General features: G+C 32.4%; 1 protein-coding gene across 1 annotated transcript; it reads right to left on the bottom strand.

Annotated features, from left to right (window-relative positions):
- Positions 1-24527: 24527 nt before the first annotated feature.
- On the bottom strand, positions 24528-48745 carry LOC129218810 (trypsin-1-like). The gene is made up of 7 exons (XM_054853132.1): positions 48670-48745; positions 48088-48560; positions 47815-47921; positions 33935-34034; positions 30542-30722; positions 27399-27541; positions 24528-24710 (listed from the first exon to the last, which is right to left on the bottom strand). Exons 1-7 carry the CDS (start codon positions 48743-48745, stop codon positions 24528-24530), a joined length of 1263 nt encoding a protein of 420 aa, XP_054709107.1.
- Between the last annotated feature and the right edge of the window lie 23344 nt (positions 48746-72089).

Genomic DNA, 72089 nt, shown 5'->3' with positions numbered 1-72089 from the left:
CTTAAGTATTTCATGTTGAATAACAGTTTTTTATTTTTTAAATGCAGTAAAACTTCCGGTCTTTATGGAAGACACTGTAATGGTTAAGGAATGCTTTAGAGCAGTTTGAAGGGTGTTTATAAGTGCCTAAAAGTATTTGGTATGCTTTAAAAAATTTGTATGCATATATTTTTCCACAACGCGAAATTTCAACTTACGCGAGGAGTCTTGGAACGCATTCCTCGCGTAAGTCGGGACTCGACTGTACTGTATACTGTACGTATACACTATTTAAAAGAATACTTGGATTTTTACTGCAAATTTTGCTGTATTTTTTCAATCCCCACATTTGAAATCGGAACGTGTTTTATCACGTGAGCCATTTAACCGGTAGAAAACTCGAACCAATTTCTGCGAAGCTACGCCACAAGTATTAGTAAACGTTGATGTCGCTCTCAGGATCATTTGTAATTGTTTTAGTCTGGTTTGGAATATTTTTAACGTAAGTTACTCATTTATATTAATATTCATTACATTATGCGTTAGTATTTGAACATTAAGTTAGCATTTGTTACATCGTTGAGTTTTATATATTGTTTTAAATAAACTTTTATTCATTATACTGTTTAAGTTGTGGAAGTATCTGAATAACTAAGTTTAAAAAGTAGGCACTTTTAATCCTGACATTGATTATGCTTGGAACAAGGATTCCCAACCTTTAAATCGCTACTCTGAAGCACTCCCCGGGATAAAATGCTGTGTCTATTAAAAAGGTGTTATCTGTTCAAGCGACTGTATGTCTTGAGCATCATTATTTGATTAAACACTCCCCTCCCTCCAAAAAAAGTATCGCTGTGGGGTATGGGGGCTGCCCTTCTGCTTAAAATGATATGACTAGGATATAATTGAAAGTGTTATACCGACGACAATAACATGGATGGGATTTGAACCTGGGTCCAGGGAGCAGGAGTCATGTGAATATCAGAAAAATATACTACTATATGAAGCTTTATTTAAATAAATCATAACTCATTTTCGAGGAGAAAAAATGCCTGCTATTCAGTACCTAATTAATGGATAATCCATATTATTATTTGTTACACTTTATGACTTTATGAAATTTGAGTCTCGCGATCTAACTTTAACACAAATGCATAGTGAAGCAGAAAAATAATGTTTGAATTTGTAATTTGAGCTCAAAATATGTACTAAAACTTACATCAGCTATCTTAGCTTGATTCCTGAAACTATTAAACTTTGTTTAAGCTTGTATGAATGTATGCGTTTGTCTCAATATATACATCGGACCTGTAAAATTAGAGCCGGGAAACAAAGGTTTAAAACCACTGGTTTATTTAGAAAATAACTAGCTTATTACCCGGCGTTGCCCGGGTGCTTCGCAATGCAACATATCATTTAGATAATTAAATGGATGAATTCTATCTAAATGACAGTAAAAAAACTGTATTCACACCACTCTAGGCTCAAATTTTCAAAAGAATGTAAATAGCACAGAAAGTTGAGCATTTGCAGGAAAAATAGCATCAAGTAAAAACGAAAAAGCAATGAGACATGTTATCGGGACGATTCTTTCCAACGATATTCTTTGGTTCTGCCGTGTCCACTGGCACGTCTTCTGCGGTTGAATTAGACGGGTGGTACATCCAATGTCTTAATGGCAGAGACAAATGATTGTCTTGAATATCTTGTGGGACAACCTTTTGCGTGGTGCTTCGAATACGATAACCGTTGTGCTGCCTTTGACGGTTTTGTATACCTCCAGACATTAAAGCATGCTATAGTACTCTTCACATACATTTTATTCTGGAAAAAAAAATCTTGGAGTGTTTTCCTAGAAAGAGTCGTTAATAAATTCAATGGCTTTTATCAGTTACAAATATATGCAAAATATGCCACCGTTATAATATTTTCAGATATGAAAATCATCCTCAATGGCCCAATGTCTTAGCAGATAGTCCACTGTACAGAAAATAAGGAATTCGGTCATTGTTATTAATAGCCGTTAACATTTCGTTTTACGGATAATTGGCGGTGTTTTAACTTTCAAGGTTTCACGTGTTAGGTAGACTCATTTTATAATTTTTTGTAAGTGTTCAGGAATGTAAGCACATTCCGTAGAAAACGTTCACTTAGTATAAATAACTTCACAAAATAAGTCTGTTTGCCCTTTCCGTGGCGATTTAGTAGCATGCCGTGGAGTAATATTAGATAAGTGTTAATTGCATAAAAAGACGTATGTCAACTACATTTTATTTCCTATATTTATGTCAAATTTCTATTTTCGTAGGTAACAATGACAGCTAGATATTAATATTGGTGTCTTGCAACGATTCAAAATTTGTCTAGATTAAAATTTTATTTCAAATATTTAAAACCTCACACTTGCCGTAAATGTTGTACATGATAACTCAAACTGATGCAGGTAGTAAGATCACTTATTTAAGTTTGCTGCTCTGAAGTATTCCTTTGAGGATATCGAAATTTTAATTTGCAGAGGCACAGACATCATTATGGGTAGGAATGGTTCCACTGAATAATAGTTACCATAGAAACAGTTACAGTTATTATTTTAAGATACATAAAGCATTAAAAATTGAGTACGTGGACGCGAACTTAAGGAACGAACTATATAAAACCCGTCAATTGAACTGCCTTATAGAAAAAGAAATAGGCGTGCACATTTTGGTCACTATCCGCGTCGTTTTTTTTTAAATTATTTGCAGGCCAAGAAATTAAAAGAAAGAAAAAAACCGTCTTGTTTCTACTTACAATTGTATAATAGACAATTCTTTTGTTTATGTTTTACAAAAGCTTGTTGCTTATTTTGTTCCCTATATCCGCAGCTTCAAAACGAAGGAAATGTATTTCCATGTTTAGAAACGTAATCCAAGTACTAAAAAGTTAAATTATTCAAAATTTTCTAATTCTTAAATTTAACTCAAATTTTGCTCCTAAATACAATTCTTAGTCCCCCTTTCAGCAGCAAAACGAAATACATTTTTGAATGAACCCAACCTTAAGCATGCAACATAAAATTATCTATATGGCAAATAGGCAAATTTCACATGCATTTAAAGTACTTAATCGCCTGCCCTTCTGACTTATTGATCGTGATACAGAACTTAAGTCTCACTGGAGATCTTAATTTCTTGAAGTTTAAGGAATGATGTATTGCCATTAGCGGATATACGTGAGATACAAATTGTTTCACCTTATCCCTCCACTGTGAACAGAGTTGCTTCTATAACACTGATTCTTATCCATTTTTATCTTACAGCATTTTTTCAATGACGGTTGAATTACTTAGTGGTAGTTACAAACAGTAATATTTTTCGATTGATTACAATAAAAGATATGGAACTGAGAGTCTTGTAACTGGAAATGGAGCTTTGCTCAACTAATTTCACGATGAAGACTAAAACGAAAAAACTTTATAATGTGGCGTAATATTTCATCGTGCCCATTTCAGTAGCAATCTCTTCGTGTCAAAAGTTGCCTCATACCCGCTAACTGGTTTAAAATTATTGCTATATAGCGAAGATGCTCCTTCAGGTGTACTATTGCTTCGAGCGCTAAAGTAATATAAAATTTTAAACGATTAAGAAATTTGTTTACGTAAAAAATGGAGACATTTTATGCATTTTAAAAGTTTAAATGTAAATTAATATTTCTTTACATTTTTCAAACTTTAAACTTTTACCTTTCTAAAACTATGAATTCCGCCGTATTAAATTTTCGTGTGGTTTCGAGTCTAAAGGTGCACAGCCTTTTACTCTACACACATTAGCAATCCTAGTATGATAGTTTATGTGCATGTAATGAACCTCATGACTATCCCCCTCCCCCTTGAAAGATAAATTCAATCTGCGCTACTATGTACAAAAATGATTATTTTGCAATTCATTAGCCATATTAGTATTTTTACCCCTGGTCTCTGATAACCTGGAGCAATTTCTGTGAAACTTAGGTGAACTGAATTTGGTAAATCATGGAATAGTATAAATAACATATACATATTGATTTGTTTAAGGATAATACAATACTAAATTATATTTCCGATGAAATGATGTCGTTTTAATATAAATTTAGTATTCTAATTGCAAAACTGTTGAAGATTGTACTTCGATAATACCTATCTCATTTTGGTATTTTCTGTGCTCTTTATGTATAGAAAATACAGATAAAAATTTCGTTTACTGTTACAGTATTATTACTTGAAAACTTATTAGCGAAATGCGCAAGCAAATTGAAGAAGAAACACCGATGGTGATTTCAATGCATCCCTGTGTCTTTGCAGGGTGCAATTTAAGAACTACTGAAAGACAGCATTTCTTTTTTGTTCGGCATTCTTGCCAAACATGCTATACGTTTTCCGCTAATAGACATTAACAACCATTGTTGAGGATACTTTTTGTGTTGATTGCAAAATATCTCCTGGTGGTTATATGTTGTCAACCATTTTCATTTGCTTTGAACCAAGGTTCACAAATACCGATATAGTTGAACCGAATTACTTAAAGATTCGACGTAAATCAAGCAATAGTATAAAGAAAATTTACAAATTGCAAATTAGTTTGATAAGGATCATAGAACATTAAATAAAATTTCTGTTGCAAGGATGAAATAGATGTGGTTTTAATAAAAGTAGTCTAATGTTGAAACAGTCGAAGATTGTACGTCAATATTGAATGCAATACTATTACCTTACTCATGTTCGTATTTTCCTGCTATTAACGGGATAAACACTGATCAAAAATTACACGAAGCCTTACTGTTGTGGATTTTATAATTAAACAATATTTAAAAATTATAATTAAACGGTAGCATTCAAATTAAGTAGCACCATGAGTAGCATCAATGGACTCCTGGGGCCTCGTAGGTCGGAGTTTAAGAAACGATGTACAGCATCACTTATTATATCTACGGTTTTCTCGCAAAAACATGCTTCAACGCTCCTCGCTAAACTGCATTGACGGCCATCGGTTAGGATACATTTTGTGTTGATTGCATTTAAAATAGCTCCTGGTGGTTATATGTTAATAACCGTTTTCATTTGCTTTGAACCAAGGTTCACAAATTTAACGATTAAAGTCAGTCTTTGAAGAAACTTCATATAGGGCAGTTTTTTACGGGCTTTTCATTTAGACTAAATTCATAACTATACAAAAATTAGTTCGTGCAGAAAAGAGCAATTTTATGACTCAAAATATGAAATTAGACCTTTTTGGGTGTTTTTAAAATTCCAAAAACCCGCCTATATGAATTCCTGAGCGACAATTTACCTTTGTTCCAAATTTGGAAGAAATCCGACGAAAACTGTGGATTTGTATAAGGAACATACACACATACCCACACACCCACAAACATACATCCATTTATATATATATAGATTCTGAGTAATTTGCATTTTTTGTCTTATTGAAATCAATTTTTTAATTTGCTGTTCGACATGTTAGTTACAACTGTATACTTTGAAAAATGACCATGATATATTTATAAAAACAATTACTAATTCATGACCTAAAAAAAAAAACATAACATGAAAATTTTGATGAAAAACGTGTGATTATTGGATAAGTAAAAGTTGCAGTTATTAAATATGTCAGTTATGCAATCTTTTTATTACTATAAGAGACAGGTTCAGGGAGCCACAGACATAGAAAAACGGAATTATCAGGGCTTTTAATTTTCAAATAACCCAGTTTTAGCATAAATAACGCAGTTTTAGGCCGTTTTTTTAATACTCGGACAAGGGTCTATGGATACCTTCCCCAGATATTTATTGAAACTAATTTTCTGATAATACGTTTAAGCTGTCTTTGGTGACGTAAAGGTGAGAAGAGGGAGGGGAGGGCTAGAAATATTAATTGAACTGGAGTTTAAAACTGCAATTTTAGACCGTCTTGAGGTTCCGTAAATGATAACCTCCGAAAATAATTAGAAGGTGAAGAATTAAGAACATCTTTTTAGAGGACTTAAAGGGATATTAAACCAAAATGTTTTGAAATTTAATTTTAAAAGTATAGTTTTAAGCTGTATTTGGAGACGTTAGACAGGGGTGCACTCCCCTCCAAAGAGCAAGGGCGCATACCCCTAAAAATCGCAATGTGCCCCCAAAAGCAAAAGCCCCCTAAAAAGAGAAAAATACCTAAAAAACAACCCCTCTAAAAATTTCAATGGCACAGTGGCGCAGTCTGCGCCATGACCCCCTCCCCCCCGCCCCCGTGGGAAACCGGGGCTGTAGAGGAAGGAGACTCGGAGGATCTCCCCGTAAGTTTAAAAAATCTGATATCTTGAAACCATTTCAGCTATCTTTGATGATAAAATGGAAAGGAGGGGGGGGGGGTATCTCACCCAAGAAAAAATATCAACCAAGAGAATTTTGTGTACATAAAGGTAACATATATTAATTGTGTTAAGTTTTTTCATGCAAAAAAAAAGCTTTTATAAATTATTTCTTTAAGGAATTTTTCAATAGAATCGACTAGGATGTAAAAACGGGGATTTTGCAATACAACTGGCTAGCAATGTGATGTAAATTCAAAATGTATATAGAAGTCAAATAAATTAATGTAAAAAATATTGAGTTTAATGACTGTTCAGTAGTAAAACTATAAACGATTTCTGCTAATGCGATACAAGTACGTCCTTATATTGAAAAGAAATAATTATTTCTTCAAGCTTGAATAACGCAAGACTTTTTCCAGATGACGTTTGTATTTAAATTTCCGGATATTTGAAACCGAAATTCATTTTTTCGTATTTTGAAAAGCCTTGAAACAATGAAAATCAACACTAAATTAAATTAAATTAGACGTTAGAACGAAACAAAATTAGTCTTTGTAAGTTGGGTGGTCTAAGGTGACCAACAGTAAATTAACTAAACGTTTGCCCAAAGACGACGAGGATTCTGCAATACTAATTTCAGCAATGTGATGTAAATTTTAAAATGTGTATTTATGCCAAATAAACAAATTTTTAAAATATTGTGTTTTACGACACGATGTGTTTGATAAACTACAAAATAGCTGTTCGGAGGTTTTAAGTAAGGCAGTTTAAAATGTAAATCAAATAGCACGTGTTTTAATTTTTAACTGCATTAGGGAACTTTTTTCTTCCTTGAGACAATTTCACTTTCGTAATGCACTCTCTGTATTTCAAAGGAATTAAACAAATTTGACCAGGAATTTCTGTGAACGCGTGTTTTTAGTTAAAGAAAATTGCATTATTGAATATAATTCAAATAAATCTGAAACGTTTTCAATAGAAGTCTTTGAGGCACATTCAACTCGAACAGAATTCGATCGAATCGAATACAATCCATTCATCTGCCGATGCCAGAAATTTGCAATGCCTCACCCGGATGAATTTTCTCACAACGCTATTGGTATATAGAAATCCTTCGAATTGAACACAATCGAGTTGAATATGCCCTTAAAAGAAAGCAAGTAACTTTGAATTACTTTTAATCAACCTAATAATCGGATTTTCACGATATTCTATTCTATAAGTAATTTTAATCATACCAAAATAACAAAATTAGAAACGGTACCTAGTGAAATTTTTGACGGCCAATTTGTTACCAAGTGGTCTTCCATTTATAACATCAGGGAATTTATAATATCAGGGGAATATTCAACTCTAACATTCTTGATCGAGTTGGAATTGAACGGATTCCATCTACCCAAGGTGCTGCCAGAAATTTCCTTTGCTCCACCCAGAAGAAAATTTCTCATTACGCGACTGGTAAACGGAATTCGATCGAATCGAACATAATCGAGATAAATATGCTCCTTTGTTGGCATTGAAAATAACTGTTTTGCCTCAAAAAAAAAAGTGTAAACACTTCTTTTGGAACCTCTGTGCACCACAACCAAAAAGGGAGGTGCACAACCAGCCTCTACTCAAAGTCTACACACAAAATTATAACTTATTACGGCATACCATTTTTGATTTATGTGAGATATATTAATACTAGGGGTGAATTGGTGCTTGAACTTACCGGAACGCCTTTACTTTTCAAGAAGAATAAATTCCCTCTCTCCACAAAACTGGCTAGGAATCATTATTCAATTATTTCTTATTGGTATTTCTGGTGCTGGAACATTTAAAAATTCACCCCTGATACATAAGTATATACTGACGTCAGGAGAAAACTCGTGACAATGAATTCAGTAATGATCAAAAATGGGCAATTTGAAAGATTGTACGTTCATACGAGGTGTGACTATTAAATAACGAGACTATTGCTGTAAAATATATTATTTTAAATTTATACATATTTGGTTTTTATCACCTTCAATATGCACCCCTCCTCTGTCCTTACCACGCTCCGTGCGAATTTTTCATTGTTCGGAACAGTCCTGGAAGTCTTGTTCTGTTAGCCCCTGCATAACGCGTGCCGCTTTTTCTTTGACAGCTTCAACGGACTAAAATCTTGTTCCTTTTAATACAGATTTGACCTTGGGGAACAGATAAAAGTCACATGGTGCCAGGTTAGGCTTATAAGGCAGATGGCCGAAAACTGGAATGTTGCACTTGGCTAGAAACGTCTTGACAGACAATGCGGAATGTGCCGGCGCATTGTCTTGATGGAGAACCCACGACTTGTTCTTCCGCAATTCGAGTTTTTTTCCCTTATTCTTTCACGGAGTTGAGCAAGCACCTCACGGTAGTAATGTTGATTAATAGTTTGACCTTCAAGAACCCAGTGAAGGTACACAATCCTATGAATATCGAAAAAAAAAAAACGATCATCATCGCTTTGAATTTCGATTTGCTCATTCGAGCTTTTTTAATTTGACGAGGTTGGACCCTTTCAATGCATGGACTGACGTTTTGTTTCAGGAGCGTAAGTAAAAAACAAAGATTCGTTACATGTTATGACTCTTTCCAAGAAGTTTGGGTCAGTTGTAATGTCATCTAAAGTGCTAGTACACACATTTTTACGAGCTTCTCTTTGATTGTGAGAATTTTAGACATCACTTCCGCACACATTTTTTTCATGTTCAAATTGTTATGTAAAATTTTCTTTACGCATTCTTTGTAAATTCCAACAGTTTCAGCAATTACACGAACTGCTAACCGACGGTCAGCTCGAACCAGATTACCGACCTTTTCAATATTTTCACCCGTTTTGGACGTCGAAGGGCGACCCAGACGGTCATCATCTCTGACGCCTTCTCGACCATCTTGGAAACTCTTGAACAACTCAAAAACTCGCGCACGTGATAAACACTCTGCGCCATAAACGTTTTTAAGAAACGATAAGTTTCAGTAGCAGTTTTACCAAGTTTCATGTGAAATTTCACGACAATACGTTGCCCTACTAATACACTTATCATTTTTCCGGTAAATTGATACAGACACCTCTTACATAAACAATGATTATGGCCAGACTGATTTCTCTACAAACACGGGAGGTGTTGCAATGGAAAGAAAAGGCTTTAGACTGCACAGCTGTCGGTCGTTTGGATTTGGCGCATGCGTGGTTCTTCAGTAGCAGCATTAGTCTCGTTAGCCACACCTCGTATGCACGTGTGGTGGACGGACCGAAAAAATTAAACATACATCCAGAAGAAAGTAAAATGGAATTTTTAGGCCGAATTCAAATTAAAAAATGTATTTTGAATACATTTCTTCATGTTCTTCGTACACGGAAGCAAAATAAAATACTAATTGGTTATTCCGTCTTTGCAGGGAAGTTTCACAGAAATGATTAGTAATTAAAGAATTTTATTTCCTTTCAATGGTTTAAAAAAAAAAACACTTATGTTAAAGGTCATTGATCAGAAACCGAGCAGTAGACTGTACTAAGTAGCTAAGTATTTTTTTTTTAATAGCAGGAATGTAAACTAATAAGGTTTATTGATCGTAAGTCAAACATTTTTTTCTTCGTGAGAAATTAAAATACTTAAAAAAATATTATAATAGAGAATATATAGAGAAGTATTACATATATAAAACTTTCTCAAAAATCATAATCAATTACATCAATTACAATAATGTTACGTCCGCAATAAATGATGACGTTAATATGTGAACAGAGGCAGGTTCGGAACATAAGAAAAGACGTAAGTAAACAAAATCTTTTCATCTGTCCAGCTCAAGATTGCTGGAGTTCGAACTTGAAGGATTCCACCTCAACATCGGTAGAAAACAAGAAAATAATGAGTTGCTTTTATCAAGATGTTATGTGTTTCAATAAAAATTTGCTTATAACAATTTATTGCTTCGCCCGCCGTCGGAGTAACGTCGTTAAATGGTGAGTTTTTTCTAAAATTTATTGAAAAGTAGCACACTCTAAAAAATCAATTCTTAGCAGGGAAAGATATCATCAAACTTTTTAATTAATAGTAGGGGGGCATACTACATTCCGTGGGAAATTTCGTGAGGAAATTGTGAGACCAATTTTAATATATTCCTTATGGTCTATATAACTATGCCTCACCGGGTGTTTTGCTTGAATTCGTGTCAGACGGCTTGTATGACGTCATCAATCCAAGATGGCGGCTTTGATGCGTTCTGAAATTATGAGCTTATTTTGGGGTATTTTGTGATAATTTTCTAGTGAATTTACTTGATTAATATTCTATTCACCTTTTTATTCTAAATTAAAAACAAAATATTTGATTTATTTGTTTATTGACTCATTTTTAAAGAAAATTCTGATAAATGCTATTTTTTTACCTTGGCACACTCTAATTAGCAACTGAAAAGTATCTCAGGTGAGCTTTCGCAGTTAAAAATATTTTCATTTTTCAGGCTAAGATCCTTAAACATTAGTACAGTTGAACCTCGTTAATTCGAACACGATTATAACGAACTACTGCTAAAGCGAACTACATTTGTGGGCACAGTCCTTCTGTTGAAAATCACTTAACACACTCATCACTATTGTTTTTCAGATAAAACGAGCTACTGTTCAGACAAATTTACTTTAAATGTCCCTTTGAGTACGTTTTAATGATGTTCGACTGTGTAATCGTTTAACAGAATACCTAATAACCTGTATAATTGCTCCTTGCGGGTAGCTTTTCTTATATCCTTTAGAACGCGCCCCAATAACGCAAAACTCTGACCCTCACCCTTGACCTCTTTGACCGGATGTGAATATCGTATTAGATCGGGGGTGCTCTTAAGGAATTCGTAGGGAGAGTAAAAGAAAAAGCTTCTGATTAGAGAAAGTATTGTTTGCCGGTTCGTTGGTGAATAATCTGATCTACAAGTACAGTTATTTTTTCCTTAACCTATTTCTGCTGTTTTATTCACTATGTCTTCTATCCCAGAAACTCATTTACAAGTTTCTTTGCCTCTATCTTCAAAAAAAGCAAGGCTACATATTAATTACAAACTGTGTATTTTTTGTCAGATTAAGAAAGACCGATTAGTTAAACCCATTGGTTATGATACAGTGTTAGAATGTATCAAGAAGAGAGCAGAATGGAATGACAAAGAGTATACATTACTTAAGGATAAAATTAACGAATGTGACCGTAGAAGAATTGAAAAATGGAAAACGCATCATGGCATGCAGAATGCTACAAGAAGTGCACTCATAAAGAGGGTATGGACAGAAGTAAGAGATTACACGAAATGGATAAGAATGAACCACCTTGTTCTACTTCCATTTATGAAGACAATGTTGTAGGCTACACAACGAGATCCGAAATTGTCGTTGGTGACAAAAATAAGCGTTTTCTGCTTCGAAAATGGGAGTGTAAAAAAACCATTGGTGGTTATAAAAACAGATTCTGCAGGTCAGCAATTACAAAAAACAATTGAAATTTCCAAAAATGAAACTTTCAATATTAAACTCAGTGACTGTACGGATCCAGGAGACCCTCATGCAAAGGACATTTTATACCATAAATCTTGCTGGGCAAAACATGTACATAATGTTTTACGAAAACATCGCGATCCTGATGCAGTAACAAAGTCGCAAGACATTTCTAATAAAGCAACATACGTAGAATTTCTGTGTTCATTAAATGATTTTCTTGTTGAGGGAAATGTTACTACAATAGCAGACCTTAAAATGAATTATCAGTCAATTGCAAATAAAAATGAAGGAAAAAATAAAATGCGAAAAGAAATTAAAAATCTCATTCAAGAAGAAATGGATGACGCTATATTTAGTAATCCAAAAAGAGTAAAATGAGTCGCAACGCGTTTCTTTAAAGGCAACTGTAGACATTACCCTAGCTAATGCAGAAGATGATTTTAAGATATTGGAAAACACATGAGAACCATCTTTGAAGCAGCAAACATTTTACGCAAAGCAGTTTTATCTCATCAGGAATGGATATTTACAGGATCTCTTGATCAGAATCAGATAGTTGATGCCGTTCCAACCGAAGTTGACCAGTTTTTTAAATGGCGCTGCAACGGAAAATTTGAAATTAATTCTACTTCTGAGGTGCAGGACAATACCGTGCTAAACAAAGCAAAAGACTGTCACACATATTCATGTATGAAATACTGTCTCCGTACCAAGCTTCAAAAGAAACTGTTCATCGACACACCCAAAACATGCCTTTGCAAGTTGGTGTTGGCCTTACAATGCACTCTGCTACCCGAAGCAAATTTATAATTGATTTTTTACATAAAATATTAGTTTCGATTGATTATGCTAAAGTTCTACGTTTGGAAACACAGATAGCGAATGAGATAACAAGGCGCATGGATGAGAGTGGCGGGATCTATATTCCTCCTGATCTGATAAAGGCAAGATTTCTGTTTTGTGCTGCAGATAACATTGATTTCAGTGAAGGCACATCTTATGGAAAAGTTAATATGCATGGCACAGTAATGGTACTTTATTAGCAGAAAAAAGACTCGTTTAGACAAATTCCACTTTCTCTTGCCACACCTTCAGCAGCCTTCAGTTCCCTTTCGACATTACCTCAGTCCCTGACTGAAATAACGTCTTATAAAATTGCAAAGACAAGTAAGCCCAAATGTTCAGCATTTGGAGAAGCATTAGAAGATAAGAAAACAGAAAGTGAGATATTAAATCAGTTCCACTTAGAGGATATTTTTTGGATGATGGCCCGCGTTCAGCAAATAAAACATGAATCTGTTAATGATGATTTGCATGAATCTGAAAGCGACGTAGATGATGGAAGTGCATCAAGCCCTGAACCTGTTATTCAAATTCCAAACTTGTCCGCATACAACTCTATAGTTAAAAAAAACATCAGATCACTGAAACGCGTGTTTGTGTATTATATCTCATCAATAGCAGCTCAAGTTTTTCATCAACACAGCTTACTTTCATGCAGAACCTGGAAGACGTAACTAAATATATTTTAGGAGAAAATTCACCGACAGTAGTCACCATGGATATTGGGTTATACAAACCATTTTTAAAACTTGCTATGGCAAACAAAAACTTGTCCCATAATTGAATTATTAGGCCCGGTGAATTACATACGATTATGGCTATGCTGCGAGCAATTGGGTTATATTTAGATGGTACAGGTCTCGACTCCACTTTGACTGAGTTATACAGTGAAACTGTAGTGTAAAACATTCTTGCAGGAAAGTGTGTTAGACGGGCTATAGAAGCACATTCTACGTTAAGGGTTGCACTATTCAAATGTTATCTAGATGCCTTTTATACACACAATGAAGAAATTAAATTTCAAAGCGATTATAAAGTGCAAAAACTAATCAATTGCTTTCAAGAAAAAAAGTATGGTGAAGCAAAAGTACTTCACTCAAATGTAATGCAGATATTAATATAGATTTTAAAATACATTAAAAAAATGAAAGATTTTGAGGATACAGAATCAAGTGGAAGACCAATATTTAAACTTGCTTTGTTATATATGCATATGGTTGATACTATGCTACTTTTTGTACGGTCTGTTAGGTCAGGAAATTGGGAATTACACATTTCTTCATTGGAAGCTTTCGTTCCTTATTTCTTCGCTTTGGATTTAACAAATTATGCAAGTATGATATCATGGTACCTGACTGATATGAAGTATCTTAAAGTTAAGCATCCAAATCTTTGGAATGAATTTATGGAAGGAAATTGGGTTGTTAAAAAGTCTTCTGTACCATTTTGTGCTTTAGGGTCATATGAAGCTTTAGAGCAAGAGAATAGGAGAATGAACGTAATTGGTGGAATAGTAAATATAACTCAAAAGAAAAATACTTTAGCGCGATTTTTTTTTTTTTTTACCTTTCCAGAGCTGGCAAGGCTTTCTGATAAAACTAAAGCAATGATTGGATTAAATGAAATGTTAAAGAGTAAACATCATGATTTGGCAGGTTCAAGAGGAAAACTTTTCAAAATATTTTAACTGCTATTGGTAACTAAAATAGTTCATAAAATCTGAATCGAAAATCAATTTGTTTTTAAATTTGAAAAGTAATTGCATTAGAATATTAAATATGTAATACAAGTTGAAAAAAAAATCATAATAGGCCTCAAAAATATGTTAAAACGGAGAATTTTCATCAATATCTAGTGCAGCCGCCATCTTGGATTAATGACGTCACACAGGCCGTCTGACACGAATTCAAACAAAACACCCGGTGAGGCATTGTTATATAGGCTATAACGAATGTATTAGAATTGGTCTCATAATTTCCTCACGAAATTTCCCACGGAGTGTCTTTTACTTTAAGTAAGCAACTGGACTATAATGTAGCTTATTCAAAACTGTATTCAAGGTAAACTTTCAACGGAAAATTACTATATTTGTTATCAACTTACATGAAACACCTTAAGTATGGATACATTATACCATAAAGGAATGGTGTCCAAAAACTAGAGAGCAATCAAATGCAATATATTCACTGCTTTTATTTCAAAACATTACGCTCCATCAGTTGCTTTTTTACCGCCTATTAAAGTCCTACTCAGAAGTCGGAAGTAGCGTGCTACAAGTAGAGACGCTACTGTAGTAGCTACATTGTTTTGTTGTTTGTAGTGTAGCGCTCTACTTAAAAAAAAAAGTAGAGCAGTGATCAGTTCGATAGGAGGAAAAAAACAAACAAACAGTAGTTTGTAGTGGTTTCCCGAAACTATTTTTTAATAATGTAAATATATATATATATATATATTTATATATATATATATATATATATATATATATATATATATATATATATATATATATATATATATATATATATATATATATATATATATATATATATACACACACACACACACACAAGGTTCAAATGAATCTGATAGGTGCAAACCTTAAGCGAGTAGATACATTTTTATTGTGAAAAAGTTGTGCATATTATTATTTTTTCTTCTGAGTTATTGTTTTACAAAAAGCAATGGCTAACGCAGAAAAAAAAAACAGAAGTATTTTAAATGTAGCTTTTAATTTTAAAAGTTCTATAAAACATTCTTTTATTAGACAATGAAGTAGTGTTTCGCATTATTTACACATTGACGTTTGAACGATATCTACAAAAAACTGACGGTTGCAACATTGTATTGTTCTTCTGCAGAGACAGCGAATAAATTTATGCATTTAAAAAATTCATAGACGTAACTCTAATGTAAAAAAACCAAGTTATAATTGGTTTGCTTATTTTGTTGAACAATTTTTTTTCTTTTTTTACGAAGAAACCAACTTTCATAATTTCTGTTTTCAAGAAGTTTACGGTGCCCTAAAGTGGAAAAAAATAAGTTTTTAAGCGCAGCGCGAAATCTACGGAATATTTTGAGCTCTAATTTTGGATTCCCACATAAACTCTCCTAAATTGTTTTTCTGTTGAAATTCAACATTGTTTCAGATCATATTTTTTTTCAAAAAATTTTAAAATAATTCATAAAAAAATTAAAATTATATTTTAGGTCTTGCAAATGATGTTTTTACTATTGGGTGAATCCATATTTTGATATAAAAAATCAATCATTACCGTGCCTAATCTAGTTTTTGTGTTATGAGTAAAAACATCAAAATACGTTTTAACATTACGAGAGGAATTTTTCAAAACTCGATTCTGAAGTAACGGCTGGATCGAATTAAACAAAACGTTGTATACAAAGTTAAAAAGGATGCTGATCACAAATATGAGATGAAAAAGGGGGTTCTCTTTTAAAAATTTGAAGTCGATGCTCGTTTTAATGTGAAGACGACCCCTTAACAATAATTTTTTAACATTATTATATAGAACATTTTATTCCTGAAACAATAACACCTTATACGTGTCTTTATTGTCAATAGTCTTTGAATATGATCGAGTGTTTCATTTTTTTTCTATGACTGTACATCAGCGGATGCAATGAGAAATAACTCATGAAAATATGAGCTGACCTCAGACGTATCATTTTGACGCCATTAGTTTGTTTGGCATCGTCAATGTCATATTTCTCCAATATTCGTATTTAATTGAGCGTGGCTTCGAAAGAAATATGCATGAATAAAAGCTTTCGGTAGCAATGTCATCTGTATACAATTTAAAAATTATACATTGAAGTAAGTAGAGCATTCTAAATTTCGGAGTTCTAAATTCATTTTTATTTCGGAGAGCTTATTTATTAATATTTAATAACGAATGCTAGTAACGTTTGGGATACTTTTCGTATTCCTTCATTTTTGCTTTTTTAGTGATCGAGTGCTGATATATTTACATAATAAAAGTCAATTATAAAATATTTGTAAGTTTTTGAGATTATTTGGTAGGAATGAAAAAAATGTTTTTATTTCATTTTATCAGTGACGTGAGAAAGGGGATGGGTGTAGGTCTGAACCTCTAGCTTGAATCTCAAAATTAATTAATTTATTCTTAAACTTTAATGAAAATAAAGTTTTTCTCTTCTGTTTAAAAGATGTTTTTCAGCATCTAATTATTTCAATGACTTTGTATGTTTATGTAAAATTTAAATCCAATTAGAACTACTTTAGTGCTTATATTTACATTTTCAAGTTGCCGAGTTGCACTCCTTGAATTAAATATTCTCTTGAAAAAAAAAAAAAAAAGATTAAAATTTTGAAGGTGAATCCTTTCAACTTTTTAATCCTTTCTTGCAGTGAATAATCGTAAAATAGTGAAAAATAGTTTAAAAATGACAAATTGGCTTAAAATATTTAAAAAAAAAAATAAACGAACGAAAGAATAGATAATTCTTAGTAATGTTCCCTTTCAAATGAGCTAATTTATTAAAATAAACCACTTCTAGATTTTTTTTTCTTTCAGTCCTCGACCGTTACGTGTGTGTGTGCCTTTTATTTATTTATTTTTTTTAAAGTAGCGAAGTAGCGACTGCATTTCAAAAGTAGTTTGTAGTCGCTACATTTGAAAAAGTAGTAATTTGTAATTGTAGTTAACTACATATGTAATAAAGTAGTTGTAGTAGTAGTTTTCTACAAAACAAATGTTGTCTTTCTATACAGCTGTTTCAATTATTTCAAACATTCTCAGGAGCGTGAACAGAAATTTTGGAGCCCGTCAAAAATGACTTTTGCGGGTCCCCCTCCATATTGTTTACGCCTACGTTCCCTACATATGTCCCCCCCCTCATTTTAAAAATATCGGGCCCCCTTCAGGCTCGGACCCGAACCAATAGGTGTCCCTTCACCCTCCCCTTCCCCGGGCATGCCTATGAACAATGAACATTCATATATAAGGAGTTGCATATACAGGCAAACTCAAAAAAAAAAAAAAAAAATTGTGAAAAGTCTTTTCGTGGACGAACAGCCATTTTTTATCGTTTATCTTCGAATTTTTATAGGGAAAGAAACACGCAATCAACCTGATTTTGAAAAGGATATAAGAATTCGGATAGCGGAGAAAAAATATCCCTAAAAGAAAAAAAAAATCCCGAATGGCCTCATATGTTCCTTTTCGTACTATCTTAACTAAAACTTATTGCAGCTTGAAACTGCAGCGTTCTTCATTTTTAAAGTCACTTCAGACTAAATCTGGAGTGATGAGCTCTTGATTAATCTGGATTTCTCAATATCTTTAAAGAATTGAGGATCAGAGCAATGTCTGTGATGCATCGCCTAGTAAAGATTTAAATTCCAAAAAAAAAAACAAAAAAAAAACTCATTATTAATGTTAGAATCGTAATTTTAAAATTTAAAGAAAAGAGAAATCATTACAATGAATAAAAAAATTAATTTATTTTCAACATACACAAACATATACAAACAAAACAACATTGAATTGTTTAACAAAATCAACAATATATTCTTTGTACATCAATGGCATTTGACACGAAATAAATCTACTAGATTTGAGTGCGTATCCATTAGAACTCAAAAAAAGTTAACAGTTTTTGCTTCGAAGATTCTGTTCACTTATGAAAATCCTACCCGTGTTCTTGGGAAATGAAACTGAAGTATCAGAAGGACAGTTTCTAACAATGAAATGAATGTCCAAGAAAATTTCATTATGTTAATGCCTTAGCTTCCTTATTCACTTCGGAACAAACATTACAGAATTAAATGTTATTAATGATATAAAAGGAAGCTGAGTATTAAAACTGTTAAACGAGAAATAGGAAATTTAGGAAAAAACTTATGCTTAAGTTTCCTTGTGCATCAATCCGTGAAACGGTTATGTATGTTAACAACAGAACATGCGCAACACTGCTTCAGTGGAAACTCATCAAATATAACAGGATTTAAATCTCAACCGTAGGATTAGCTAAAAGAAACCGATAAGAGGAATGAATCAAGAATTTCAATTTTCTTACTAGTCTTAAATTATCAAGAGTTTGATTCAAAAATACATGGTCGTAAATGTTATTTAAAATATTTCCTCCATAATAATTATAATGAATACAATTAAAGCTATAAATTTCAAACCCTTTCTCATTCACTTAGTTGTCTTATAACATTTGTTCCTGTTTATTATTCTTAGAGAGCAATTATTCTTTTGAAATCAATTTTATTTTTACAATTTGAAACACAAAACAGCTCCTGAGGCTCTGGGCAAAAATTACGTTGCTTGATGATTTTCTGAGCTTACTGTTATATGATTTTCAGCTGAATGGATGGATAAGTGTTACAGTTGACAAAGTCAAGGTCAAAGTTTAAACTTGCACTACGCGTGCATTTAGCAGGCAGTGAAACATAGGGCAGTACAAGCATTTCACGTCAAGTGCAAAAAAAAAAAGGAAAATTTTTTAAAGATTATATTTCTTGGATGACTGTGCCTATTGAACAAAATTGCTTTTTGGCACGATTTGCCCTCCATTTAGTCAACTACCTATAAATTAATAAAACATACCCTAGTGTTCTAAAGAGAGCTTTCTAAAGACTGAGTTTTTTGTTTCACTAATGATCACCCTTATAGAAAAGTATCACGGTGTTTTAATACAGTTGTTAAGCTTTCCTGTAAATACAAAGTATTGTCAAAACTCTAAAGCATACACTGTAAAAAAAACCTGAAACATTTCGGAAAAATAGTAATCAGGTAATGTGCCTAATATTTGGCAGTAACGCATCTGCCAAAAAACCGGAAAGTTTTCTGCTTTAAATCAGTAACCTTCCTCGTATTAATTAGGGATCTCTCTGAAGAATTCGAAAATTCATCTCAATTAAAGCTAACCATGCTTCTGTTTGAAACCTCCAAGGTTTATCAGGAAAGCTCCTAAAGCAACTATGGCCAAAGCTAAGGCAGAATTGAAAGGAAATGCCAAGCATCGTGTTTTCCTACAATTCGTGCAAAAGTACAATATCCAGACACTGAATTTCACTCTTATTTGGGGATCAGTCAATATTTAAGGACCATGACTGAGCAGAAGGCGAAACAGATAATGAAGAAGCTGAATATATTTTTACACCGGTAGCTAAAACTACTTTTTCATATTAGTGAAAATTCTGCATTCAGGAAACTTGCAGCGACGTAGGAAGCGTTTTGTAAAAATACTTGTTTTTTTTACAGGAAACCGGTGAAAACACGTACAATCCTGGAACGTTGCCCGGAAACAATCTGTGACGTTTAGGAATTTTCATACAGTGTAGCTTTGGCTAGCAAACAGACTGAAACGATATTGTCATAAGTTTTAAGATCTAAAATGTTTTTGAGGTAAGTACATAATATAATTTAGAAAATATACATAATCAGTCGTCTTCATATGTTTGCGAAGATTAAGCAACCATATTGTACTAAAACATGAATAATTTTTATTATACCGATTAAGTAACTTACCCAGTTTTAAATTTTTCTAGAGTTTACGCAGAACGTATAGCGTATTGATGTGCGCAATACCGTGCAACGTATACATTTTTCTGTACTCCTACACATTTTAATGGATATATTAAATAGGACACATGCAAGAACTCTTGCAATTTGCAAGATGTCACATTTTTAAAACTTCTGCTGCAGTTGTTCTTGCAAATGATTCAGCAATCATTAAATTTTAATATTTTTTAATCAAAAATAGTATTTTTATGAATAAAATTTCGACAACGTGCATACATGTGCAAATAAAAACAATTAAAAATAGTTAAAAAAAATTCCTTATATTTGTACATGTATAGTCGTTGTCGTAATTTTACTTATTTCACTGTACAAAGTTTCTGGCTATTTTTTACATAGTATTTTTTATCCACGTTTTTGTTAGTTAAGAAAAACTCCTGCACTCCGCCTCAGTAGAAAACATGAAGTCCTAAAAAAATCATCATTCTTTCCAATAAATTACTCATTGATTCACAGAACCAGACTTTCGTTAAAGATGTCAATGTAATCACAGATTTTTATCTTCTTTACCCTTGACCAAGATTGTAAGTCATCTTTGTTATCCACCTCTTCTTCACTTGTGCGTCACTTCAGAGCAGAGATGGGCAGATTCGTATTCGTAAATCCGAATCCGAATTTGATTCACAGCACCTTAACGTGTCAATCCGAATACGAATACAATCGTATTCACAAGTGTGAATTCGAATAGATTCACATTTCAAGTGTAAATCCGAATACGGAATTCGGATTCATACCTATGAATCCGAATCCGAATCTATTCGGATTCAGATTTATGAATCCAAATCATTCCTGATTCACATCTATGAATACGAATCCATTTGGATTCACACTTGGATTCACTGAAAAATTCAATTTGAAAGGCCAATATAAATAAATAAATGTTTGTTTGTACTTCGCTACAGTTGGAGTTTTGGGTGTTAGCGAGTTTTAGGATGTATATTTATTGGCGTCAAACTAAGTAATTGACCCGAAAATTAACTTCCTACCATTTGGAGCCCCAGGTCGAATACGACTGAACCCAGATTTTAGAAGTGCATAAAAAGTTAAAAATCATGATTTTATGGTCATAAACACTAAAAATTCAGCTAATTTTTTGCACAGTCAAGTGCCCAAACTTAGGACAGTTTTGAACTTTTACTTTTAATAGCATATTAATCATACGTTTTCCATTCGAACGAAGTATTCTATTTTCAGGATATGCCTTACTACGTCCCTTCAAGACAAGGTATAAGTGTGTAGATTTGTCCCTTTAAAAATAAAACAAAAAAAAATGTTCATTGTCCCAAGTTAGGGACTTTCCCCCTAACTTGGGACGCTTTTTATTTTGATCGTTCTTTCATGTATTCAGCAAAAGATAATAGTTTGGGAGACCGACTGTCATTTTAAAGAAGTTTATTTTACAACCCAATAAGGAAAAAAATATCATTAGTTAGATAATAATATGATCTTGTAAACTTTTAACGATGATCAGAATGTACACTTGCCTTTGAAAACATTGAAGGTCTAACCTGCCTTCTTAATTCTTTTGAATTTAATATTTCTGCTTTCCCCTCTTGGAAACATAAAAGCAATTGATAAACCCAAATAATTATTAGCACAGCTTATTTTTAGCTTTTAATGTTCCTTATTTCACATCATTTCACATTCCTTCTCATTCCTTCATAGTACGTTAAATTCACTTCAAATGAATTAGCCTGATCTATACTTAGAGACTCATTTTCATTTGTAGAAGTAACAAATGTATTGTATGGACGAAACGTATTTTGTTCCTGAATAGTTTGAATTTTTTTTCCAATGACAACTGTTCTGTCTTGTTATGGTATGACATATTTATTGTCATCAAAATATCACTGAATCTATAAAATTTATCCATACGCTTTTGTTAATACAATTATAGTTTTTTCCTCAATATTCTTTATAGACACTCTTTATGGTTTAATGCCTTAACTTGGAACAGTGTCCCAAGTGTGGAGCACATCTGCAATTTCTCAAATTTATGAATAAATAAGTTCAACTGAATTAGTTGGGTGCAAATGAATTTGCCCAAAAGAGACACAGCTACATAGTCGAGATGAATTGTGAAACGAATTCAAACTAATGCTGCTCAGTTAGGGTTGGTAACCAAAGTTATGTCCATACTTAAAAATTGCTTATTTTTATGAAATTTTCAAACTTATAAAAATAACCCATAAAACTGATACATCAAAGTTGAACTCACATAGCCTCACAAGAAAACTATTAATTTATTCTGTAACACAGCGTTTCTTAAATTGTGTTCCGTGGAACACCAGGGTTCCACGGAGCTCTCTCAGGGGTTCCATGACACTTGAATGTTATCTTTTCACACATTTCAAGTTTTTAACTTAAAAAATAGATAAAAATAATGCCTTTTCAAACTTAAAAATAAATTCCTTTTTCCTTTCGTATACTAATCTGAGCATTATTACTCAGCACTTCTCATCTCATGGCTTCAAAAGTAACCTAAAAATGCGTTTTAAAAACTTTAGTTTTGAGAAAAATACCAGATGAAGCTGTTGACTCCCGAACATCACAACAGACAGTTTGATAGTGACTTCAATGTTAAAAAAGTTTCGAGAGGGCATCCCAAACTCCCTTCAATACAACATTACAAAATATTGCCTAAAATTACGATTTTTACGTCAGTTTCAAATTTTCTGCTTTTCATGCTAGCTATACTCTCTCAGTATTTATGACGGCAGTTTAAAGGACAATTTCAATATTTAACGAGTAAGGACCATATTCAGTAAATTACCGCCCATTAGCCAGGGCTAAAGCAGAAATACGTGAAATAACGTATTTCACCTATTTCTGCTTTAGCCCTGGCTAATGGGCGGTAATTTACTGAATAAACCTGGCCTCGCGTTCAATCTTCGAGTTGAACCGAACCATTGCTTCGGTCACTCGTTTGGTCTGCTGATTCTATATTTGCTACCAGTTTGTTTCGCTCTCTTGGCTTCCTTAAGAGGTTTTCCATCTCCAGCTCGGTCACTTTCCTATGCCGGGCTGATGAGTACTAATAAGCACGAAACTGCAGTCATCGGCTGGAAATGACTGAGCTGGCGGTGTATTTCGAGTAAGGACCAGTTTAAGAAGCAGTACTCTGTCGTGATAAGCACAAAAGTCATATCTGTACTTTTTTACTTTTTATCAAAACTGAGTTATTGTCACGACGTGGTTCGCAACTTATTTTACCTACGTACAATGCGTTTGGGATTATTTGTGGATGAGAAATATTTTTTGAAAAACCCTGGAAAAGTGGAACTTTAATCAAATGTTCGTAAAACTTTGAAAAGCAGTTTCTTATTTTGAGCTCTGCTGCAGATACGACTTTTGTGCTTAGCACGGCAGTACTAGTCAAGAGCGTCTAAATGTTCTAGCTCTGTGTGATTCTAATGTCAACACAGTGAAAACAAAGTCTGATTTATAATTAACTAAAAAATTAAAAACGTTTTCGGTGTAAATTTATGTGAATTATTGACACAATTGTTGGTAAAACACATTACTTATTCTTTTCCTAATAAGAAAATAAATGAATCGTGTAACTCATGCAATAATTCTGAGGTCATTTATTTTTAAAAGAATCACAAATAGGAGTGTATTGGTATTTTAGAATAACAAATAATAATTAACAGTTATCAATAATTAGGCTGCTATATAATGAATTCCATTTAATTAGCAATTTAATAACAAATACAGTAAACTCATGATTATCGGCGGTCGTTTTATCCGCAGTTCGAACTATCCGCGGGTTTTTTCACTATTTTTTAGAACGGCCATTAAATGTTTTTTAAACCTATGATTGTGTTACTGTTCGTTTTTAGCTTTTACATATGTATCTGTGGTAAAATTATCTAAACAAATCAAAGTTTCAATTTACATTAATTTGGTAGAATTCCACTTTTAAAATTTTTGGACCCATAACAATATCGTCATTTTTCTTCAGAAATTCACTAGCACCCAAAACTCGACCTGTAGCGAGGTACAGACATTTATTTATTTATTTATATTGAGCTTTTGAATTGATTTTTTCAGTGAATCCAAGTTTGAATCCAAATGGATTCGTATTCACAGGTGTAAATCCGAAATGATTGGATTCATAGGTCTGAATCTGAATAGATTCGGATTCGGATTCATAGGTATGAAACCGAATTTCGTATTCGGATTCACACTTGTGAATATTCGTATTCGTATTCGTATTCGGATTGACACGTTAAGGTACTGTGAATCGAATTCGGATTCGGATTTACGAATACGAATCTGCCCATCTCTGCTTCAGAGATAATCATACGAAGCTTGCTTTCATTTTGAAGTCTTTAATTCACTAGATTTTGTCGTCCAAAGCCACCATCTGTAATATCTCTAATCCAGTGAACATAATGTGAAACTTCGGTGTAAACTCCGGGTTTTCCGGGTCTGGCGCAGCCCACGCCCCAGGAAACTACACCAATAAGAACTGCTTCACCATGCTTTTGAAACAGTGGCCCACCAGAATCACCCTGAAATATATGCATAAAATTAATGGTTTAACGATTTTTATCCCTTAAGAACAAAAGTAAACGGTTAATATTTAGTTTTTAAGTCGAACAAAAATTATTAAACTCAAATCATATTATTTACTTATCATGGTTATTGTAAGTGAGAAGTAAAAGAAACAGCATTTCAAAAAAGATCATTTTTTTAGCGTCTTTTACGTAGACCCAGACCTTTTAGTTAAGTGTTGAGAATTTCTGTTTGTGTTCACCTAATTTCCAGGCTGTCTGTAAGATTTGGGGTAGTAGGGAAGACCGGGGCACCTTTACACGGATTTTTTTCAATGATTTTTCTAATTTTTATGTTTTAACTTGGGAAATTTTAGACATTGCGGTTTTATGAAGCAGTTAATGTAGTAAAAACTAGTATATTCAGTTGTTGCTCAGTTTTTGTTTTTAACCGTTAAAATATTTTTGAGTTCAAGTCGGTTGCGTAAATATGTCCAGGACACGGGGCACGTTTACGCATATTTATTTTGACACCTTACGTGGTTCTGTTAGTGTCTTGAACATAATGAATTCCCATCGTTAAAATAAAACAAATTTATTAAAGACTGAAAAGTGCAAAATCAAAATCATCGGGTGTGCTTAAGTTACGCAAACTGAACTGTGCTCCAAAGTTGAAATACACTTTGTCACAAAAAAAGAAAAAAACAAATACATTAACCCAGAAGGAAACGTGCGATCTTCACGAAACTTAAAATGGATGCGACCTATGATAAGATAAGGAAATGATTTCAAATTCAGAGCAAAAGATTGTTTAAATAAGAAGTTATGACACAATAATGGTTACAAAATTGTAAGTTGTATAGCCTCCTCTAGCAGCTATACAAGACAAAACACGGCGTGATATGGAGTGAAATGTGCTACCTATGACCACTGGGACTAAATCGGGATTTATCGTTGAAGATAACAAGCCTCCTGTTTGTCACAGCCCAGCTAATCAAGCGTAGCGAAAATCCAATCGACGACAATCCAATCCAACGCAACGGACCGCTGGTTCGAGATACCAGCGTCTTTCAGTCTACTCAGAGTTGTTTTTCTTGATACCATTAGTTTCTTGGAAGATGTTCAACGGCATGGAACTAATTTAGCGACCTTGTTAATACGGTAGTGGCTGCTCTTATGATGTGCGATCTTAGTGCTCATTTCTGTTTCTAGAATGCCTTAACCAACCGCAATGGAGTGATTCATTTATTTTTACTTACACTAAGCTACTACCATATCGCTCCAGCCAAGATGGCGGCAGATACGCGCGTACAACCAGCCTGTTTTTCTGAGACCTTCTGTACGTCCCATTAAAAAGTCCAGCAAGTGTTCGTATACCTCTAAAAGGTCTTCCTAGTCACAATAGCGTCTTTACAACTCAGCAGTTTCGTTTGAAGTGTCCTTTGACACAAACTTTCTCACTTTCAATCGTACTTATCTGCGCATCCTATATGCGCATAGCGCGATTACCTTTTCGTCACTGGCGACGAAATTTAAATCATCTCTTTCCAAACTACATATGCCTGCCGAGTTTGTTGGTTGCAGCTCAATTTATTCTTGATTCATGCATAATTTTTTTTTGTGACAAATTGTATTTTAGCCTTTGAAGAGAGTTCTGTTTTCACTACTTAACCACTCCTAACAATTCAGATTTTGAGCTCAAAATTTAAGTTTACGTCTAAGCATTAAAAATCATTTAATAATATTCAAAAATAGCAGTAAAAATAGTTGTTCGTTAATCAAAAGTGCGTTACTTACAAAAAGTCGAGTTTCAGGACATAAGTTACCATATTGAATATCCAAGTATGAGGCATGATCCTATTATTAAAGCAGAAAAGTCGTGAGCAGGGCCGTGTCCAAGGGGAGGGTTTTAGGGGTTAAACCCCTCCCATTGGGGGAGAATAATGATAAAAGCAATATGAAGAAAATGATATTTAACTTAGTTATAGTGTTAATGTTTATGTCAGTGCTCTTTTTTTAAGTCATTTTCTTTGATTTTTTTTCAGCAATTTACGAGTGCCCACTCTTCACCAACTGAAATTATATTTTAGAAAACCAGTTGCAAAAGAACCACTGAATAGACTGACAATACAAAACATCCAATGGGAATATTTTTTGGTATACAGCATGTAAAAAAAATATTTGTGCGAAATTTTTAATACCTTTTGCAATATGCAGTGTAGTTAACAGATAAAAAGGCTTGTTTCTGAAGAAGCTGTAAAACAACATTTTATCCACTAGCGCAGCCGGAATTTGGGGAGATAGGGGAGGGGTCACAAGCATCCCTACATGTATATAATACTATACTTGTTATCTCTTCCTAGGAATAGTAATGCGCTTTAAAATCAATGGCTCTGGCCCCTAAAGTACTCCATTGCTTGATTATAACCATAAAACAGGAATGAATTATTTGGTACAAGAGGTGTTTTCATTCCACTGCGAGAAATGATTTTTAAAAGATCTTTGAAACCCCTCCCTTTGTGAAATCCTGGACACGGGCCTGGTCGTGAGTGTAAATAAAGGCTTCATTGTTGCATGTTCAGCATTTTTAGCACTAATGAAAGGTCTTCGCTATAGCCTTGGAAAACTATTTGCAGCTCTTTCTTGACAATTTTTGCTTTTTTTACGAAGTTGTTTTTTTTATATATGTTTTTTTATGAAACTAACCTGGCAGACACTTTTGCCACCCTCTGGATAGCCAGCACAAATCATAGTTTCTGCAAGATTGTCACCATAAGCTCTTCGACATTCATGGTCTGGTATGATAGGCAGCGAGACTGCTTGAAGTCTACTCGGTGTTACACGCACGCCTTTTGGGAGAGAGAAGCAAAATAGAGGGGACAATTTAGAAATAATGAAAATTATTTCATAAATATAAAAATACGTAAATAAATACATTCAACATCAAAAACCTAATAGCAATCCAGTTTTATTCTCTTTATAAGCAATCACACTATCATCTCAAAATACTGAAATCATTACTATAGTGTGATAATGAAAAACTTAAATGCGTAGCAGTCGTACGGGTAGTAGTCGTATAGTAAATTATTTACTCTCGTGTGCTCGTTGTTGAGATATTAGACCTTCAAGTTTACCAAAGTTTGAAGAAAAGTCTTCAAACAAAAAAAGAAGATATTTTTCACACGTCATGCAGATGCATAATAAGCAACAGACAGAGGGTGAAGTAATATGGTACTTCCAATTTATGGCCTAGTCTTTAAATTTGGTGACTTTTCTTAAAACTTTGGTAGACTTTCAGACCCTATACACCGTTAACGGAGGGACGAGGATGAACAATTTATGCATCCAAAAAGTTCAATATGCTCTTTTGATTGCTACTAACTTTATTTTTTTATTATTATTTTATTTGTGTGGTTCCCTGATTAGGACGCTTTTGATTTTGAAGCATGTTCCAGACGGTTTCTTTTGAGAGACTTTTGAATAGCTTGGGAGATTTTTTTTGGTCTTGGAAGCTTCTGTTTTTGTTTGATCCAGTATAAGAAGACTTGTACTAAAGTGCTTACCTGGATCCAGGATTTGTGTAGTGAGAGAAAACGCCCCATAGGGGGTTTTCTCATAATAATCCACAAATTTGGCACAGATATTCTTTGAAGCTCAAGAATTTTTGCCCCTTTCCCCCTTAGGGAAGCTTTTGCCTCCTATAAGGGCGGGGGGGGAGAGGAGAGAAAAACACCCCAAGGGGGGGTTAATTATGTGAACCTACAGTTTATGTCGCGTCTGATCTTTGCCAAATTCGGCACAGATATCCTTTGATGATTGATACTCAATAATTCACAAAGGGTTTTTTCGCCTCACGTCACAAAATCCAACGGAATGATTATGCCTATTAATAACAATGACTGAATCTTCGGAATTTTACAAAATTCAAAGAGGTCTAAATTGAAATTTCGAGATATGAAATGGCTCTTTTCTACACATTAAAAAGGTGGGTTTTTACATTTTTTTTTCTTTTATTTAAACCTGATGGTTGAACATGCGTTACAGGAAGCAATTTTTATTTCAAGGTACACCATGGAATGCTGGGAAACGCAGCTAGTGTTACTACAATTGTGAAAAGGGTATTTTTGAAGGATTTGCAGACTGATTCAACTGCGGAAAAAGGTTAGCTCATGTTAGAAAATCGAGATAAACGGAAAAATAAGCTTGTTTAGTACTAGACGGTACGTTTTCTAAAGAGAAAGCGTGCGAACACTATACTTGTGTCAATTTGCGTAGTTCATTACAAGAATTCATGTTCAAAGAACAAAAATGTAATGAACCATATAATTATGCATTGTGCAACTCTTCCCATAGTCGGCTCATCCTCCTTTTCAGGTAGCTAAATACATCGCAGATTTAGCTTTACGGTATTCCGTTACTGAATGAATGTCCGCACGTCTCGCTGGGCTAACTTGCAGAGCAATTGTTTCTTCCGGAATTTCATTACTAATTGATGGTTTTTTACAAGATACACTTCACTGAAACGGTCGTAATCAAAAGAAACCCTAGGAAAGAAGTACTTTTCACGCAAGTCACTGGGCTTTCAAGGTTTATGACGCAATTGTATGCGGAACTGATACAACATTTTGGTAACAAATTATTGAATTTGGGTGTTTTGTTGCGTGTGCTCTTAATGATGTGCAATATAGGTTAGTAGATACGCTCTGTGTGTATATTTTGCCTAAAGCATTTTTATTAATGTCTTTATTCACTTTACATTACTTGCGTGCTGATTAAAATCCTACAAAATATGCATTATGGGTTTTATAGTTACATATTATGCAAAAAAGGAAAATAAACTTGCAGCATTAAACGTCGTAAAGCTAGTCAATCAAGATTACAAAATGCGTTTACATCAGAAATTGAACTGCTTTTATTGAACATATTTAGTTCTTATTTAAAACTTATTACAAGAAACAGTTTTACTATAAAAAAAATCTCTGACGTTAAAGTTTTTAAAATTTTGTTTTCAGCACTGGGAACTTTCGCTTTTTCTTTTCTGTTAATACTTAGAGGGCATTCATTAATTACGTAAAGATCCCGAGGGGGAAGGGGTAGAACAATCTCTCCATATCCTTACTTTGACGGGGGGGGGGGGTCAAATCCATTCTTACGTAATATTTTCCAAATCGATATTTTACGTTAGAAATCGCACGGTCAAGTGGTTTGGCAGGGATCTATTTCATTTGCGTCTGGAAGGTAAAAAACATATTAGGATGAGCTGTTTTTTATTTCTTTTACAAAGAATGAATAGGGTAAAATATAATAAAAGAATCGCACCATGTATGGTATGTTTCATTTTTAATTAGTATCGCATCATGTACGACAAAAATTTCGAAAAAACTTTCAGTCGAAATTCCAACATTTTAGTAAATATTTTTTTACCCAAAAAGGTTTAATTTCATAATAGTGAATTTGATAACGATTCCAGTGACGTAAGTTTCGTTATTTTATTATTTTCATAAACGAAGTGGACTCTTACGTAAGAATAGGGGGAGGGTTTTGTAAAACCTTATCTACTCTTACATGGGGGGGGGGTCAAAATTGCCACAATCATCCTTACGTAATTAATGAATGGCTCTTAGATACATAAAGTATTGCACTCCATATAAACATAGCAAAGTATTTGTGAATATTTGCCAAACTTGCAAGCAATGGGAATTTTAATTAGTATAATTTTAGGAAATGCTTAGTTTTTGTCCTTCAATTGTACCACTACATGTAGTATATGACACAAAAAAGTTGAAAAGCTAGATTTTACCAAAAATAAATCACTTGCGAAAGTTAAAAATATTATTTTAAGTATATACCTTCTTGAAGAAGACCCCATCCGGACGCATAAGCATGCCCATGAGCTGTATATCCAGATGATGGTAAATCAATGCTTTGTACTTTATGGCTCCATTCGAAAGGTGGTTCAATCTTAAGAAGAGCTATGTCATTTCTAAATCGAAACATGTCATATTCATCGTGAATGTGCACATCTACAACCTGTAATAAAACATTCAGTTTCTAAATCCGATTCTATTTTAAACAGTGCATTAAAACGGAATTCTTCGAAGGTCATCCTACAAAAAACGCGCTTATTTTAGGTCCAGGGTGGTTAGTTGCAAAAATATTTATTTTTAAGCAATTTTTTATGAGATTTCGAAAAGTATAACAAGTTTTGAAAATGATCAATACAAATTAATGATGTTATAAAAAATTTTAAATGTTTTTTTTTCACTGAACGGAGGGATACTTGTATGCCTCCGTTACATGTCCCAACACATTTCTTTCCTTGTACTTTTTCATTTATTTACTCAATACAAAAACTATAACAGATTTAATGGTGAAATTTAAATTATTTGATGTTTTTTTTAATAGGTTAAAAGAATTATGTTGCAAAATAAAAAAATATATCGCATTCATAATCTTTTGAATCACTGTCACTGTATTTCTTGTATCCTCCGTTCAGGATTTAATACGGAGCAGTCACCAGTACTGCCGTCATGATTCAGGACGGCAGTACTGGCAGCTCATTACAGAGGTTTAAAATCACAAGTTAGCCCTTTTCAACTCTGGGTCTTCATAGTGAAGCTAAAGAACTTGTGAAAGAATTTCAGCATTACTCTCTTTGAAGTCAAATAGGTCCTTAACTTTGTGTATTCTCCGTTCTTGAGTTAAAAATGAAAGAATTGTTTGTGTACAAAAACAATTTTATTGTTAAAATTGAATCACTTTTTTAAAAGTAAATTCTAAATAACATGTTGCGTTAACCCTAAATCAACACAATGATCATAGCAAAACATAAGTATTTGTATCCTCCGTTTCTGTACCCTCTGTTACAGTAGAGATGTAATGGAGGATATACAATCAGAAATGGAGCATACAACTTTTTTTAAAAACCCATTTCAAGAAAGATATGTACATTTTAAACAGTTCAAATCGTGTTCCTCATACAAGATGCAATGTTTATTTAAATGAAAAGTTTAAAAATAACATTTAAAACATATATTTACTATCCGTTACCTTCCGTTCACACCCAAAATTTTAACTACAAAAGAAAGTTACAAAATAAACAATAAAAAATGTGACTAACTATGTGAGAGCAAAAAGGTGCCTAAAAGGAACTATATAGAGTAACTTTTTTAACAAATTGATGATTTTTTTTTCATAAATTCCAACTTCAAAAACCTGCGTTTTTTGTATAATGACCCACGAAGGTTATGCATGTTTTTAAACTTAATTCAAGCTACCGGTTGAGCTCGTCAAACGCAAGCACTATAGCAATCACACACTCAACCTTGAATTGCAAATAAGGCTTAGCATGTTGTGTTCTAATTTATCTTAACTATAGAAAAAATAGATTTTTCAGAATTAATAACACTGAAAAGATTGTTCAGATAGATCCTTAAAGTCTTAACGTTCTGTAGCACATTGGTTGCCTATAGCTGATTATGTCGTTCTTACCTGCGATCAGGACTTAATAACCTAAGGACTAGCTGCGTGCCCGGCGTTGCACGAGCTCCCCAAAAATGAAAGAGATCATCATCATCAGAGTGACGTCAGTTTCTAACGCGTTAAGGAGTAAATAAATGGGCGTAATGAACGGTTTACAAAACAGCAGTAAAAACATATTTTTGGGCAAAAAACCTCATTAATGCTAATAATAGTTATGATATAAACAAGTTATGAGTATTTTCAATTAGCACAAAAGATGAAAACATATGCATTATCAACTATAATCTGTGTCTACGTTAAACTGAATTACATCTGATAGACTGAATCTGAAATATTTATGTACAATAACAATCAGTTTTTTACATAAAATGACACATATTGCTTGGTTGATTACGTGAAACTAGTGCATCAAGACTTAAATACCAATACTCATTAATTTAATACCAAGTCATCAGATTCCAACTAAGCTTTAGTCAAAATTATTAAAAGCAAACTTTTTTGTTCAACTCTGTTTCATTTAAAGAAATCCAAACAATCTTAATTTAACGTGTTCTTTTCAGTGCACAAAAGGTATTTCAAAAGTAAAAACAGGGAGGAAAAAGAGATTAACTATAATTCGAAAACTCACCCAGTGAAGGGAAAAAGTCCAAGAAAATAAACATAATTAGTCGCACATCCTAAATTTACCAAAATATGAGACTGGTAATAATAAACGTACACTACAATAAATAAACATAACTGAAGAAATAACTTTCATACGCTGAAAAGAGTTAAAAACGTAGGCTACAGAAAATAAAAAAGGACGGATGATAATAAGGTTATGTCCGAATAGAGCAACCAATTACACGATTGGTTGTTTTGATTACGTCAGTCCCACTGAAACAATTGTTAAAATGTTGTTTTTTAACGCAAATGTAAAATGGCAACAGAAAGAAATAGAAATCATTGCTTAGAATAAAAGAGAAACGAAGCTAATTTACAATAAATTTCTAAACGAAAAAAATAGCATTAAAGAGTAGTTTTAGGATTTATATATCAGAATGAAAGAGAAATTAAACTAATTTAAAATAAAATTCTAGATGGAAACGTTGGTTTAAGATTTGGACAGCAGCCAAAAAAATCTCTTTTGAAACAATCATTAGAATTTTATTTGCTCACCCATAGGCAAAATGGCAACAGGAAAGAAATAAAAATTCCTGAATGACGTAATGCTAATTAACGTTTTAATTAATATCTTCGTTAATTAAAGTCGTACAATTACGAGATTGGTCCAATTGTTTTCTTTTTAAATTTTTGAATTGATCGGTATCTCGTTCGACTCTCGATTCGCAGCGATTCTCGAGAAGATCGATCTTCAGATGGACAGACAGACGGACGCGAACAGATTTTAATAGTATGGATACATGTTACACTTAGAAGTTTAGAAATCGCGGTACAGTTTGGAAAAATGATACAGTATTTGGAAAAATGATACAGTATTGCAGTAGCTTTTGTGTTTAGCTAGTGATTAAAATATCTATTAAATGATCATATTTCAATAAATGAGAGGAAAATAACTTCAATGTATATTCGGTTTGACTTTTGAAATTTTGTTTCTACAGAAGTTTTGATGATATTGAAAACATTTTAAATCACATTTGGGGTCGTACATCTCAAGGTTAAAAACATTATAATTGACAAAGCTTTTGTCAAAACAAGTTTAAAGTTAAGAGAGAATAACGTAAATAAAAAATAGTATGTAATAGGATAGTTTCTCTTACCTTATGTATGTCATAGTCACTAGAATGAAGCCCTTTTATTCTGTTTTCATCTCTAAGATTTGTTGTGGCCGCCACGACTCGGTAATTTGAAAGCAAAGCCCTAAGGAGTGAACAAACTTTTGGTAATTTTCATGCATTGTATGCGTTGTACTTGATCTCTTATGTTGAAAATGAAAATATTTATCAATTGAAGATCCTAAAAGTAAAGTTCTATAAGTGCCAGAATAAAAAAACTTGGAGCTAATTAATATAAATGGTAGGAGACACTCTCTTCTGTTTTGGGGCAAGAGAGGATATTAGTAGTCTTGATAGGTGCTGCTACGCAGCAGGCATTTGGAATGAGTCTTACCTGCTATTCAAACTCTGCAAGTGTCATACTCAGCACTTAAAAACGTCCTCTAACATTCCTTTGATTATCTCTGCCTCAATTGTTGTAAATATTTTCATCAGCAAAAAAATGGTTTGGATAATTTTTAAACCCATTCGTCTATTTTTCATGCTTAGTTTATTTTCAGGAAATTAGGTTTGAGACATGATGAGAGCATTTGATAATTTTGATGTTTACTGAGTATCTTTTTTGAAGTAGACGTATTTTCAGCTATTTGAATATCTGGAAATCTTCCGTAAAGCAACTTTAACTTGCATGCGCTTTGTCTAATTTAAAGTTTAATTTAGGAATTGGGACATTTCTTTAGCACGCTTACATATAGGTCGAGTAGCAGAACAGCGCTATGCAGCGACTTGAGTAGGTTTGCTAAATATTTCTGAACTGGAAAGATTTTTTTAAACTACTTTACGCGGATATATCAAATTTGAGGCATAAAAATAGTTTAGAATGATAGAAGAGAACATTTTTGAAAAATGATAGGAACTGATGCAAGAAGCTAAGTTCACCGTCATCGATTTTTGTAGCTGGATAGGTTCTTGTTTAGAGTAAAAAGTAAACAGCTATAAAGTGTAGTTTTTCAAATTAGCGTTTGATTTTCAGGCGATTTATAATAGGTATTGTGACTAATTTAATGCTGGTTTGTCTCGCGAACTATTTTTAAGTTTTTTAACTCGCGTCGCAGACTGCTGAAAAAATTTCGACTACCGGGCATACAGGTATTTTGTTTTCCTTCGAATATACAAATATTACCGATAATTATGCAATTGTTTTGAGTAACTATTTTGCCTTTGATGTGCTACCATTATTAACAATCTCGATTTCATGTTTGATTTTCTACATTTGATTTAATGATTTATTTACTGATGTGGTTGGTTTTATAAGTTTTACAAAGTATTAAAATTGAACTTATTTGAAAAGTGTTAGGTGAAAAATTTTAAAACTACTCGAAAAACATTTGAAATATATAAAATAAAAAAAATATATAGATAACATTTAAATAAAAAATCAATGTTTCATTTTTACTAACTCGTGTACTCTAATAGCATATTTTTAACATACTTCACTCGCATGTTAATATGAGTAACAACCCCGACAGCAGAGTTTTTCCGTAACCTGCGACTTGAGTTTAAAAAAACTCAAAAGTATTCTGCAAGGTCAAACAGCATTAGATTAGTCGTACACTGTAAAAAAAAAAAAAAAAATCCAAAACGTTCCTGGAAAATAATGGGCAGTTAATGCGCCTAATTTCTGCTAGTGACATAAATAGCAAAAAATACAGGAAGCTTTTCCGTTAAAAGTCAGTAATCTTCCTGAACTTAACCTAGAAGAATTCAGAAACCTTCCCAATATGTTTCTGGAATAAATCAAGAACCTTAATAGAATGCTTAAATATATTCATAGTAGTAGCTTGGCACCTTCCTAATTTACAGCAAAGCACCAGAAAAAAATGTGGGCAAAGCTAATGCAGAATTGCAAGCAAGTACCAAGCAGCATATTTGCCTGGAATTCTTGCAAGGCTACAATATCTAGGGACTGTATTTCACCTTCGTTTGTGGCTCAGTCAATCTGGAAGGACCATAAGCAAGCTGAAAGCAAAATACCCAAGAAAGAAGCTGAGTGTTTCCATTGAAGGCTAAAAATATTTTTCCCAATAGTTTGAAATCTAGTTCATGAAACCTGTTGAGATTCAAGTAGCTTTTTTGCAAAAATACTCGATTTTTACAGGAAACTGGTGGAAATCCGTGAAATCCAAGAACGTTGCCCAGAAACAATTTGTGACGTTTCGGAAATTTCTTACAGTGTCTTGTGCATAGTTTTTCACTTACTATGTACTTTCTTAGATAGTCTTACACTTAATATGAATCAGAAAAAAAGGAAGCGTGAAAATAAAAAGTTACGATAAAATAATTGCGAGTAAAAAGAAGACTAAAGAGCTTCAAAATAAGACAGAAAACTGAGGTACAGGTAGCTGCGAGAGCTAGTGCTTCTGATCTCTTAGCCACTGAAGACTCTTGCATAAATTTAGATACCTCTTTCTGTGTTTACTTTTTTACTTCCTTTTACAAAAAAGGAAGTATTGTATTCGCGAAAAAATTTTCACTCAAAAATCGCCCTTAATTTCCATTTTGCTCACCCCCAAATGAATGTTGAGTTTTTTTTTCGATTCGACCACATGCGGAAAAGTGCCTAAGAATGTATAGACACGCGAAATATCCATTTTGACCATCACCGAGGTAATTACAACGACTTTTCTCGTGACGTCTGTATGTATGTGCGTATGTGCGTATGTGCGTATGTGCGTATGTATCTCGCATAACTCAAAAATGGTATGTCCTAGAAAGTTGAAATTTGGTACATAGACTCGTAGTGGGGTCTAGTTGTGCACCTCCTATTTTGGTTGCATTCGGGTGTTTCTAAAGGGGTCTTTTGCACCTTTTTGGGGGGAAATCATTGTTAATTTCGATGCAAACTCAAGTGGTGTTATAATTTGGCGGTCACTTGGCGATATATCGCCAGTCTTTTGGTTGCCAAGTTTTGTCGCCAACTTGGCGAAAAATTTGGCGATTTTTTTTTTTTAAATCTGCTTTCAATGTGGCCATTGCTAGTGATATTTAAAGAGTTAGAGAGAGAATCCCATTAAAATTGCAATAATAGGGAAATAGCATTAAATTGGTGTAAAAGGAAGTCATGTGATGCACACATCAGCTCGTTTCTAATTCACTTTGAACTATGTTTTTCTGCTTTAAATGTGAGAAGTTTGTGCAGAAAACGAAAAACATATGTTTCCGATTCAGAAATAGTCTGCAGACCTCCTCAAAAATCTGTGACAGGCCTCATAGCGTCGCGCTGTTTCTCCAACCGGGGTAACAGCCTAGAGCAGGATTTTAAAAACATTTTTAAATGTACAAGTCGGAGCACTAAATTTTATTTCGAAATTTTCCACCATTTTTGGTCAACTGAACGGTTTTAGAATTTCTGATGCAGAGTATTTCATATTTAAGAACGCACAATATTAATTTAAATTATTTAAATGACGATTCATAACTTTTCTTCTTGATAAATAAATAAAGACTAATGTATTCATGAAATATTGAAATTAAACTTTTACATAGCCTTTAGCAAAAGCTTAATGTTTCTGATTCGAATATTTTTCGCTTCAGTTTATAATTCCTGCACAATTTTTCTACCCTGTACAAGAAATATTGGATTTCAAAACATCCCTTTAAAAAGTTTGTAAATAATCAACGACCGAAATTTTCCTGTACAGTGTGCTTTGATTATAAGTTTTGATGTGACCTTTTAGTACTTTTCCTCATTAAAAACATAAATGTTATCAAATAAAAATTTGGATAGTGTTTTGACATAGTTATTGCAATTGGTAATCACGAAGTTTCTTCTGAATTGAAGAAGGGAGTACCTCGTATAGCAACTGCAAATTTCTTTCAGCATTATTGATAAGAAAGCGAAGAAACCAATTTAAATAATTGTTTAAAATAATCATTTCAAAACAAAATATCTATCTTTCACGTGAGAAAAAATTTTATTATCTGTTTTCAAAAGGACGCCGAATGCATTGTCTCAATTTGTATGACGCTATATTTAAATAAATTATAACTCTCAAAGTTTTATAACAATAAAATGTATAATATACAAGCAGAGAGAGTGTTTAATAATATGTCAGAGTGCATAAACAAAGGAAAATAGAGACGTATAAACTAAATCAGCAATAAGAAAGATAGACTAATAGGAATTTACTGCTATAATTTTTGCGAACATGTAATTCATCAGTAGATACTGAAAATGTATTATCCGTTTATTCCGAAAAGAAATATTAACGACCTTTTTAATACATGAAATACGCCGCCAGCTTAGTCAATTAAAGCCGAGGACTGCCGTTTCGTGCTTATTAGCACTCATCAGCCCGGCATAGGAGTGACTGAGCAGGAGGTGGAAAACCTCTTAAGGAAGCCAAGAGTGCAAAACAAACAGGTAACTAATACATAATTAGCACTGGACCAGACGAGTGACGGAAGCAATGGTTCGGTACAACTCGAATAATGAAGGCAAGGCAGGTATATTCAGTAAGTTTTTACCGCCCAGTAAGTTACCGTTTGCTTGGCACTCTTGGTTTCCTTAAGAGGTTTTCCACCTCCAGCTCAGTCACTCCTATGCCGGGCTAATGAGTGCTCATAAGCACGAAACTGCAGTCCTCGGCTGGAATTGACTGAGCTGGCGGTGTATTTCATGTATTTCTGATTTAGCCCTCTCTAATGGGCGGTAACCCCCCCCCCCTACTGAATAGACCGTTTTAATCTTTATTAAAGCGAAAACTTGTAATATTAGAATTAAGAACGAATTTAAAACTTAATTTGTGCTATTTTATTTGAGTGAAAAAGATAGCTAATAATTAGTGCCAAAAATAAGAATTTAAAACGCCCTCATTATTTCCGAGATTTTAAAAAGGTTCCAGGTAATTAATGCTTCATAGACAGAATCTAGAAAATTTCTAATAATTTTTACACCGGTTCCTTCTTTCGTTAATAACTTCTTCTATTTTACAAGACATAAATCAAAAATAATATAACTATGAAATTATAGCACTTTTTTTTCAATTCTTGTTACAACAGCTTTATTTCTAAACATCATCAAATTGTTTTTTTTTAAAGTGTAATGAAATCAGCTAACGAGGGCGAATGTTTAATTTTTCAAACCATTAAAAAATGGTCTTATGATCAAATCAAAAAAAATCGTTTTACTTCAAACGTTTTTCTACCAGAATTAGCACGAAGTAAATGTTCCGGCAAGATTAAAAATCTTAATAGACTGTCTACCCTGTAGATCCTAATTTTATTTTTTTTATTGACGTATACAAAATTTAATCAAAAGTTGTTCAAATAAAAAAAAAAGAGGCATGAGACTAAGAAAGTCAGGCAACGATTTTTCAAATCAGAATTCATTGAAATCAGATAAGTTCTATGAAAGTTGAGAGGAAAATGACAGACCGACAGACACACATTTCCCCATCTCACGAACCTACTTTCAAGTCTTTATTTTTAAAACATTCGTTGAATTATTGATTTTTGTAGTTTCATACTCGTTTTTAGCATTTTTTAAGAGGAATGCTTTTACTTAAGACAGTTATATTGTTATTATTTTCTTTTTTTTCAGCCTACTTTCCCATAAATGTTTTTGAAAAATCATAGTAAAGCATAAAAGAAAATTTTAAGTATCGTAAAAATTTCTTTAAAAAAACAAGCAGGAATACGAAAACAACTGAATTGAGGAAGTATTTGGAAAAGAAAAAGGTTGAAAACAAAGTTATGAGTTAGATGGGGATTGTGTCTTTCTGTGTGTCTGCCGGTCGGTCACCCCTCCCCCCTTACTCATTCCCGTAAATATTTTGAAGGCTTATTTCGGTTGAATAAAACATTTTTTGTTCGTAAGATCTCAACGTGGACACCTCATTCCCATGTTTCTTCTTTTCGTTTTAACAATTTGTTGTTCTATTTTTAAAAGATAAAAACATAAAAGTGCACAATACGGAGAAATTATGTAAATCCTGATCTAACAGCAGATTCCCTTCGAAACAGCACATATGAAATTTTAATTCGCTCTTACTTCTAATATTACTAATATCTTTTTTGATAAGGATTAAACAGGTTATTAATATTTCTTTGCTTTAAGCGCTTATGAAGTAGAAAATGTGGTTTCTTTTTCTTTTAAATTGATGTTTGATAGTTTTCAAACAGCTCAGAAAAAAAAAAAAATGCTGACAGCGCTAGAGGGGAAATTCAAACCATTTTATCTCGGAAATAAACGACAATAAAAATGTACTTCAATGCCATAAAATTGAGAAAACTACAGAAATTTGGGAAAAAAAAATATTTTTTGTCTCGAGAAATATGGAAAAAGTAATTAATAAGAACTGAAATGCATGTCTTCGGTATCCTCTTTAAATAATTAAACAATGAATCTGATTATTTCACTATTTTATATAAAACTTTTTCAGATATTGCAGTGTGATATGCTATCAACCAATCAACGTTTATTTATCAAGCATTCCCTCCTTAAATCAGCACCAAATTAGCTACTAAGTCATGCCCCCATTTTGTAAGGACTTTTCCACCAGTAATTGCATAAAACCCTCTTCTTGTTAATAAATTAGGAATTTATTAGAAAACAAACTCATCTATCTGTTATACTGGCAGGTAGTCTTTACAAAATGGAACATTGTTGAAGAGTGTACTAACTTTGGATTTTGAATCTAATTTAGTACTGATTGAAATAGAGAAAGAGAGAATGCATAGTAGGAATGTGTTGTTAATGTCATAGAGCCCTGAAATCAGCAAAAAAAAAAAACTGCAGAAAAATTATGAACTTATTAATATAAGTAATCAGTTCAAAAGTACTTAAATATAGCAACTGATTTGGGCCAAATGGTGTAAAATCAAAATTACATTATTACATAAAAATGAAGTAAAATATCGACATTTTAATACTTTCCTAATTAATAAGAAATTGATTATTAAGAGCTTGAATAAATATATAAGCTAAAAATATGGTAACATATTCTATAAAAAGTTTAAGAACAAAGGATTTAGAAACCGTACATAAGTTAATATTCAGTAAGATACAAAGTTGAATAAGACATTTAGTTAAGCCTGTAAAACTTTTAAAACATCAGAAATGATGAGACATAATTTTAATATTCATGTTTGACACACTTGAATGTTCACATTATATCTTCTTGAGAAATCTCTTGCAAACTTTTAAAAATATTTTCTTAAATCTTAAAACATATTGTTTTTAAAAACATTTAAAACTTTAATCTTTACTACTAAAAACTAAATGCTGATGCGTACACGTTTTTCTTATGGCATAAACATTATAAAATTAATAACTAACTACTGTTATAGCAAGTAAATGCTTACAATATACCAGACAGCCCGGTTATCACACTCTATCTACCAGTTTGTTGTCACTCTCAGCTTCAATGAGATGACATCCGCCTGCGGCTCGGTTATTCACTATGCTAGACTGAAGAGTTATAGTAAAAACAAAACTGCAGTCTCAAGCTGTGATAACCGGGCTGTCTGGTATACTGCAAGTAGTTCTGCCTTAGCCCTGGCTAAGTGGCGGTACCTTACTGCTATAAGTAAATGCTTAGACATTTTACTACGTACGGGACATTTAATCCAAGCGAACAATCGAGGGCATTGAGTGAGTTATTTGGCTTGAAAAAGGAAGATTAGTTTCACTCAAACACAATAAATTTTTATCCAAGCGAAAAACAAAAGACCTTTTGAATTGAAACATTATTATGATTGAAACAAGTATTTATCTTCAAATTCTGTTTTTCTTAGTACAGTAAAACCTGTAAAGTTGACCACCTTTGTAAGTTGACCCACCCGTCTATGTTGACCGCTTTTGTCAGGAACGGAATTAGTCTTATCTTATATAATTAAAGAAAACCTCTGTAACTTGACCACCTCTCTATCTTGACCACCTGTCTATCTTGACCACTAATGAACCCCAAGTTTGGTTTGGAGTATTGTAAAAAACCCTTTGTAAGTTGACCACTTGGTTTATTTTTTAAAATTTTATTCAACAAATTATTATTTTTATTATTTTTTTATAGCTTTCCAAGAATATTTTTGATGCCAGACCAGCATTTTACCAACTAATGAAACAGCAGCATAACTAAACCTCCTTTTGAGTTTAACCACATGGGAAAACTACTAAGAACCCTTTTATTCTCCAAACTTGTTTTTTTTTTTTTTTTTGTTGTTAAACGAAAAACATTTTATTTTTTGATTAACTATAAATTTTTAGGAACTATTAATATAAAATGAGTAACTTTTCATAAACAATAAGCCTTTTTTTTAGATCAATTTACTGAAATTTTAAATTTGTATAACATACTATACATCATTCTGGGAAAATAATCTCTAAAAATATTTGAATAACATTTTATATTATTGATTCAAAGTAATGCTAAACAATGAAAGTGAGTTGAACAGAAAGAGTGAGTGTTAATTAGTCAAAAAATGAATGCATGGTGCAAGACTTACAAAAAAAAAAAATAATAATAATAATAATCATTACCCCCTTTATAAGTTGACCACCTGTCTAAGTTGACCACCAAAGTATTGCACCGCAAGTGGTCAACTTACACAGGTTTCACTGTACAAATTTTAAAAAATGTCGATAATTCTTCAGGTTGGACTCAAGTTCATTTTTGGTCAGTTTATTTTTGATGGGCAGGGGGGGGGGGGGGGGGAGAGTGATCTGAGATTCATTTTATTATCCTGATATCTTATGTTCAATTTTCAGATTTTTTTTTTTTTACTTCGCAAATAGAATATTCTCTCCTTATTTCTTTTTTCTGCTTTGTTTTTGCAATTATAAATACTTTACGAAAATGCTAGCTACATTTTGTTATTAATTAATAACTGTTTTCTTACATTTGTGTGTGTGTGTGTGTTTTTTTTTTTACTTTGAGGAAAAAGCTGACTAAAAATGGTAGTTTTCTCTAACTTTTTAAATCTATAAAAATAAGGAGAGTTTAAACGAAATATGAAAAATATTTTCATTATCAGAAAATCTTATGAACATCAAACCATCAATTCTCTCTTATTGCAGCAATATCGCTAAACTCCTTCCAACCAATATATTGTGATGCATGTGACATAACAGCTCGTATTGAATTAAAGTGGGAAAAAAAGATCTTCGTGAGTTAATCAGGTGTTGACTTATAAATATAATATAATTGATAGCAGATAGCAATTCACGAAGAAAATAGATTCTGATTTTATTTTGGACGATGTAGAAATGATGAAGCAGTAATCCTGTAAACTTCTTACTTACTAGTATAAAATCCTTAACACACTGACTGCTAGAGACGAGATTACTCGTCCTCCAGAATTATGCTGTATGCGCTAGGGACGAGATAATTCGTCCTCCAGCCAACACGTTGCTATATTTTTTTCTGCGGGTTCCATTGGCTTTCCTGGCTGTTCTGCCGCGCATAAACGAACATTTAGACAAGGTTCAAAAAGAGAACACAAGATATCGCCAACACTGCGTTTGCTGTGAAAACATTTTCTGATGCAAGCAGGCGCGAGTTTTTTGTGCTCTAGTCTGTGAGTAAATAAAAACGTAAAGTGAGCAAACGTAAGTATATGTCTTACATATGTAAGTGTATGTAAGAAGATGCCTTGTCTGCCATTCTCTGAACATTCGAAAAGAATTGCATTATCAATGCAAAACATGTGCGTCCAAACCTACCTTATGTGTTGTCTCTTGCTTTAAAAAATATCACAGTGTGGAAAATTTCTAGAAAAAATATATAGAATTTGTTTTGTATGCTGTATTATTCATGAAAAAGTCTAATAAAACTGTTTACTTTCAAATTGTTTCAAATAATTAGCTTAGCGCAGGGAGTCTATATATAGGCTGTCGACGACGCAGTCAATGTGTTAATCAGACTCATTTCTCTCAAATTAATAAAACAAAACCAAAAGCATATTTTTTTAAGTTACCAAACATGTGTCCCGCTTTTGATAACTCTTGTCTACAATACTTACTATTGAAGCCCCTGTTGAGATATTTGATCTCCTTCTTTTAAACGCCGTTCATATAAGTACTATTTCAAAGATTGAAATTGAATAAAAATAGCAAAAAATCTTCAGAGCTGTCAATCAGTTTGGCCTATAAATATAATAATGGGCAGAAGATGTCAGTATGAGTAGAAAATAGAAACGTTTAAAGTGAAGCTATCTTATGCTCCGTTGATTACATTTGCAAACGATGAAATTGCATGTTAATGGTTTGGTAGTCAAGCATGACTGTTACAGATCTTCTTTTGTTTTGCGCATGCATTCGCAAGAAGTTGAAAAAAAAGCAGTAAAAAACGGAAGAAAAATTCTATCAGCTCAAATAGTGCGTTTTCACTTTCTAACAAAGAAAAAAAAAATCAAGAGTTTTTTTTTTTTTCTTAATCGACTAGCCTCATTTCTTATGTTTAATCTTAATGACCTTCTCGAAGCGGTAACTTAGCCAAAAAGCTTTATGGCTCACTTATCAGTTTTCAGTCTAATGTAAATTGTTCAACACAAACTGAAAACCGAAGAGTGCTGCAATTATCAAAGCAATTGCACATAAAAATATGGAACAATTGCTTCATGTTACCAATCTATCATTGTCTAATTAAAAGCTGTTATTTTAATGATTTTAATATTAGTAATCATTACAGAGTTAAATTAATATTTTAAAGATTTCCTCGAAAGAAATGCAGACAATAATGGTGTTAACAAAAACCCTCTAGAATATCATCTTCCATCAAGATTTTTGATTTGACTGATATAAATCTGAAACTTAGAGTAAAAACCAGAACATAATGTATCATTTTTCGTTAATAAGGTTTTACAACTATTAAAACCCAAATAATGTTGTCAAATACAAAATAATTCATTATTCATTTATTGAGTTCAAGGCCCTGTTTTTCGTTTCTAAATTATTTTATCATAACGTAATCAGCGGAGGAAATTTTAAGCTGAAGTTTAAACTTATTGCATATTAGTACTTTTATTTGAAATTATTTAAAATAAAACATCGTTAAGAAGATTATGTGGCATGGGTTGTTGAGTTGCAAAAAGTTTTTTTAAAAAAATTTTATCAGCTTTTTAACGCAAACTAACATTTGCTGACATTAATTACATGACTTGACTAAACTTAATCCATAAAAGGGGTTGGGGGGAGGACGGATATTTAAAAAAAATGTGCGAATGTTTTTTATTCATTTAAGTAAATGTCGTCTTAGAGAAGGTAATTCTTTCATTTGAGTTTTCGACAAAAATGTCGTTTTTGAATGTTTTGAACTATTTCCATACATAGAAAAAATAATGTATTTTTGGTTAACTGATTGTATAAACAAACTGTATAAAACTGTTTTATGATCTCAAACAGAGCCTTTTGCCGTTTTAAAGATGAATCCTATCAAGGAAGAAAGCTGGCTAATATTTTACGAATTGCTAAAGTTTTTTTTACTTTATTTTACTTGTTTCACTCATTTTTTACGTTTGATAGTCTATTAAATAGAAGATTGGAAACAAAAACGTAGGAATATTGTTCATAATACTTTTGCTCACTTTTTCCAATTCATTTGAAATCGCTAAAAAAATAAATTTAGAATTTTTATGGTTTTTAAATTAAAAAAATATATATAACTAGCAATGAAAGTAGATGTATGTGCAATTAAAAACTTTCTTAAATTTATAAACAAAATTGATTAACTTAATGCTTCTCAGTATTTGGGCCACGTGTTGGGTCAAAATGACTTCATCGGTAGACAAAATAATTCACATCCTTTTTTTTTTCTCTTTCTCGTATTCCACATTGAACTTTCTGATGGTAGAGACATTTCAAATGTACCAGCACGCATTCCCAGGGCCCATATCATCGCTTCACAGCAAGAGTAAAAAGTATAAGTCTCAGAACAATAGAAAGTTATTCTACTGTTGCTGAGTTATTCTACTGAGGTGACGATATAATGTGATCCGTCTTTTAGACCTTATAAAATTTAAACTATTTCCTTTTGGGGATTTTTATCGAACTTCTACAGAGCTGAAACATTAAAAAGATTCAAATAAATGGCAAACTCAAAATGATTTACTTTATTAAATGATTATTTGCTTAAGAGACTATCTAAAAATTGCTTCAAGTAAGCACGAGCGGAAACGTGATTAGTTTTTATTACTCTTAAAAAAAAAAAAAAAAAAAAAAAAAAAAAAAAAAAAAAAAAAAAAAACAATTTCGTATGCGTAAAATAAAATTAGTTGCAATTTCAATTATTAATTTACTTAAATAACTTGTTCTTTCTCCGTCTAAAATAAGTCACAAAGTTTAAATACTTTTATGCATATTATTCATACTGATGTTTTTTATGATTTTAATTAAACTCAATTTCAGGATGCTATGCTCTCAATTAACATCATTTAATTACCAAGCAGTCTCTTCTTTCCTTGTTTTATCAGTACCAAATAAGTTTCAAAAATTCCGAGTTCTGATACTCTTAAGCCACGCCCCACTTTAGGAGGATTCTACCACCAGTATACCTGAAATCTGAAAATATGAATTTGCTTTAGGAGGCTTCTACCACCAGTATACCTGAAATCTGAAAATATGAGTTTACTTTCTAATTAATTTACGTTTTGTTTGCTAAAAGATAGTTCTTTTGTGATTATTGGGAAGAGTCCTCATAAAATGGGGCGTGGCTTACGATATAATTTGGTGCTGATTTAAGAAGGGAAGGAGAGAATTCTTGGGAGGTAAATGTTGTTGATTGATTACATAGCCCCTGAAATATCAGAAAAATGTTTAAACAAAATTGTAAAATCGTGAGTTTCAATATTCAACGCAAAAGTATTCCAATATAGTGATCACCTATATAATTTTTTTAATGAATATTGCACCATATACCGTATATGTACCGAAAAAGCAAACCATATAATGAGAAATATCATGATACGTATTAATATTATTTTTAATGCAAAATAATTTTGACATCAATGTCAGGATCTGTATTTTAAATGGAGCTACTTATAAGAAGCTAAGAGTCGTCAATTGAAAAATTAACAAATAACTTAAAATAGCTTCAATGTTTACGTTCAGTCATAGTGTGAAAGCGACAAACTAAAACCTTCAGAATGTTAAAGCTTGTTTCCATGAACAGGAAAATACTTTGTACACTTGAAATAATTATATGATTTTTTGATGATATGACCACTACATTTGACTTTTTTCTTGGCATCAACACCAAAAATATGGCTTAAATACGTATTAACATTGTATCTATATATATAAGACATTAAATAAATGATTGATTAATTACAACCTAATTTTTATTAAATTTAACTAATTTAATAGATAATAATATCAATGTATTTTCGTAAACTGCAATTTTTTTATGAAGACGAAACTTATTCATTATTATTAACATTGCAAATAATTCAGAATTTTTATTAAGTCCCTTTTGAAAGTTTTTGCTCCAAAACCTAAATCAAGAAGAATTATCCGTAACATGAAGTTTATTAAATAATATTTTTAATACATGGTTTTAAATTAAAATTAGATATTAATATATTTATAAGACAATAGTAGTATATTACTTGCTAAGTGAATGACCAAGAACCCTAACCTGAATACGTACCAGTTATTATAACACATGGTTTGTACGTTAAAGGATAACTCAAACTGTACTCTCCTTTGCTTTTCCTTAAATCCAAACTTAAAATTTCATGTTTGAAAAATAGGACAAAAGTTTTTGATCACTTGTAGAAAAACATCGTCCTGAGAAGCGTAATGTACAAAGCTTTGCATGCCATAAAATAGGTATTTTATTCGCTAGTGATGATAAGATGAAAATTTAGTGCTATTAATACAAACTGTAAATTAATTCCCATTTAAGAGTAAATTAAATATTTTTACTCACAGAGCAACGCAATGAGCTGCAGTGACAACCCATTCCTTTTTAATAATCGATCCACCACATATATGGAAAATTCTTCCACTCTTCATTGATTTCCGTTGGAGAGATATCTGTAATGAAAATGACAAAAGATCAAGCTCGTGTAAACTTCTTCATAAAATTAAAAACTTACCGGAGCATATAGTTTTTGATTCCAGACTCGATCATCGGAATATTTAAAAAACAAGCCACCTACCTTTCCTTTTAATTTATCGCGAGTTAAAGTATCTTACATACCTGCCATGGTATTTCTCCCTCAGAAACATCTCTTCCACCCACAACTCGTTGTTCTCCTCTTGCAACACGTTCTGACTGCCGGACATTAGGAGATTTTCCAGAAAAAATAGTAATATCCGGTATTTCTCCAGCAAATGCAATAGCAGTTGTCATTGTCCGGGGTAGATTTCTCATCTTTGGCACAATTTTTGGAAATCCAATGGCAGGAGACACTCCTTGATGAAATCTGGGTAACTTTGGAAGTTCACCATAAAAAACGTCTTCATTTGGTACCCTACCCGCTGGATACAGTTTCAATTCATTACCCTCCGGTTTATGGTAAAAGGATTGAACATGAGGTATTTTCCATGCTGCTGGGCTGTTCATAACCGGCGTCATCTCATCCCAATCATCTTGCATATGTGGAGAACCCCCACGGAGTAAATCTTCATATGGACCACCCAGGCTTTCCATGCCAGGGGCTTTGAAATACCCTGAGAAGAAAAAACCAATTTTTTAAGAAAATATCCTGTCATTGCCATATCCTGTCGAAATGATAGCAACTCATAGAAATTTGCACCCTAAAAAATCATATGTTCTTACCCTTCGCACATGAAAAAAATCCAAAGATCAAGATGACAGAGCACCAGGATCTCATGGTAGCAATCTCTTTCCTCATTTCGCTAAAAAAATGAAACGATAAAAGTGTTTGAGAGCTTTATATGTGGGTTGGTGTAGCGACCCGAATGAAGTGGCCTCTACCTCGCTTTCTCTGGGTACGAAAGGGAAAGCTAACCCACTTCCTCGTGCTGTTTCCGTAAGGGAAATTTCTCATTGGAAAGCTAAGCATGCTTTTACGGCAGTGCGATACTGATTTGGTGCTGGCTGGAGCTTAGATTTCGGTCATTACCAATCATTGTCCAAAGCGAGCATTTCATTCATAAAACAAAAAATAGCTATGCAGGTGTCATTTCACGTAAAACTTTCAAGCATTTTTCGGACTGATTTTAACTTTTTCCTACCCAATTTAATAAACTTTTCGACCTCAAAAAAAACTCATGGTGGTCAGAAATGACCAACAACGATAGTTTTCTGACCTTTTTTTTTCTTTCTCCGTGAATTGCGGATTATCTAGTAGATGCTTTTTAAATCATTTAATTGGAAGTAGAGATATTGCTAGATTCCCCCCCCCCCTCCTTTTTAGGCTTGAAACTATTCCTGGACTTTTTCGGCGGAATGAAATTCCTTATGAATTTGTGAAAATACGAAATCAGTACAGAATAGTGATAAATTAGAAATAAAATTAAAAAAAAAAAAAAACTCTAAGAATGAAACGGAAGATGGAGGGAAAGAAGAGATGTACACTACAGTCGACTCGCGCTACAACGCGATTCGACTTACGCGAAATGGCTATAACGCGAGTTTTTCACGGGGGATGAATTTTAGAGCTAATGAACACGAACATTTAGCTAGAGAATCGCGGGGCTTCGTTATTGGCTTCTAAATATTGGTTTCGTGAATGAATTTTCCCTTTACTTTCACTAAAAGCGGAAGTTCAGCCACACCTTACCTGTCTAAACTTCGCTTTGATAGTGCAATCAAATAATTACTTTCATCTTTCGTTTCTTTTTTTTCATTCTAAATATGAAGTTGATGAAGTATAATTTCTCCTAAGTATGCTGTTTATCTAAAGTTTGTAGAAATGGAAATAAAAATAGACAGTTTCTTACAATGCGGTCGTTTCCGAAATTTTAAAAGTATTTTTTTTCTGCAAGAGCACGCTTAGAAACATAGGATTTGACCATTTTTTAAATGATTTGACAAAGTTTACTAATTAAAAAAAAAAATCAATCGGTGCGCTAACTCGATTTTTTTTTACGCTTCTGCACATGACATCACAAATAATAAACAGCCATTCACTGTTGCCATTAACGCAGAGCGCACTATTTAATTCACTTCTTTACTCATATGTAGTAGCAACGATATGGTTGACAGCAAGCGTAGAGAGCAATATTTTGTTCGCTTCTGAATTGTCATAACCAGGAAATGCAGTAGACAGCAAGTGTAAACATTCATCGCGCAGTGGATCGCGCCAATATACATTATTTGTGATTTGTGACGTCATAAAGACCACGCATTGTTTGAAAAATTGGACATTTAAAAAAAAATAATTAAAAAATAACTGTTGGGAAAATGAAAGTATTTTCTGGGTCCGTGTTATTTTTTTTACTCATGAATCAACTTCAGTGACTAAAAGTAGTGCTTGTGACTGAAGGAAAAAACCCAATTAATGAAAAGGTAGTTATTTAGTGTGTCGAATATAGTTACAGTATCTACTGTACAATACTGCTAGAGTGCTACATTTTAATATTACTACAAACTATACGTACCGCACTGTTTAATTTTATGCCTCTCAATTTTCGTTGATTTTGTTCATCGCAACAATATTTTATGCTTTACACACATACACATATATTATACTTACAACACAACTTTTTTTTTTTTTTGAAATACAGTAAAATTTCAGTTTTATATATAAGAACGGTAATATACAGTTAAGAAATGGTTTAAAGCAGTTTGAGGGGTGTTTACAAATGTCTAAAATAATTGGTATGTTTAGAAAAAATTCTTATACATACCCGTATTCCACACCGCGGAATTTCGACTTACGCGACGGGTTTTGGAACGCATTCCTCGCGTAAGTTGAGACTCGACTGTATTTTGATTCTTGATATTTATAATGTTTAATCTTCATTTTAAAAAAGCAATCAAATGAATTATTCAAAGAAGTCAGTTCCTTGTTTTTTCTCTTGCTACTAGATTTTAATTTAAAACACAATGCGTGAAAATACGCTTTAGAAATTTTTCGAAGCATTCCTATTTTTCTGGTTTTCACTGCGTGAAGAGCATTTGTAGAGACATTAAAAATGTCTGGGACTGGAAGTATTACTAATATATTTCATTAAACATCAGAAAATTATTTGTTTAGTTTGGAATATTTAATTTTTTTATAATTATTATTTTTTGCGACGCATGAATTTTAATGTAAAACTTTCCAATCCATGTGATGTTTTTCTATCCTTCTATAACCACTCAGGGAAATGTGTAACATAAGATAATCGAAAATTTCCCTTTTTTTTAAATTAATATTTAAGTCCTACAGTTTTCGTGTATGAGTATTAAAACGTTTAGTTTTAACTCTACATAAATTAAAGTTTCGTCAAGCTTTAGAAGTTTGTCAGATGATTTTAAACTTTCCTTATCTGAAACTAAAAAACTGATTTTAAATTAGCACAAATTTCTTACCTCGAAAATCGTGTAAAATAGATTTTCTAGAATAATGCTTTGAGTTTGGCTTCTTTAGCCGTTTATAACTACAACAATTTCCTTTGAAATATCTCTTTAAATAAACTTCAATATCAGCTCGGTTTCTAAACTTTTCTACCATTGAAGAATTACAGAATTCAGATGAAACATATAATAAAAATACGTGACGTTAATCAGCATTTTAAAGTGATGCTTTCATTAATGAATTATCAAGCATTTATTTTAGAGTAAAATTTAAATGTTTCATTGAAGATCATGTAAATATGATTGAATTATACATAACTAAAAATTTTTCAGAGTGGAAACATTTAAATTATAAAATGTTTTAATTAATTATTAAAGTAGGTACGCAAATATTCAAATCAATCTTTAAAATATTCAGTTTTATTTCATTACTAGCTGCATTGCCACGGTCTTGCACGGTCTACCTCGATAATATAAGTTATGTCAAGTGACGCATGTTCAACAATCAGGCTTCAATTAGAAAAAAAAAATACAGCAAAATTTCCCGTCAAAATAATCATACTTAAAGAAAAAAAAAACGGCAAATCAAAAATTCCCGAATAAATTAAGTGTAACCCTCCGTAAATACAACTAAAACCCTTGATTATCTTCTGCTGGCAGTACAAAAAATAATAAGAAGAAGAAATGAAAAGGAAAAAAAAAGAAGATAAATCGCCAAATAATAATCAAAAGGGGAAATTTTTACTTAAAAACAAAAGCAAAATTTTATTTAGTCACAGTCAAGAAAAAAAGTGGCAACCTTCTGAAAGGTTTTATTTATGCTAATTTAAAATGAGATCGCGCAAACGATAATTTTCCGATACGAAAATGCTGTTCCATTATTCTTAAAAATGCTTATAACGGTTCTACTGGTGATTTTACAGCATTGGTTTCTTTTTTCTTTTCTTTTTTTTTTTGAAATTCGAAGGAAGTAAATGTAGTCCAGGTGTATTTTCCGTGGGCTTTCGAATGGCGCTAAAATTGAACTGGTCGGATAATTATTTCGGGTAGAAAGAGCCATTTGATGCTATTTTGGGGCCCTAAAATTAAAACTCGATCGTTTCGATACTTTTTTGGCGTTCGAACCCCCCCCCCTCTCCCCCTTCCGTTCCTCCTTGGGGGCCCGAGTACCTCCCTGTCAAATTTGGTCGAGGTCCGACGTTTACGTTGGATTTGTATAGGGAACATACACACTCACATATATATACTTATATTCTTTGCTTTATTTATATGGATTGGAGAAGAAAGATATTGAAACGTATTAGAGTTGGAGTTGTTACTTGAAATATGTAATGTCTGGTACCATTCACTTGCTTTAAAAACAATGGTTTCCTTACAACTGTAAGAAGATGTAAAGAATTAATTTTGTTGTTGTTTGCCAGCTAGGCTGGCAATTTGGGGTGCGCTACTTCACTTTTCCAACTGTACCGTAATTTTGAGTAAAGTCCGACTTCTACAGTACACACATGCCATAAGGACCCGTTTATAGGGTAGGCAGCCATTCACAGACAGCAACACATTCACACAAAGAAATTACAAGGACAGGAGAGAGAAGGTACGTCCATGCCCGACGCCGGGATTCGAACCCGGACCTTCCTGTCGCATTCAGACTTCTCTGACCACTAGACAAGGCAGGCGGATAAAGAAATAATATATAAACAAAATAAAAACGCAAAAGCAATACCTTTAAAATATTTCATTACTACAATGTGATTCATTGAGAAACATTGTAGTAGTGAAGTATTTAAAATCTTTGAAATTTCATTTTTATCTCGTGTAAGTTCTAACCTCATGGGAGTAGGGGGTTATAGCCCCTACCCTTTAATCCTGGGAATGAAGTAAAATATATATGATTAGTTTAATTTCAAAGTAATAACTTTAAGGTTAAAAAACATCGATCGCTGAACGAAACTATTTCCTCCAAGCCTTTCCATGCCATTGCACAGATCATAATTTATTCTGTTCTAAGTTTTGACTAAAGGGAAGAAGGAGCTTCATTCATCTACTTTCCCTCCCCCTTCATTAATACGCCACTATATATAGTGTGTAGATTTATTTAAATATAATACGTAGGTCAGTCAGAAAGTTAGTTGCACTTGTTCGAAAATCTGTTCCAAGACAATTTTGATGAAATTCTGTGGCAATACGTAAGACATGTACCTTTATCGTGTGACGTAGCGGCTTCCCCAAGACCACTTCAGTTTTTCTGATTATCAGTCGCAAACATGTCTCGACAGCTGCAAGTAGCGTCCAAATTGGGAATGCGTGCAGTTATTCAATTTTATGGGCAAAAGGTTCAACTGCACTGAGAGAGAAATTTATGTGTAGTAGCATGAAGTGTATGTTGAAAATGCAATGTCACTTTGAGCTATCGTGAAATGGTGCAACATGTTTGAAAATGAACGTACAGATATTGACGACGCTGAGCGCGAGGGAAGACTAAGTTCGGGTGGGAAGTGTGGAATCACCTTCCCAAGCCACCCTAATCTTTCACTTCCTGACTTCGATGTTTTTGGTCCCATAAAACAAGAACTTTCAAAGCGATGATGCCATTCGAATGACGAAGTGAAAGCTGCAACTCAACAATGGTTAATGAACATTGGACGGGATTCCTTTGCAGAAGGCATCGAAAAACTTGTAGCATGCCTCGACAAGTGCGTAAATAACGGAGGTGGTTACGTTAAAAAGTTATGTTAATAAAACTTTAAGATAATAATAAAGTTATTGCAAAATTTCAATCCTTTTTCTGTTTTCTTGAGCAGTGCAACTAATTTTTCTGATTGACAGTCGTACGAACTTAAATTCGCAAAAGTATTGCAGTATTAAAAATCTCTGAAATTTTGATTTGATCAGTGTTAGTACAGACTCTATGAATCCACCACTGGATGTTTTGTAATAATACCAGTATGAAAGTTATGTATTATAGTAGTTTCGAGATTCGAGGGGGGGGGGGGAAGGGTACTGGTCTAATGAGGGATCAAGTATCCCCACTCTTAAAATATTTGTATACGAAAAAAACAAATGTATTAATTATATCAATAATGATTTTTAAGTGGATGTTGATATTGGTTTGCAAACGAAATATTCTTAAAAAGTTTTTTTTTAAAAATACGGTTCCCTAAATGCATTGGGTTATTAGAATAAGAGTAAGTGCATTACCCGTTTTTACGTAAAGCATTGAAATCAATCATGAACATTGTATGTGATATCAAATACGTGATAACATTTTAAATGATCCATTAAACTTTAAATGATCCATTGAACTGTAAATGGAAGAGCGTCTTTCCGTATAATATATTTTTAAGAGGATGAAATTGAGAAAGTAATGTTCCTTTTGTAGAAGTAGAATCTAACAACTAAATACATATAAGTAACATTGATGAAAGTTGACTAAAACTAAGGTTGCTAATATAGTATACCTTTGCAATATGGACAAAAATATTTTATCTGATTGAACAGTTCATTCTCAAATATGCCTCCCTAAATCTCGCGAAATTTTTGTCGCATGTGGTGAAATGGCTTCATAAAAAATGCTCCGGTAAAACTTTTCTTCAAATTGACGAGAATTTCGTGAGATTTGAGCGTGACTTTTTAAGGAAATAACATAGCGAAAAAGGATTCTAACGATTGAAGAATCAGTGAAAGCGAGCTTATGCATTCCCTTCTTCTGAAAAGCTGCGTGAAGATTTTTTTTTTTGAAAATAAAATAGTTGTATCAATCTGTTTCACATTGACAGAAGTTTTCTGAAATAGATGAGGAATCATTCTGTCACCTAACTCTGGTAATGCTTCTTCTTTTTTCTTTCTTTTTTTAAATTCTATTTATATATTTATTTGTTTGTTTATTTGGTTGTTTTTTCCCATAAAAAAAATTACCTCAAACAACGTCCATTATTTTTTCGTCACAAGGCATAATCTCGACGCCATATCTTAAAGAAATATAGCAAGCTGAAATTGAGCGAAGCATTAGTTAATAATGAAGCTAACATTTTATCTACAGTTTTTTTTTTTAAATTATTATTCTTAAGTTTGTTTGTCTTTGAAAATTTTAATTTCATTATCGAAGACGGAGAAGTGTTGCAAATTCAAGTAAATCCAATTTTCTGCAAAATAGTAATTCCAGCAAAAACATTTTTGCTTAGACAAGAGTTCCAATTTTGTACGCTATCAACTGCACAGCAAATTTTTTTTTTTTTTTTTTGTTTTTTGTCATAAGTAGTGTTGTAACAATCGGAATCGGATATAATATTACACTCAATCCCTTTCCTTAGGTGTGGCATTGCTACGCAAGCATTTTCCCCATTTATTACAGGGATTTTAAATTTTAGCTTTTAATTTATGTGGTAGTCGGGGGGCTACGGGGGATGAAACTGCAAATTGTGATAAAATTATGAAACTCGGCATGCTTGTAGACATTGTATAAACAAAAATTTTAGGAAGGGGAGGCATTCCAAAGTCCTCCCCAAAACCCCCCTTGCGGCCATTTTTGGTCAAAAACCAAAAACGGCGGTTCTTTTAAAATTTTCGTTATTATAATTTTTTAAATCATTGGGTGTGTCATTCCATGGATGTCTATTACATTATTTACTGTTTGAAACTCCAAAAAATGTCTAATTTGAGAAATAACTTCACAAAAAGTGGTTTTTAAAAAAGAAATTGATATTTTTAAATTGTGAGTTCCCTGAAGTGAATTCCCCCCCCCCCCATAACAGAATTACAGGTTTCTGAATTTGAAGATACATTACATTACTGTTATATCAAAGTAGGGTTCCAGTTATCCGGACTCTAATTGCCCGAACTGTCAAATTATCCGGTCATGATGCCCCTCGTTTTAAATGACTGAGCACGCATAATTGAAACTAATTGCGAAGAGTATAACAGAATAAGGACTTGGAGAAAAAAGGGAGAAATTAATTTCAAGACAACGTAATTCTAATAGAGAGTAATTTAAAGTTGAACTTTAAATTGCTGTTCATTATTATTATTACTATTGTTGCTGTTGTTAATTCTCCGTCCCCCAGTTGATCATCAGTAAGCTTTTTCTCATTTTATAAAATATATATATATATATATATATATATATATATATATATATATATATATATATATATATGTATATGTATATATATATATATATATATATGTATATGTATATGTATATATATATATATATATATATGTATATGTATATGTATATATATATATATATATATATATATGTATATATATATATATATATATATATATATATATATATATATATATGTATATGTATATATATATATATATATATATATATGTATATGTATATATATATATATATATATATATATATATGTATATGTATATATATATATATATGTATATGTATATATATATGTATATGTATATATATATATGTATATGTATATATGTATATGTATATATATATATGTATATGTATATATATATATGTATATATATATATATGTATATATATATATATATATATATGTATATATATATATATATATATATATATATATATATATATATATATATATATATATATATATATATATATATATATATATATATATATATAATATAAACAAATTTAAGTTTTGGAGCACCGTATTAAAGCTGGTGCTTTTAAAATTAAAGTTTATTAGATCATAGATCTCAACCAACTTTATTATCTTTACTGAAACTTTGAAGGAGTTGATTTTGTGTGTGTGTGTGTATGTGTGGTATTTTTTTTTTTCATTTTATTGCTATACGCTATACATATACTTTGGTAACTATGCTGGATAGTTACCAGTTTTTATTCAAGATCCTTTTCTTTAACCCACAAACCCTCCAGACGTACACAAAGCCTTTGAAAAAGGAACGTTGCAAAAAGACAATGAACGTGTTTTCTGTAATTGGATCGGACCATGCTTAGCAAAATAATGCGATAGTGAAAGGAGATGGTGGGGCTATTGGACTTTCACAGATCCAACTGTGTTAAGAAGATGAATGTTGGCTGGTCTTTAAATTATCGATTTAATTATACAGTTTGAAAAAGTTACCTCTGCTGATTTAAAGAAACTGTGTATATGCGCAATGAAGAAATGTTGTTTCCAAAGCATGTTTTCAAGAAAGGTCTTGAAGAGAAATAGCTAAACATGAGAATCCATTTTTAGAGTCATCGAAAGAATTGTTCTCATTGGAGACGAATGTAGCAGTAGAAAGGTCTTGAAGAGAAATAGCTAAACATGAGAATCCATTTTTAGAGTCATCAAAAGAATTGTTCTCATTGGAGACGAATGTAGCAGTAGACGAAGAATATGTGGAGCAATTGATGAAGATTGTGCAAGTTGAGGAAAAAAAAACAGTGCAACAAATTTATAGAGAAAAGAGTTGTGACTCAAAAGTCACCTTATGTTCACGGGTAGAAAAACAATAACTTTTAGCATTTCATTTTTCCAGAAAAATCAGTAAGTCTGTTGTTTTACTGAAAAGATTAAAATCCGATGCAGATTCGCTTTCAAAGCTTTTCATTATTTGCAATACCGTAAATTTCAACCTAGTTGAATTTCTCCTCTATGAAAATCAACCTCACCCTCCATCGATTTCAATAAATGGAGCTCTTTGAACGGGAAATAAGTCTGGTCGATAACATTCCTGCTCAATGAGTTAAATTATTGTATTCCTACTGATGAAAACAACTCGAGAGAAGAAGAAAACGAGTTAAGATGAGATGACGAAGATGCAAATGATGAATGATAATTTTAAAATAAGTGCAATGGAGATACATTGTGACGCCATTGTCTATGATGGTTCTTTCATCGTTCACATAAAACGACCTAGGACAGAAAATTTTTTGGTGGATCTGCATTCTTTTCAGGGTACAACAAGTAAGACATATAAAAGGAATAAGAGAAACTTATCATTTTAGAGAAAATGGTTTGCTTTCTAAGAACTGGTTCAGTTTCTACGAAATGCAGATAAGACAGAATTGTTTTCCATGATTGCACTAGCTATATGATCTTATGTTTTGCTCTTAATGATGTGACGGTGATTTTCATCGAGTAAGACATCTCTAGTGCCATAAAATCACGAGGAAGCTAATTTCTGGCTCTTCTTTCATGTTTTGCATGCTGCAATAAGAGGACACATGAGCATATTCGTTGGAACTGTTGACAACGATGCTTCCATCAGCTGTACAAAAAGGGGATAAAGAAGATTTTGGAGCTGGAAAACACTTTCGACTTATACTAGTCCAAGACTTAGCGTACAAAGTCGGTCAGCCAAAATAAGTTGTTCTAAGAGAATTTCACCCATTCTCAGCGGAACTCACATGGTTACTTCTTTTCTTGCAGGTTGGAAAAAAGTGACGATGTGGAAATGATGAAAAGACTATCCTGATGTTATTGGTGTATTTCCATATGTATATATCCAAACCTAAAAAAAGGCACACCTAATTAAAAAATTTCAAATATCTTAGTGATTCATTAATCTTTGCTACTACTCGTCTGCATACAACTTGCCGTCCGTAAATGAAGCTGGAAACTTTTTCCACCAGCGAACAATAATCAATGAATAACTTACCACCCACAGCTGAAGCTCTAAGGCAAGGTGGACATCAGTGGGGCAGTATGTGTAATTTAGCCTTAACTTCAATTTATGATTTTGGTGTTACAGTAACTGATGAAAAGCACGTTCTTATTTGTCTGAGTTTGCCCGAAGTTTCAAGTTCTTGTTGAAAGCGAATTTACGTTATGCAAGTGTAAAAAAAAACTGCTCTTAAATAACTTGTGAGTGCTTCAAAAATGGACTTATCTAAACTCCTATGTGTAAAATACTGCAATGGAAAATGTTATGTACTTGTATAAATTACTTGTAAATTCAAACGTTTAAAATTGCCTTCTATATAATCGTTGTATGCATCACTTAATCAGATTTGTATTGCAATTTAGTTGTAGTTTTTGTAACAGTGAATTACATTTCAATAAATAGCAATTTTGTTAATAGTAAAAATATTGCTAGCTTTATTAACATAGTACTAAACTTCTTATTGTAGTAATTAAATATTTCTTCCACTTACATCGTTTAAAACATAGAACAAACGCCTCAAATCGTCTAATGAGAAAAAAATTGAAACTTGTTTTAAAGCGTTTAATAATAATAAAGATTGGAGTTCTGGAAAAACAACGTTCGTGCCCCCTCCCCCTTATTTCAAGTGCACATATGACTGATGAAACTGCAGAATGTGAGTGAAACTTCCAAAAAAATTGCGTACTTCATTTCCAAGTGTTTGAAGGTTTTTTTTTCCGCCGATAATGAAAATTGATTTCGTTTTAACTAATCAAAGTGCTGTATTTATTCTTAAACAACAATTCAAATGTTTGTTTCAAGTTTTAAAAAAATTACTAGCTTTGTTTATGGTTTTTAATTTCTAGTTTTATTCTTAGTTTTGTAATCAATTTTTCATAGAAAACTTTAAAACATAGGTTCGGATTTTCTGATGTTTCGGATTTCTGGGGTTCGGATTGTTGGGTTCTACTGTAAATGAATTGATTTTCCTTAGCACACAGTGCTTTAAAAAGCATAAAAAAACATTTCTTGAACGACCCCTCGAGAAATATTAAGACTTTGATTAGTTAAAGTTTTGTTTAAAAAAATCAAATTTTTAGAATTAATTTTAAAATTAGGAGGTTTAGAGATATTTTGATGATATTTTACGCTTTAGTAAGCATAATAGAACTCCCAAAAGAAGATACAGTGGGTATTTTTCAAAAAATAAAAAAGAAAAGTAGTTTTGGATTTTTGACCAAAAATGGCTGCCAGGAGGGTTTTGGGGGGGATTTTGAATTGCCTCCCCTTCCCAAAATGTTTGTTAGTACATTGTCTACATGCATGCCAAGTTTCATGATTTTATCACAAAATGCAGTTTCCGGCTATATTTTCTACCATAGCCCCTCTACTATGGGGGAGAAGGGGGCTCATGTGAACACGGAGCACATCTGAACATGGTGTGTTTTACTAAGATCACTTCAAGCAAAAAATCTGGAAAAATTCTCAAATAAGAACAGTACCAGTTATACTTCTTTCACAAATATTTAGAGCAATGAATCATTTTATGTGTCTGTGTTGGCTACTTCTTTGTTTTAGCACGTGTTGAAAAAAAAATTCAGTTTTCTTCACGTGAAAACATTTTCAAAACTAATTGCAATGCTAAACCTAAGTATTAAAAACTGTTGTATGAACATTCAAGTAAATTTATGGCAGTGTTAAAAAATTTTTATTAAACTAAAAATTTCTTTATTTTCGCGAGTTAGCTATAAAGTACACGATGGGGCATTTGTGAACACAACATCTATGGGCACAAGTTTTCAATTCTCATTGCCACTCTCCGTAATATTATTGTTAGTGCAGGATATTGTAAGTGTTAGAAAATGTGTTAATATTTATAATTATTATTTTTCTATAATTAGTTTGTAAATGTATTGTTAATTGTTATTAACGTTATTAAGTATTTATTTATTTATGTCTACTATTTTTATTTTTAAAAACTTTTGTTACTAAATTAATTAATTTAATTTTTAATTAAGTCAATAATGTCAATAATTTAGTGTTATATAATACTTACAAGAAATAAAAAGACACAAAATATTTTCATTTAATCAAAACCTGTTAAAAAAATCGTTTAAAATGAAGTTCGTAATAAAGTTCAAAATCGTTTTGAAATACGTTATCAAGCAATGTATGAAGTTTAAAAGCAAAATATACATAGAATAACATTTACATAATAAAAATTTCTTTGCATTATGTAGTTATATTAGTTTTTTTCTAGTCTATTCGGTGATCAGAACAGGCTACGAGGTTTTAGAATTTGACAGTGAGCAGTTGTACATTCGAAAAAAAATTTCTTAGTGGAACAATTACTGCACAATTGAAATTGACGCAGTATAGGTTACAAACCCTTCAACGTATTTGTTATTTACGTATATGTTTCATGTTGAAGAAATTTCCTTTAAAATGTTATGCTTCTCCTGCATTTTTTACCCGTGTTCATATGTACCTCTCTATAGGGGCACATGTGAAATACTGAAGACGCTTCTTAAAAATACCATGAAATATAGAAATATTTTTTTAAAAAATCCCAAAAAAATCCATGACACGAAGAAAAGTTTATTCAATCCCAAGTTCACTTTTGCATTAAGAAATGGATAATATTTTTTGAAAAATAAAAATTGTTCACATGTGCCCCCTTTTCCCCTACATTTGAATATAAAGGACCATTATGTACCATGATATAAAGTGTCAACTTTCTAAAAATATTTTTTGTTATTAAAATATTCTTTTAGAGAACTTTGATATTTTATGTAATGATACATAATGGGTCCAATGTCAAAAATCCACGAATTTGTTCGTATTAGACGTTATTTGTAACAACCGTGACTGGTACTACGAAAAATCGAAGAAATGCTTATCTATATTTGAAAAATATTACTAGTAATACACACATTGTAATCTATTAGTACGTTCAGAAAAAAAAATCCCCTCTTTCTTATTGAATGTTTTCGGAAACAGAAAGAAAAGATGATAATCGACTATCGAGTGATTGTAATCCCCAATGAAAGATGAACAGTTTTATCTCCGAGAAAATTGAACCGTCCGTAGGTAAACAAATGGTACGGGTTTTATTTTCTACTCAAAAATATTTAATATTTTCTTCTCGATATACAATCGGACTACTACCTAACTAAATGATGAATAGTTTTGAAAAAGGCAATTACGGGTATTTAAAAACCAACAGTTTGAGTAAAGAGTTCAGAAATATTTGTCTGTCATAGCAGAGACTTTCAGTTTAATGTGCGTGTTATACGTGAAATTTTTAAAGTAATTAGATAGAAAAACCAAACTTAATGAAAAAAAAGTTCATTTTTGCCGTGATTTCGTATTAAACGTGATAGTATTAAGCGAGTTCAACTGTCTATAGTAATTAAAAGCCAAAGTTAAAAATTTCAGAAATAAAGACGAATGGGCGTACCTCAATTTAAGCATTTGCCGATAACCGATTTATAGATTTCCAGTTTACTCTATCGCTGCAGAACCGCCACCAGTGTGAGGGACTGTAACTTTTTTACTATTTATTGTAGAGATACGCCCATTGGTCATATTATAAAATCGACTTTGGACATTTCTGTGTGTGGTCATAACTCATTTTTCAATTTTTTTTTTTGAAGTACGCCCATTCGTCTTTTTAGTGACGATATGAGCAAAAGTGTCAGGATCAACTAAATGGATTGAGCAATTTAAGTCTAGAAAAATGTCCGACAGATTCCTGGAGTTTGTACATTTTGAATAATGACTGCTATGATTTGCTAAGAAAGAAAAAATCATCAAAACTAACTGAACTATCTTTTCAATGTACAGTATAACTTCGATTTAACGATTTCCTCAATTAATGATAAATTTTACAGGTCCGGATTTGACTACATTCAATGTCTATGCTCTTTGATTTAACGATTTCCTTGATTTAACGATAACTTTTTCCTGTCTCTTGACAATCGTTAAATCGAGGTTATACTGTATTTGCAACATAATGGTGCAGACTACAGAAGCAGAATTCTAAATACAAATTGTCCTTCATTAGAAAGTAAAAATTATTTTGTTGGTGTAGAGAGAATGTTTCTGTTGCAATACTCTTATTGGAAAATAAATTACTTTTAAATTAAAAAAAAAACCGCGTTCAAAAAACACCAAGGAACGAAAAAGCAAAAAATAACCGATTACACTTACATACTATTTCCTACCCAAAATTAGAAATGAAATTTATTTTACAATTCCAGTACAAAAATCAACTAAACATCCAATTATAAAACAAACACTGATTTTAATTACTATACGATGAATTATTTTAAATGCCTAATTATGTACGATCTCTTAATTTTTAATAACCTTTTGAAATCGGGGCCTCCTATAAACTACTACCTAACGTAACTGAGTAGATTTAGTTTCAAATATTAATTTCGTGTTTAGAGTGTTTAATTTATTGTTATATTTTAGAATCATATTTTCACATGAATATAAGGATTTTGTTTTTGTCTAAAACAATGCATTTCACAAAGTATTAGCGAGTGCGTAACCCCCAGAAAACATTTCCGACCGAGAAATCTTTCAGTTTCAGGGTTTATAAAAAATCTTATTTTTATATCACAACAGCATTCACCTTGTTGCTCAAAACAACATCCGCCGCTACTACTCTTCCAAATGACATCATTTGTTACCATACTTACCACAAAAGAAATTAAGAAAGAATAGTTGCTTAAGAATTTCCTTTACAGCTTTCGCCTTCCATTGAAAACTTGTTTTTGTCAAGATACGTTACTCAAGCGATACGCGATAGAAATCGGAGAAAGTGCATAATCCTCCCTAAACGTCTAAAACAGAAACATCCCTAAATTTTCTAGAGTTGTGTAAATTATTACCAAAATTTCAAATAACTTTTATTAGAGATGTCACGAGTTTAAATTTAGTTTTGAATGTTTATTAGGAATCGCTTGTAGTTTTCTCCAACTTAAAATTCCCTTCATGTCTCTATACGTTAGATTTGACTTTTCTCGGTAGAGATAAACATTTCTTTTACGTTCAAACGTCTGTGCTTTAATGCATTTAAAAGCAAATAGGGTAAAATAGCCATAAATTTAGTTTTTTTTTTTTTTTTTTTTAACATTTCTAAGCTACACTTCAAAAAGACCACTCAAAATATTTAAACTTTTTTAACAGATATCTAACATTACACTATCTGAGAGTAGTTACTACAATTTTTTATTTGCTTCTTTTTGTTCAAAAATATTGTTTTATCTGTGTTTTTAAGGCTTGTTATTAAGATCATTTCACTCCATAGTATGGAGTAAAATGAATATAGACTGAAAAATTAAATAAGGTTAAAAATTATTAAAAAAAAAAAAACATTTGCTGCAAAATGCTCAATCTATTTAGTCGGGTGTAGAGGTTTTGCTCGTGTATTTGCACTTTATACCAGGAATTTCAGACTCTCTCTTTTAATTTTCAAATATTTGAATATATGAAACCGCTATATTTATTATATTATAATTTTTCTAAAACAAATTTGTATTATTTTTTAGAAAGTTAGTACTTAATATTAAGGTACATAATGGTTCCTTATATTCAATTGAAGCATATAAAAAATAAAAATTAAAGTTCAAAGTCCCAAGAATAAACTGCAAATGCGCGAAAAAAAAAATGACACACCCGAGAAAATGGTTCCATAATATCTACAATGAGATATTGTGGAACAATATTTCTCTACTATTGGATATGTGCTGATATAGTGATGATAAACATATTTTTCTGCTGAAAAGATTTGACAGAAAAGTAATAATTAACTTTTTGCTGTAGCACTTGACCCGAAACCAACAACTTATAAATAGTTGTCCAAAAAAAAATGCTATAAAGTTTTTAGTTTAATTTCTTCTCCATGTGAATTTTTTGTCCACAGTAATCAATGAAGTGCTTAAGAATACGAAATACTCACATCACGTCTTTCATCTTTACTTTCTGCTAATGACTCATCAATGAGTCGGGCCTTGATATTTTTACTTTCAGTTAACTGTACTTGACCTTCATTTTACCTTAAATTTTTTAATTCTCTTTTTGCACCAATATTTTGGTGCTTTCTACAATAGTTTCCAATCTCAGCGACTTCTTGCAGATCCTTTTCAAGTAGGGGGAGAGTCGGAGAGTGGTGTGCCTTGGGGAGGTTAACACTTTGAACCTGGTGTGCCTTGGGGAAGTTAACACTTTGAACCAAAGTGTTTTTTTCTGAGCTAAAGCGTGTTTCCAATAAGTTCTTAGAATTTGCAGTGCAATCTCTAATCAAAAAACGCTCTTCCTTATAAGTATTTCGAAGCCCATTTAAAAATGAAGCTCTAAAGTGAAGCTACACAACATAAAAAATTTTTAAAGAACTATCGTTGACTTTGAATTACAAGACAAGACCGCACAATCTTTTGGATATGCTAGAACGATTTCTAAAATCGAAAGACTGCATACAAAAAGCTTTGATCGATATCTCGATATCTAGTCGGCAATCTTATTGAGGACTAATTTGATCAAGCTTCTATAATAGTGAATATACTAATGCACTACAGTCAGTTAGGATAGTTGCCGAAAGTCTTCCAAAGCGACAATAATCCGTAAACAGTTGATGCGATGAAGAAATTCATGTTAAGCAAAATTAGTAGTCGGAAGACAGACTTAAGTGAATGTTTCAAATTGCACTTGAAACTAGCGTTCACAGAGAAGAACGGATACGAGCAACGTCTCTATTTGTTGCAACACATTTGGGGTTTCTCCTTTCTTCTAATGATGCTGCCGATTGAAATAATAACCAAGTTAAGGCAAGTGAAAACGTATTTCAACTACGCATTAGAGAAAGAGGAGAGAAATAAAAAAAAAGAAGAGAATGAAAATGATGGATGAAATTTTTTATAAGAGACGAACAAAAGATAGCCATACAAAGCCGCATGGTTTCCTCAATGTTCCGTAAAAGGAAAAAAAATAATAGAAAAGAAATTCACTATCACATAAGAAAAGAAAAAGTGTCTTAGAATGGGATGGATCACCTGGTAAACTAATCTAAGCTGTGTTATTACTCACAATATCAACAGTAGTGGAATCAGAGACAGTCTTTCCATTGAGGGCTTTATTCGCCACAAAAAAGCCGATCCCGACTATGGGGTGATCATTAGCTCAGCTTCTTTAATTTTTTTTCTTACTACTTATTTTCGCATCAATGAAATGCGTTTATAAGACATTAATATTAGTAACTCTCTTGGTATTACCTTTACAAAAGCTTAAATGTGATATTGTTTACAAGCTCTGTTCCTTCATTCTTCTCTCTGCTATCAATAGTAACGTATTATATTAATTTAAGTTTGAATGGTTAACCTTATTGTGACATATGTGTATTACAGTCCTGAAAAGCCACAAAATATCACTTATGGTAAAAAATGTGATACCATTTATAAGCACTTTGATTCTTCATATTTTTCTCTGTTATCAATCAGAACTTATAATATTAATTTAAGTTTGAGTGGTAAGCTTAATTGTGACTTATGTATCCCGCAGTATTATATTCCTGAACAGCCACATTTATGTAGTATAATTTTTCGTAAATAAATTTAACTCTTTTTATCCCACAAGCTATATACCACATTGTCTATTTCAGTTGAAACTATTAACTAATTCAAGCAGTGTGTGAATAAACATAAAAACATCAGTTACGTCTTTCGTGAACTCATTCCCGCGCCCGTGTAAACCGTTTTACTGGTCTAGTGATTCAGCCCGTCACGGCTTTCCACGGCTCTGTCAAAAATACCGAAAAAGAAAACTTTTTTCACACATTAGTGGGGTTTTCATTTCATGTTTTTTAATGCAAGGAAACTATTAATAAAGGCTGGTAGTCTAGAAGAGCAGAAATTGGGCAGAAAATTATAGTCTAAAAGATATCTGGATTCTTTATTTCCATTCAAATTTGCAAACATGTTTACGGAGAGGTAATTTCTTTTCATGAATGTCTGCAGAAACAAGTTCAAGATACTTTCCTATTTGTTTTTGCATTAAACTGCCAGAATGCTTGACATGAAGTTTTGAAACATTTAAAAATTTCAAGTGCTGTAATATTGTTTTTTTGTTTATGATTCGGTGACTGAAAAGTACTATTCCAAAAAAAAAAAAAAAAAAAAAACACGTTTTGAGAAGTTTGCAAAAACACTTTTTTGTTTTCTTTTTCAAATGGAATGAATACAGGCCACTAATTGTAAGGGAATATTTCTAAAGTTGTTAGCCCCGCCTATAAGAAGGTTCTTATTTACCTGATTTTTTTTTTCTAGTGATCAAAATTTTCAAGTAAAATGTTTATTGTTGCTGAATATGTACTTTGTTACGCTCAAGCTTCATTGATTAACTTTTCCCTATTAACAAAAATACTAAAACGCAAAAATATGCTTTATTTGGCACATACTTCATTAACGTAAAGAGATCTTGATTTTTTTCATTTATTTTGTGCACTGTACAGGTTTGTATCCTACAGGCTCAACCTGCTGGCTTTGTTTTGGACAATCATAAATGTTTCAGTGTTAAATTACTAAATTAATGTTTACTTTGAAATAAATTGGATTGATACTGTAAGATACAAAAATTTTACACTCAGATACAACAAATGTCTCCTTAACATTATTCTTAAGTGATTTACTTGTTTTCTTGTGAGCAGTAGACATCCAGCCTGTAAAGTTAACATGTGTTTTCATTATAAAAGGATTTTTTTCTACTAGAGCTGTCTTCCTATTTTCGACGAAGATACTTTATTATGTTTATTCTTGTTCTTTTTACTCGTTTGAAATCCCCTGTTGCAAAGGTACGAAGGCAAATCAAAACGTCTTTTCACTAATATTTTTTAACCAAAATACGGCTGTGAATACAAAGCAAACATATACATTCTCAACAGTGACAGTTCCTTGAACCGTACAAACCGTATCTGCTTTTTGCTCGGAAGAGCGGAGCTGCTATCATTCATTTAAGATTACGGTTGTTCTTCAGACGTCCACAGCTTATGAGCAGCGAAGTGTTTTCGTTTTGTACGGAGCAAGGGACAAAAGCCCATAGCAATTCACAGGGAAATTCACCTACAGTTCAGACCTTGTCCTAGTGATTTTCACTCCACTGAAGAAGTTTCTGGAAGGACAGAGATTCACATGTGACGAATATGCCAAGAACGTGGTCCGACGGTGCATGATACCACAGAGAACCGGAAGAGTTCAGCCACAGAGGGATCTTTAACTTAGTCCCGCGATGGGACAAATGTCTTAACCGGTGTGGTGACTATGTGGAGAAATAGTGTAAGTGACATAGTTTACTACGTATATTTGTAAATACCTGTAGGTATCTATTTTTGGGAAATAAAAAAATAGGCGCAAAGACTTTTTGATTTGCCCTCGTAGATTGGTACACAAATTTTTTGTGTTAGTATTATCTTTCAGTTGAGATTATTTCCCTAGATATAAGCTAAGGGACCTAGGAACTGTATAAAAAGTTAGATTCGGTATTTTTGACTTTTTTTTTTTTCGCTTCAAACTTCTAATAACTTAACTCTGCATCTTGTTTCGACTATTTTTGAAATTGAAAGTATGCATCTAGGACTAACGGTTGCGAAAATAGAAGACTTGCGGGTTAAACGCGGGCACGCTGTATATTAATAATGTACACATAAAAAAGTACGGTTGAATTATTATACGGCATAGACTTTTGTAAACATTTAATATTTCTGGAAATGAGGAATTGTTTGAATTTGTAAAATGAGACTTTAAATATCCTTGAGTGAAGACGAGCATTTTAAAATTTAAAAAAAAATTCCATTACTTACTGTGGTAAGGTTATTCTAAATTAACAAACGTTAATTAGCTAAAAAGTAATTAAAAATGAACAAAATTCTGTTACAAATTATTCGCGATATAAATATACTGTTACTTTAATGCATATAACTTTAACGCAAAAAAGAAAGTATAAATGACGAAAATTACTAGAATAAAGGCCCTTTCAAGGCGTTAAAGATTTTAAGAATGAAAATCAATGGAGATATGAAAATTTTGCCTAATTTCAGAAGAGTGCAAAACTGTTCAGAAGATTAATAAAAAAACTTTTGTGCTAAACTTATTTCATCTTTTGGACAAACGTTTCAAGAGAATTGATGCTTTTATAGCTTCATCTTGAAAAACAAGAACGTTCTTAAAAAATTATTATAATTCAAACCAATATCGTTTTAGAGGAAACCCCAGCACGCTTTATTATTTTAAGCCTCTTCATAACTTAACGTCAATTTTAAAAAGCACACTCGTCGGTGGCTTACCTGCAAAATCACAAACGATTTCTTGAAATATCAACAAAAAAAAAAAGTCTTAAAAATATTGCATCTATTAAAGTTGTTTTTTAGAAACTCATTACATCTTAGCATTGTTACTTTAAGTGCAATTTGAAATAAATAATTATCAATGGCAAATAAAAGAAATACATGAACATATTGTCTTCTATACGTTAATATTAAATAATATTCAATTAATTAACGTTTAATTTAAAACTGACAAAAAATGATGTTATTTTAGTTAAATGGGAATTCTCTTGAAAATATTTCATTAGGGGATATGGTTAAATTTTGTGGAGGATGATGGGTTAGTTATAGTCATTATTTGTGGTAAAAAAAAAAGGAAAAATATCTGCGTTCGGGCGGAGGGGGAGGGTATATCACCAAATCCTCTTCGATACGCCACTGCTTTTCCTTTCGAATTTCAGGCGTTAATCAGTCATTAATTTCTGATTTAAAATACTTGGTCTATGCATCAGCAATCAAATCTTAATGTTTTTAAAATTCTCGTTTGACAAATGAACTCGTTTCATAAAATATTCAGATTTATATATTGACACTTCAAAATAACAATACTTTGAATTTGTTAAATATGTAAGTCTAAGTCTAGCACTTTTTAGAGTAAAATTAACGATCAAGGTACAATCCACTTAGGAGCAATTAGAGCGAGGCCTATGACAACCTCACATTCAAAAAGTTGTACTTTTCATGAATCAATGTAATCTGCTCAAATGCGACAAATCCGTTTACAAGTTCCTGCTAATAACACAAATTACCATCACTGCGTCACTCACTCATTTACTCAATGTAAAATGACACTTCTGATCCAAAATTATTAATATTTAAACCCTCAAGTGTGCCATGTAACAGATTAAGCATAAAATGTAACGTTTGAATACTAATGATTTCTAAGTTTCGTGTGCTGTAATGCGTTCAAGCAATAAGTTTTGGAAATGATTGGATGCGTCCGAATAAAAAATGGGAGTGAGAGGCACGAAAATGCTAAATAATAAATAATATTTTGACCCTCTTAAAAATTTGGTTCAAGTACTTTTCTAAAATGGAATACTTGATGGAGGCAATCAACTATGGTTATATTGAGTAGGGTTAGGTAGGGGAAAAGAAGGTATGGGGGTAGAGGAAACAAACTCTATTACCACACCAGAGACAATTTTTGAAACTAAACTGTTGGTGAGTGTGAAGATTAGATAATATGTGCAATACAATCTAAGTATTCCGCGTGTTTCAAAAACAATTATGTAGGGTTCATCTTTGCTTGAAGATGACACTGCAAAAAAGGTTTTTTACAGTTAAGCATTCTAAACTGTTCTTGTCCAGCAGTTGCAAATATGAACAAATTCGTTTCACATAGTTTCACTTGTCCTGTGTAAGGTAGTTAAAAACCTTTATTTATAAATTTCACCTTCCCAGCTATTTTAAGTGCAAATTAGGTGCTTCCATAGATGTGTTGCAGTTAACAACAACTAAGTTTTTCATTCTTCCCATGAAGGGAGGCGGAAGGAGTAATTAAATTTTGATGCAAATTACATTTTTGTGTGTATTTTACATAAATATTTCTTGAAATTAAAAAAAGACATTGAATGCGGTTTTTAGATTTCAATGACTTTACATTACATTTGGAGGATTCATAGGGCCGAAGGTGACCTACGGCTGTTCGAGTAGAACTCATTTAGCTTCTAAACTAATTGGGTATATTCAGAGCTGCCAACTGCTACGAAAAAATCGTAGCTTCTACGAACGACAGCCTTAAACTACAAAGCTACGAAAACACGTCCAAAAATTACGATTTTCTTCATTTTTTATAACCCTAAAAAACTTCCCATCAATACAGATATTGTACACATTAGTAATCATTTAGTTAATCATGCTTTTGTACTAACTAATGTTCCAAATTTTTGCTTCAAAATAAGCAAAAAGAATTTATCATACTAAATGATAACATAATTAAAAATTTAATATTTTTTCAAATTTAACTGGAACTTGTCTTAATGTAAATTGATCGTGAATTCCCGAAAGTAACCATTCCATCGATTATACTCCCATCCCCCCTTTTAACAGAAAGTAAGATCATTCTGTAATCCAGTATATCCTCGTAATTTTTGCTGATCTTCTTCACTTGCCACTTCCTCAAAAAAAAAAAAAAAAAAAACACACACACACACACACATTCACACCAAACATTTTCAGCTCTACCTGTCAGAACGTTTTTAGAATTTTAGTTCCCTCTTCCATGTGCAAGTTTTCTTTTATAAAAAGACAAAAATAAAGCAAACAATATCACTCATAAAATTATTTTTAAAAAATCTTGCAAAAAAACGATTTGCCAGTTCCAGGGATTCATTCCTTACACTTTGTCTTGGTCCATTTTGATGCTAGGGTGCCTTTCTTTTTCTTCATATGTTTAACAAAAGAAACTTATTTGGAACGAACAAATTCGGAACGTACACTAAAAATGTACAAACTCCAACTTGACGCCATGAGGAAAGCACGTTTCTTAAAAATTGTCACAAAACTTGGGTATTTAACCTAATACTAAAAACAACTTTTAAAAAATCTCGATAATTCTCCCCCACCCCACCCTCCTCCACCTTAAATTTATCAGTTTGGTTTTGAAAATAGCAAGGGGGCGGGTGCTTTCTAGATTTTACTAACGTAACTTATTCATTACGTCTGTTACATTTGTTATGAAGCGCGTCGTTTTACCCCCCCCCCCGCCCTTGTGCAAAACTCTGCTACGAATTTAGATTTTCAAAAGTTGGCA

This window comes from Uloborus diversus, chromosome 3 (assembly GCF_026930045.1).
Source record: "Uloborus diversus isolate 005 chromosome 3, Udiv.v.3.1, whole genome shotgun sequence".
NCBI lineage: Eukaryota > Metazoa > Arthropoda > Arachnida > Araneae > Uloboridae > Uloborus > Uloborus diversus.
Note: the sequence above shows the minus strand (reverse complement) of the source record. Positions and strands in the feature narration are given on the sequence as shown.

Coding starts and splice junctions, on each gene's coding strand:
- LOC129218810 (XM_054853132.1), bottom strand. CDS start 48,745: ATGAGGAAAGAGATTGCTACCATGAGATCCTGGTGCTCTGTCATCTTG. Junction 48,561..48,669: donor ATTTTTTTCATGTGCGAAGG/GTAAGAACATAT, acceptor TTTTCTTCTCAG/GGTATTTCAAAGCCCCTGGC. Junction 24,711..27,398: donor GTGGCAAAAGTGTCTGCCAG/GTTAGTTTCATA, acceptor CATATATTTCAG/GGTGATTCTGGTGGGCCACT.